The sequence below is a fragment of the Arachis duranensis genome, chromosome 3 (assembly GCF_000817695.3).
Source record: "Arachis duranensis cultivar V14167 chromosome 3, aradu.V14167.gnm2.J7QH, whole genome shotgun sequence".
Taxonomy (NCBI): domain Eukaryota; kingdom Viridiplantae; phylum Streptophyta; class Magnoliopsida; order Fabales; family Fabaceae; genus Arachis; species Arachis duranensis.
Window position 1 is genome coordinate 130,098,900 of NC_029774.3, and position 53,476 is coordinate 130,152,375.

At 32.8% G+C, this 53,476-nt stretch overlaps 5 protein-coding genes, 1 non-coding gene and 1 pseudogene across 10 annotated transcripts; 6 read left to right on the top strand and 1 right to left on the bottom strand.

Moving 5' to 3' along the window:
- The first annotated feature begins 6,710 nt into the window (after nucleotides 1-6,710).
- LOC107481735 (WAT1-related protein At1g25270) lies at nucleotides 6,711-8,787 on the top strand. The gene is made up of 6 exons (XM_016102040.3): nucleotides 6,711-7,060; nucleotides 7,146-7,261; nucleotides 7,607-7,851; nucleotides 7,919-8,080; nucleotides 8,147-8,298; nucleotides 8,380-8,787. Exons 1-6 carry the CDS (start codon nucleotides 6,801-6,803, stop codon nucleotides 8,570-8,572), a joined length of 1,128 nt encoding a protein of 375 aa, XP_015957526.1. The 5' UTR covers nucleotides 6,711-6,800; the 3' UTR covers nucleotides 8,573-8,787.
- Nucleotides 8,788-12,564: 3,777 nt separating this feature from the next.
- On the top strand, nucleotides 12,565-14,546 carry LOC107481734 (WAT1-related protein At1g25270). Its single transcript, XM_016102039.3, has 5 exons — nucleotides 12,565-12,993; nucleotides 13,239-13,355; nucleotides 13,428-13,833; nucleotides 13,961-14,112; nucleotides 14,203-14,546. The coding sequence occupies exons 1-5, from the start codon at nucleotides 12,743-12,745 to the stop codon at nucleotides 14,396-14,398; spliced, it is 1,122 nt and encodes a 373-aa protein (XP_015957525.3). The 5' UTR covers nucleotides 12,565-12,742; the 3' UTR covers nucleotides 14,399-14,546.
- Nucleotides 14,547-15,213: 667 nt separating this feature from the next.
- Nucleotides 15,214-15,287, top strand: TRNAV-CAC (transfer RNA valine (anticodon CAC)). Its single transcript has one exon. It is a non-coding gene; the product is annotated as a tRNA-Val (tRNA).
- A 1,403-nt stretch (nucleotides 15,288-16,690) lies between these two features.
- Nucleotides 16,691-20,616, top strand: LOC107481733 (tubby-like F-box protein 8). 2 transcript variants are annotated; one of them, XM_016102038.3, is made up of 7 exons: nucleotides 16,691-16,867; nucleotides 17,005-17,069; nucleotides 17,253-17,309; nucleotides 17,923-18,342; nucleotides 18,475-18,562; nucleotides 19,306-19,438; nucleotides 19,731-20,616. In XM_016102038.3, the coding sequence occupies exons 4-7, from the start codon at nucleotides 17,995-17,997 to the stop codon at nucleotides 20,443-20,445; spliced, it is 1,284 nt and encodes a 427-aa protein (XP_015957524.1). In that variant the 5' UTR covers nucleotides 16,691-16,867; nucleotides 17,005-17,069; nucleotides 17,253-17,309; nucleotides 17,923-17,994; the 3' UTR covers nucleotides 20,446-20,616. The 2 variants fall into 2 exon arrangements, with proteins under 2 accessions (XP_015957524.1, XP_015957523.1); XM_016102037.3 differs by having other exon boundaries at nucleotides 16,691-17,069.
- A 1,216-nt stretch (nucleotides 20,617-21,832) lies between these two features.
- On the top strand, nucleotides 21,833-24,035 carry LOC107481732 (protein ROH1-like; annotated as a pseudogene).
- A 797-nt stretch (nucleotides 24,036-24,832) lies between these two features.
- LOC107481731 (uncharacterized) lies at nucleotides 24,833-32,195 on the bottom strand. Of its 4 annotated transcripts, none has more exons than XM_052259073.1 (15): nucleotides 31,321-32,195; nucleotides 31,149-31,234; nucleotides 30,305-30,465; nucleotides 29,867-29,925; nucleotides 29,505-29,699; nucleotides 29,147-29,201; nucleotides 28,807-29,001; nucleotides 28,574-28,698; nucleotides 28,090-28,273; nucleotides 27,896-27,955; nucleotides 27,705-27,806; nucleotides 26,711-26,969; nucleotides 26,415-26,620; nucleotides 26,133-26,183; nucleotides 24,833-25,653 (listed from the first exon to the last, which is right to left on the bottom strand). In XM_052259073.1, exons 1-15 carry the CDS (start codon nucleotides 31,500-31,502, stop codon nucleotides 25,366-25,368), a joined length of 2,208 nt encoding a protein of 735 aa, XP_052115033.1. In that variant the 5' UTR covers nucleotides 31,503-32,195; the 3' UTR covers nucleotides 24,833-25,365. The 4 variants fall into 4 exon arrangements, with proteins under 4 accessions (XP_052115033.1, XP_052115032.1, XP_015957520.1 ...); XM_052259072.1 differs by having other exon boundaries at nucleotides 27,564-27,806; nucleotides 30,305-30,459; nucleotides 31,321-32,194; XM_016102034.3 differs by having other exon boundaries at nucleotides 27,564-27,806; nucleotides 31,321-32,194.
- A 17,466-nt stretch (nucleotides 32,196-49,661) lies between these two features.
- LOC107481592 (bidirectional sugar transporter N3) lies at nucleotides 49,662-52,945 on the top strand. The gene is made up of 6 exons (XM_016101862.3): nucleotides 49,662-49,887; nucleotides 49,982-50,018; nucleotides 50,824-51,034; nucleotides 51,121-51,282; nucleotides 51,372-51,491; nucleotides 52,471-52,945. Exons 1-6 carry the CDS (start codon nucleotides 49,833-49,835, stop codon nucleotides 52,765-52,767), a joined length of 882 nt encoding a protein of 293 aa, XP_015957348.1. The 5' UTR covers nucleotides 49,662-49,832; the 3' UTR covers nucleotides 52,768-52,945.
- Nucleotides 52,946-53,476: the final 531 nt, after the last annotated feature.

Sequence of the window (53,476 nt, forward strand, 5' to 3'; positions counted from 1 at the left end):
TGAAGTAGACTGGGTGTTGTCCGACCTCGTCTTCCTTTATCAAGGCCGACGAGACAGCCTTGTTTGCTACGGATAAGTACAGAACGAGGTCTTTTCCTGGTGCTGGTCGGGTTAGGATAGGAGGTTGGCTTAAAAACCTTTTGAACTCTTGGAATGCCTCCTCGCATTCCGGAGTCCATTCGAATGGGCATCCCTTTCTTAATAAGGAAAATAGTGGAAGGGATTTTAGTGCCGATCCTGCCAAAAATCTGGAGAGGGCTGCAAGTCGGCCATTGAGCTGCTGGACCTCTCTCAAACAAGTCAGACTTTTCATTTCTAGGATGGCTCTACATTTATCGGGATTGGCCTCAATCCCTCTTTGTGTTAGCATAAATCCTAGAAATTTTCCTGCTTCCACCGCGAAGGCGCATTTTGCAGGATTTAGTCTCATCCCATGCAACCTTATGGTGTCAAAGACTTGTGAGAGGTCGGATAAGAGGTCGACTTCTTCCTTGGTTTTTACTAGCATGTCGTCGACGTATACTTCCATTAGGCTCCCCAGGTGGGGGGAAAACACTTTATTCATCAACCTTTGATGTGTGGCTCCTGCATTCTTTAATCCGAATGGCATGACCACGTAGCAATAGTTGGCTTTGGGTGTGATGAATGATGTTTTCTCCTGGTCTGGCTCATACATCGGGATTTGATTATATCCCGAGTAGGCGTCCATGAACGACAAGTATTGGTACCCCGAGCTGGAGTCCACTAGGGTATCAATACTTGGTAGGGGATAAGGGTCCTTAGGACATGCCTTATTTAGGTCGGTATAGTCGACGCACATTCTCCACTTACCATTCTGTTTTTTGACTAGCACTACATTGGCTAGCCATGTTGGGTACTTGACCTCTCTAATGAAGCCGGCCTCCCAGAGCGTCTGTACTTGCTCTTCTACTATTAGGGCTCGCTCTGTGCCGAGCTTGCGTCTTCTTTGTTGTACAGGTCGGGACCCTGGGTAAACCGAGAGCTTGTGGGACATGAGCTTGGGGTCAATCCCGGGCATGTCGGAAGCCTTCCAAGCGAAGAGGTCGGAATTAGCTCTTAGGAGTTCAGCCAACCCTTGTTTTAGGGTTTCTCCTAGGTTGGCTCCTATGTAAGTGTTTTTTCCTTCCTCCCCACCGACTTTTTTCATGCAGAGGTGGGGAGTAGATACCACTGCTCCAAGGCGATTAAGGGTAGTCCTGCCAATTAAGGCATTGTAGGCTGACCCTTCATCGATGACTATGAAGTCTATGCTCAGAGTTCTTGATTTTTCCCCTCTTCCAAAAGTGGTGTGAAGGGGCAAGAATCCCAGTGGTTTTATCGGCGTGTTCCCTAATCCATATAGGGGGTCGGGGTAGGCTCTCAACTCTTTTTCATCTAACCCTAGCTTGTCGAAAGCGGGCTTGAAAAGGATATCTGCCGAGCTTCCTTGGTCCACTAGGGTTCTGTGGAGATAGGCATTTGCCAGGATCATAGTTATTACTACTGGATCATCGTGTCCAGGGATTATTCCTTGCCCATCTTCTTTTGTGAATGAGATGGTAGGGAGGTCGGGTGACTCCTCCTCGACCTGGTAGACTCTTTTAAGATGTCTTTTGCGAGAGGATTTAGTAAGCCCCCCTCCCGCAAACCCTCCTGAGATCATATGAATATGCCTCTCTGGAGTCTGCGGCGGTGGGTCTCTTCTATCCACATCCTCTCGCTTTCTCTTTCCATGGCTGTCCGACCTCTCTATGAGATATCTATCAAGCCGACCTTCTCTAGCCAGCTTTTCTATCACATTCTTGAGGTCGTAGCAGTCGTTTGTGGAGTGACCATATATTTTATGGTACTCGCAGTAATCGCTGCGGCTCCCCCCTTTTTTATTTTTAATGGGTCTGGGGGGTGGCAGTCTTTCAGTATTGCAAATCTCTCTGTATACATCCACTATAGAAACTTTCAGGGGAGTATAAGAGTGATATTTTCTCGGCCTCTCGAGACCGAGTTCTTCCTTTTTCCTGGCTTCCCTTTCCTTCTCTTTAGTTGAGGGAAGGGGTCCAGGTCGCCAACTCAGGTCCCTTAATTTGGCATTCTCCTCCATATTGATGTACTTTTCAGCTCTTTCTTGTACATCACTTAGAGAAACGGGGTGTATTTTAGATATGGACTGTGAGAAGGGACCTTCTCTGAGCCCATTGACCAGCCCCATTATGACTGCCTCTGTGGGCAGGTCTTGGATCTCCAAACATGCTTTGTTGAACCTTTCCATATAGGCTCGTAAAGATTCTCCGACCTCCTGTTTTATTCCCAGGAGGCTCGGTGCATGTTTTACCTTGTCTTTCTGAATTGAGAACCTCATCAAAAACTTCCTTGAGAGGTCTTCAAAGCTGGTGATTGATCTCGGGGGAAGGCTATCGAACCACTTCATCGCTGCTTTCGACAAAGTGGTCGGGAAGGCCTTGCATCGCGTAGCGTCGGAAGCATCAGCCAGGTACATCCGACTTTTGGATCCGTAGTTCCATCGTAGAGGTCCATATCAGGGCTTTTGAAGTTCCTCGGAACTTTAGCCCTCATTATGTCCTCGCTAAAGGGATCCTCTCCCCCTAATGGTGGCTCTTCCTGTTCGTCACGGGAGTTGCAATTTTTTAGGGAAGATTCCAGCTTTAAGAGTTTTCTTTCTAACTCTTTTCGCCGTTTCATCTCCTCTTTTAGATACTTCTCCGTTTCCTTTTGTCGCTCCCGCTCTTGTTCTAACTGTTCCAGGCGGCTGTGGACTAACCCCATTAGTTCAGTTACGTGGGATGGTCCGCCTTTTTCTGATTCGTGCTCGTCTGAGGAGTTTGCCTTCGGGTTTTTTACCCCGGAGGTGCCCTCTCTCTGCTGATTGTTAACCTCCTGGTGGAGGGCTAAGTCCACATTGTTATTACCTGTGTCCAGATTCTTTTGTTCGGAATCTGTTTCCACATGGCCTTCTTCATGGGATCTGTCCGCCATCAAGGGATGATCTCTCGGGTCCCCGGCAACGGCGCCAATGTTACGGTGGGTAACCGGAGATTGTCTGAATGGATGGCGTTGACTGGCCCAAATGTGTGAAGGAGGAGGTTTCCGCGTGAGTATGGGACTCGGGAGACTCCGTCCGACTTGTGCTCGTGAGTGAATGGGGGGTGGTACCTGCGAAGACACTCCGATGCCTAAGTTAGCAAGAGTGTGAGCAGGTCTAGAGAGTATTGGGCTTAGAGATACCTGAGGGGTGTCAGTGTATTTATAGTGGTGAGCCAATAACCACCGTTGGAGTAGTGCCGTATCTTTAGGGTGTTAACCGTCCCATTATCTTAGGGAGGTTAAGATATGGCTTTATGAAGCGGTTAGAGAGATTTTAGGGGCGGTTTACTCATTTGAATGAGTGTTTATCTGCCAGCTAATCTCATGCCCGACTTCTTTAGAGTAAGTCGAGGTTGTTACCGACTTCTTATGTGAAGGTCGGTATTTAGCTAGGCTTAATCCTTTGAACTAGGCATTTTATTTGGACCTGGGCCTTTGTTATTGGGTCAGGATATGAACAGTAACCAAACCAAGCCCACTCACAATGCACAGAAACATACACTTTCTGAAGGGACATTAACGACAAGCATTTAAGCGTTGATAATTAGTTTTTATTCTTTCCAAATATATATAAAAGAAGTTTGATTTTTATACCCTTATATCTCTATATATAATTTAAGGGCAAACAAAGAATTTAATAGTATGTCATTAGTGACTCTTATTCTCATTTTATTCTTTTTCTTTGTTCAGTTCCCTGCTTGTGTGCAAGGATGCACTTTTCATTTAATTCCAAGAAATACAAGAGAAATCTGTTCTCCATTTTATTTTTCACTAGGTACTGTCTGTCCCCATCAATTCTTTATGAAAAAGAGAAAATATAGAAAGACAACATTAATACTAAACAACATAAATAATGAAATAAAAAATTAATTTTAAATTAAATATAAGAATTAGATTTTACATTATTAAGAATAATTAGAGTTTGATTTTAAATGATAGTATATGTTATGATGTTTATATATAATTATTTAATTTATTAAAAAAATAAAATTTAATATTTAATGACACCAAAACATCAAAGAATTTGCCTTAAATTATTAGGATTATATACAACATAATCTCTACTACACACTCCCCCGTAGCATGTTTTCATTTTGACTCAATCCTCCGTTGCCATTGGTGAGAGCTTTGATGCGAGATGCACGTCTTTTCTTTCTCATCATCCACGTCGTGAGTGCATGAACAAGCTAAGGGAGTGACGCTATTGTCTCCGATTACAGTAGTACTGATGTTATTGTACCGTGCCATGATCTCTGGAGAGAAGAAACATCCATCCAAAACAAAGAAATATCTATATAACTTAGAAGAAGCATCCACTAAACACAAAAACACATTCATTGAACTAAAAAAACATATGTTTAATTATTATTAAACACTATTCAAAGAAAATTTTTAATTTCTTCTCCCTCCAACATTGAAAGTGGGCCGGATACATTTGGAAGGGAGATTGAAACTAAATTAAGTTTTTGGATTGTATTTGGTGCAAAATATACTGAACTTAGTTATGTCTCGATATTTTGTTTAATTTAAAATAAATATGGAAATTGAGGGATAGATTTAAATTTTGAAAAGTTAAATAAGATATTTTTGAGAAGAAATATTAAAATTTTAGTCTTTATATTAAAAAATTCTCTGTATCTCCACTTTCTGGTGTTCTCACTTTTTAGAGATATTAAAAAAAATTAAAATTTTGTATCTCGAGGTTAAAATTTTCGGTCTCTGACCCTAGATATAATATTGAGTCCCAATCACTGGGTCTTAATCTTTGAAAACAAATGCTATTTTAGAGACTTTGGGTATTAGGCTTCAGACTACTGTCTATTCGGTAATATATGCTCACTATATATAGAGAAATGCTATTTATTCTTTAAATTTTTAGTCTTTATTCAACTTTTTAATTTAAATAATATTATTTAATTAATTTAAATATCTACTTTTACATAATGTTACTTATTTTTTAATGAAAAGTTATTTATTTTTTAGTTTCTTTCTTCTAAAGGTTGAATGATGGACAATTTTTAAAAGATACCTAGTTGCACTGATATTATTGGATTATTAGTGCACTAATAAAAATTAATTCGTCTATTAATTTACTTTTTAATAATAATAATAATTTTCTTGTATGCACCGGCACCATTGTTACGGTTCGTTGTTTGCAACATGCAAGTTTCGTGTAATTGGAGTAGTGCTGATTGTGTGTGGTTTATAGTGAGGTAAGAGCAAAACAATGAATCACTTGGTTCTATAAAAAATTACTAGAGAATCTACAATCACTGTTGAAGTTGCTTTCATGTTCACCACAATAGTGTGAGAGCAAAGGTGATCATTATGCACTATGAAACTGTATTGAGAAATTTGATGAATAATAAAATGAGAGTTTTAAGATCCAAATTATCCACACTTGATTAAGGAAGGATACATTTCTTCCACTCAACCACGCTCTATCACCTGATTTTATAAAAGATTCTAATATGGTTTCACTCCTCCAATCATCAATTGGAACAATACAGAGAAACAAAGAAAACGAAGGAAAGTTGCTTCCGTCACCTCAATGTATGACATAACTGTAACAAGATAAATGTTAGAGAATTTATATTTTTATTAATATTAGTCAATATTTTAATCCAAAAACTTGCTTTTATACCATTAGAATTTAAATTTTGAGATTTAGAATTTTTAATTGGCCAAATGTTTGATAAAAATGATAAATGTTATTACTTATTAATCATATAGTATTACTCTTGACTCTCGTAACAAAACTCCGAATTTAATTTAAAACAGCATCAGTTCTGTATAGACAATCAGACAAGTGGAACCATTATTACTTTTACATCCATTATACACGTTAAATTAAATCATATTGAAAAGTTGACAATTCACATTTTTCTTTCCATAATATGTATTCTGATTCCATAGGCATCAGCATCCAATTTGGTAACCAAGCCAAGCCCACTCACATGATGCACATATACATACACTTTCTGAAGGTACATTAATGACAAGCATTTAAGCATTGATCATTAGTTTTTATTCTTTCCAATTCAAAAATATTGTTGGTTACTTATACTTTTTCTTAATTTTTATAACCTTATATATAATTTAAGGTCAAACAAAGAATTTAATGGTATGTCATTAATGATTCTTATTTCTCATGTTATTCTTTCTCTTTGTTCAGTTCCTGCTTGTGTGCAAGGATGCACTTCTCATTTAATTCCAAAGAATAGAAGAGATATTTATTTTTCATTTTATTTTTCAATAGGTACTGTCTGCCCCTATCAATTTTTTACCAATAATATTTGAGAAATAATAAAAAATTAATTTAAACAGTTTAAAAAATTATTTTATTCAATATTTATTAATTATCATTAATTAGAATAATTATATAATTTTAAATATTATATTATATAAAATAATTTTAAATATTGTCTTTCTAAGACTACCGATTCTTTACTTTATATATATTTTATCTGAACTATTAGGGGTTGGAGTTTACTATTACTAAATAAATTGAATTCCTTTAAAGTATATATGTTAGTGTAGTCCACTGTGTAATCCCACTAATCTAAGTGCAAAGGTGTAATTGGAAAGCCGCATAATGAATCAAATGTTTAATTATTTACTGTCAAGGCCTAACTAAGTAACTCAATTGAAAGAGCTGGCCACTATCATTCAAAACCTAATTATAATACGTACACTAAGTGATGAAGCTTTCTAGTGGTTGGGAGATGGAAGGGTTGAAACCAGTGATACTAATGGTGTTACTACAGATATTATATGCAGCGTTGAACGTGTTGTATAAGCTCGCTATATTTGATGGAATGAGCATGAGAGTTGCTTCTGCTTACCGTCTCATGTTTGCTTCTGCCTTTACTCTCCCACTTGCTCTCTTCTTTGATAGAAATAACCCACCAAGAATTACCAGCAAGGTGCTTATTATGGAATGTCTTTGTGGATTTTTCGGGTATATATATGCTTCTACCTACCTACACTCTTTTCTTATTATATGCTGCATTATTATATATTATGCCTATTTAAATCATCTGCAGCGGAAGTTTATTTCTCAACCTTTATTTTGCGGCCCTGTCTCTGTTGCCCGCGACGTTCATGTTGGCCATCAACAACCTTGCTCCGGCTGTCACCTTCGTTATGGCCATAATTTTCGAATCTGATATCTGTAAGTGAGTATAAAAAGTCTATATTATTTGAGTTATAACTTGTTGACATACACTTTATTTATTTATTTTTTGGTGGAAACTCAGATGCAGTTGACTTCACGTGAAGTTGATAGCTGAGAGCCGTTGACTCTCAGTTATCAACTTCACGTAAAGTCGACTACACCTGAGTTTTTACTTTATTTTTTATTTTTGTCAACACATTTAATTTTGCGTATTATTAGACAAATTTTACTGATAAATTGAAAACTCAAATTTATATTTCGGAATTGATAACATCATTTTAATAATTTAAAAGTAGTGGAGCAAGTATATAAAGTAGTTGTGTTTTTGTAGTTTGGAAAAATTGAACTTGGGATCCGCAGCGGGAAAAGCAAAGGTACTAGGAACAGTAACTGGAATTACAGGGGCAATGGTGTTAAGCTTTTTCAGAGGTGTTGAAATTGATATTTGGTCCACACACATAGATCTCTTGCATCGTAATCATCCTCCACCACATGCTGAATATGCCAACAAACTCTTGGGTCTCACATTTGCCATAGCAAGCTGCTGCTCCTTTTCTCTCTGGCTCAACATTCAGGTACGAATAATTTAGTTTGACTTGCAGGTCAAGTAGTCAGTTCACTCGTGTGTTTAACATTTTGCAGGGTAAAATGAATGGTAAAGAATACCCAAGGCATCACACAGGGACAGCATTGATGTCCACAATGGGCGCAATACAAGCCACTGTTTTTGCTCTTTGTGTTGATAGGGATTGGACCCAATGGCGCCTTGGTTGGAACATAAGGCTTCTCACTGTGGCTTACGCGGTACGTATTTAACATCTATTAGGATTAATCATGAATAATCTTCATTAACATATAATTAATTATCAGGGAATCGTAGCATCGGGTATAGTGATTATAATTACTGCGTGGTGCATAAAAGTGAGAGGCCCTCTATTTGCGTCTATTTTCAATCCTCTACAGCTTCTGCTTGTGGCTATTGTTGCTTCTTTGATTCTCAATGAGAATTTATATTTAGGAAGGTACATATATATATCAAACTCATCATACATTATATTTCTTCGCATTTATCATTATTCAGGAATTAATTAATTTATATGTAGTGTGGTTGGAGGAGTGGTGATCGTGATTGGCTTGTACACGGTGCTATGGGGAAAGAGCAAAGAAATTGAAGAGAAGCAGAGGATGGATGAGTTAGTTTCATTACAAATAATGAATAATAATAAAGGGTCCCAAGTTGTTGATGTTGATGTTGTTGTTGATCATAAAAGTGAACAACACAACAATATACAGTGACTAGTAGTGGGTGTTCATCACTTCATCGTCATATCAAACTACCACTACTACTACGTACGTACAATGCTGTTTCCATTCGTATGGAAACACACAATTATTCAACACAAAAGTCATGTCATCTCATCATCCCAACACACAAGAATTGTTGAATACTGAATATTTATGTACAGTTATTTTCATCTGAAATTAATAATGTAAATTTTTATATTTTTGTATTTTCTGTAGTCTAATATGACACGTCATATTTTACTAGCTAGCTGCTAAGGACATACATCACATTATTATCTTATATTCGGTGCCATAGGATTCATATTTTATAATTTTATTAATGCATCTAAATAATATTATTTGTAGAATGATTATCACGTAAAAATATATTTACTTAAAAATAATAATTTAGGTGTAAATATATATTATATATTATATTAAATAATTTAGTTAAACATATTAAAATATAAGTAAATGACCACTTAATATTTGTGAATCTTAGTATTTGTACATATTAGAGTCTACAGTTCAATTTACTTCATTATAAAAAAAAGAGAAAGTAATAGAGTTAATTTTTTATTTATACAGATTACATATCAGAGTAGTTGATTAAATATTGAATAGATGCACTCCGCGTAGATAAGTAAAGAATACATTAATTAAATTCATCATACTTTTAGATTGAAAATCTTATATTTAATGGGACAGCTGAATGTGTCATGTATATGAGAAATATAAAAGTGTGCATCATGTTTCTTTGGCGATACTGCACAGTACGTAAACGTTAAAACGTGACCTGGGATTAACTACGAGAAAAGAACACTAAATGATCCCTCCCTAACCGTTATTTTAAAAGGCAATAAGATTCTTAATAAAAAAAATATATCTTTTTTTATTTGTTATTTTTATTTTTATGAAATTGGTTCATTTTTTTATTAACATTTTTTTATATTAATGGAATTAACTTATAGCAAGTTTAATTATTAATTTATCTGTTAAAATTTAATTAGAATTGTCAAATTTTTTAAAAAATTTTATTATTTTTTAAGAATAATGATTAGAATCGTTTAATTTTTCAATTTTTTATTACTTTTTTTAAAATATATTGACTAATCGTATCATATAAATATATTCTAGAATGAAATTATTAATAAAAGAGCTAACCAATCTCACAAAATTAAATAATATCAAAATTAAAAATGAATAATTTTTTATTAAAAGCGTCGTAGTTCTTCAAAAAAATTTATCAAGATCGTTATTTACTCATTAATTAATTAATTAAGTTGCGTACTGTCCTTGTTCATCGATCTTGCAAGTTGCATGCACATCTATCTCTATATATAGGACGCGGGTTTTCTTTATATGAATTTATGATATACCATAAAAATACATATTAACTAAATTCTCTTTATATTTACTACTATAATTATGCACCAATATGATTATATAATCAAGATGTATATATTAAATAAAAAAATAATATATACACACGAAATTAAATACTAAATTAATTATAATATATTTATATATATTTATTGTTCAACTTATATTTTATGTATATTTTATATTTTAATATATATTTTATATTAATTATTAATTAACAATTAATTTTTTATGTATACGTAATAACAATCATATGACGTCAATTATTTTTATAAAAATATTAAAAATAAAAAAAATAAAATACATATTAAAATATAAAATATACATAAAATATAAGTTGAACAATAAATATGTAATAACTAATTTTTAGTATGTTTATAATATTTTTTATTTAAAAAATATAAAATGTAAATGAATAAAATCATATTTCGTTAAAGCTATGCTTAGTCAGGCCACACATAAAACCATACACATTTAAATGATAAAAATGAGTGGAAATTAAAGTTACTTTTTCACTCCAAATTATAATATTGTATTTAATTCCCGATCAATGTTATAGAGCTTGGAAAAAATTGAATCTGGGAGCAACACTACTAGGAAAGGCCAAAGTGTTAGGAACTACAAGTGTAATTGGTGGGGGCAATGGTGTTGACTTTCTACAAATTGATATTTGGCTATTATTTTATTTCCCATCAACCTTGAATTTGCATCCACATCAGAACCGCATGAAGCTGATTATTAATTCTGCCAGTCAATTACATTGTTGGGACTTGAGAGTTCTATCTATGTGCTAGTGCCTATTAGAGAGATGAGAGATGTGTAAAATAAAGTTAAAATGACAGAATTATAAAAATAAAAGTACTCATTAATTTAAGTATCCTTCCCCAAGGTAAGTGAAAAAAAGAAATGAAAGAATGAACAATAAAAGTATAATAATTTTGAGCGTTGTTTAATTTCCTCAAAGAAAGTCTAATAATACGAAAGTGCAAGTGCAAATAAATAAAAGTTTGACATCACTGATGAGTAGAAGACTCCAAATTTGGAAGAGCATCGATTCTGTATTCTGTAGACGTATCCACTAGCCGCTATACATCATTGAAATAAGGGAACTTAAGACTTTGCATTACGTAATGCATGATGTATAATAATGGGCAACAAGATAAGTGGCAAAACTAAACCATTGGTTTAATTAGGTAGTTTATATCCTTATACATGCATTAAGATCGAAGATTTCTTATTTATGCACAGTTTCTATTCTCTCACGTATGTATGTGTGGGAATCTATCGAGAATATATGATATCTGCTCTCTAATAAGCACTAATAAATTCTGTATGTCTTGTATATATATGGTGAGTGATGACTGATGACAATATCATTTGAAGAATGGGATATATGCTCTATTGCTCTCAATCAACAAACCATCATCATCTAATGTGAAGTTTCTGCTTTCTGTGCATGGGACAACTGAGAAATTCAAATAACAAATTAATGTGAAAATTTAGATGCAGTTAATTTCATATAAAATTAATAGTTAAAAAAGTACGAAGATTCAATGAAATACTTATACAATATGTATAATGGAGGTTTATGGAACAATTAGAGATATAAGTTGAAGTTTTTGGGATGAGTGGTATCATGACATGATATTAAAGCGCTAGATGTTTATTATCCCTAGTACTCGGATGGTTATTCTAGATAGTATGGGAGATGTTCATTTTGTAATTCAATAACTCATTGTACACATTGTACAAATAGTTCATTGTCTACCTAACGGAATCCATTGTTAAATGATTTAATAGGTTTGACTAAATTATTATCATCTAACACTTTTCAACTATCAATTTTACATAAAGTTAATTACACTTAAGTTTTTACATTTTATTTTTTTTATATTCCTACTATTTTCATTTAACTACTACTTTTTTAATAGTCTAATTATTAAAAGTTTGATTAAGTAAATAGGATTTAGTTGAACTACTACGGAAAAAATCAAAAGTCGGCTTTTTAATTTGAGTGTTGTGGTTTTAGTGGTATTTTTTAATAATGTGAAAATTTGATGCATTTTTGTTTGTGTATGTATACCATAAATTTGAGGGTCAAACTTGTTTTTTATTATTTTAAAATTTTGTAAATATACAAATTTGACCTTCAAATTTATATTCTAGTGTTAATTTTTTTTTAAACATACGAATTGAATCCTCTTATTTACTTTATAGCGAAAAAAATTATTTCATCATTCAATTTGTGTAATATAAAATTTGACTAGTCTAATTTGTTATTTAAAATAAATATATAAATCTATATTAAAAAAAAAACACACCAATTAACCATGATATTGAAACACACAATTTTTTTTCATTTCTAAAAAAATGTAACAAATTTTAATTTAATAAAATATGTATGATTTTAACCAATCTCATTTGGATAACTATTTTTGTCAAATATACTAGTGACAGTAGTAGGATGGCAAATGAAATGATGAAGCAGTACTACTAAAGCATAGGCTCGCCCACCGGGGAAGGACTTATTGGGCGAAGTTAGTTCATGATTCATGAGTGGTGGTAGATAAATTAGAAATAAAATAAATTAAGTCACTAGAATTACATGAATGTTTAAAATGTGAAGTCATTTTGAGGAAACTTTGATCTCAGCCCCCACATGAGTGTATCTCCAATAATAATAGTAGTGCAGCATATAGTATATAGAAACCGTGGCCGTTAAATCCGCATATAAATATCAATACATGCTAATAGGTAATAATAGAGAATCAAGTGAATTAATTATTGTTGAGTTGCAGGATGGTGTTGCAAGGGTTGAAGCCAATAATGCTAATGGTGTTGGTGCAGATAACATTTGTGGTGGTGAATGTGTTGTACAAGATGGCCATCAATGATGGAATGAGCATGAGGGTTGCTACTGCTTATCGCCTCATCTTTGCTTCTGCCTTCACTCTCCCCGTTGCTCTCATTTTTGATACCAACAACAACAACAATAAGCCCAAGATTACTCCAAGGGTGCTTCTTTTGGAATTTCTTTGTGGATTATTTGGGTATGCATCATCTCTCATTTTTCATTCACCTTTTTTCAAAAAATTAAATTGAAAATTGTTAGACGACAATTTAATATCAAATCATTTAGGCCTTAAAAATTTAGTCAAATCATCTAACGGCTCTCAGATATCAAACTTCATGTGAAGTCGACTGCACCTGATTTTCCACCAATTTTTAATTATCAACTTTTACATAAAGACAATTATATTAGACTCCCATGAACATATAATGTTGCTTGACGCAGCGGAACGTTGTTTCTGAACTTTTACTTCGCGGCATTGGCTTTGATGCCAGCAACGTTTGTGTTGGCCATCCTTAATCTTTGTCCAGCTGTCACCTTCATCATGGCCATAACCTCAGGGTACGTACTCCATGCAATATGCATCATCTTCGTCTCTTACTTACTATTGATTTTTATTTTATTTATACATAGTTTGGAAAAGTTGAATTTGGGAGCGGCAGCAGGGAAGGCCAAAGTAATAGGAACAATAACCGGAATCAGTGGTGCAATGGTGTTGACGTTTTACAAAGGCAAACAAATTGATACATGGTCTTCTTCTTCTTCCCATATCAACCTCTTGCATCATGCACATGGCCCTGATTATGGTAACAAATTCTTGGGTTTTTCATATGCAACTGCAAGCTGCTGTTCTTTTGCATTGTGGCTCAACATTCAGGCTAAGTTGAATCAAGAATTCCCCAGGCACCACACAGGCACAGCTCTTATGTGCACTATGGCCGCATTACAATCCACTCTCTTTGCTCTCTCTCTTGATAGGGATTGGGCCTCCCAATGGAAGCTTGCTTGGAATATCAGGCTCCTCACTGTCGCTTATTCCGTAAGTTTAACTATTCAGTGTAATATTAGAGAGACAAAAAAAAAAGTCAGAATTCGTCTTATTTAGTATTTATTATTTTTTTAGTTAATTCTTTTTTGTTATCAAATATTTTCGTACTGAATTGCAGGGAATTGTGACGTCTGGAATTGTGGTTAATATTATTGCATGGTGCGTGCATATGAGAGGCCCTCTATTTGGCTCTGTTTTCAATCCTCTGCAGCTTGTGCTTGTGGCCATAGCTGCTTCCTTCTTGTTGAATGAGAATTTATATTTAGGAAGGTACATACTATGAATTAATATATGCTATTTCATGATTTTATTGTTACCTAACTTTACTAATTTAATTGTAACTTTGACACATACTCATAGTGTGATTGGAGGAGTGTTGATAGTGAGTGGGCTATACACAGTGCTTTGGGGGAACAGCAGAGAAACCAAACACAAGATTCAGATTCACACTCAGTTATCAGAAGAAATCACAAGAGATCCTCTTCAAGTTATTGTTATGTCCCCGCAGAAACAACAACAAAACTCATCATCAAATTCAGAATTGCCCTCCTCATAATAATGGGGGAAATAAAAGGCGTTACTCTTTAGTAGTATAGGTTGTGTTTTTGTATTCCCCTTTTAACTGGATAATCCTTTTACATTTTTTTTTGGTTCATGGTTTTGGTGTTTCAAATATATTGCGATTAATGATCCCACTTCGATTTCTTGGGTGAGTTGCACTAATTTAATTCTTGATTTTTTAGTTGTTATAATTTGGTCTTTTAAATTTAAAAAGGTGCACTAATGTAATCTCTTATGTATTTTTTGTTATCGGAGCTCAACGTTATTAGTGACGTGACTCAAACCTTACCACGCTGGACATATTAAAACGAAGTTGTATGTATTTTGATGCTAAAAAAGCCATTAAACAACGTCGGAGGTTATGACAAGGAATTAAGTTATGATAAAATTGTTCAAATCCTCATATTACGTCGTTTAATGCATTTTTTTAATGTCAAAACGCGTAAATATTATTTTAATATGTCTAATGTGATAATGTTTGAGCTACGTTATTAATAGTATTGAATTCTAGTAATAGAAAATATAGGAACAATTACATTAGTACATTTTTTTTTGAATCTGAGAGACCAAATTATTAATTAAAAAATCAAAAATTAAATCAATGCAACTCGCCCATTTCAAAAACTAAAATAGGATTTAACTCAACTCTCAAATCATAGAGTCATAGTAACTAGTAAGCAGAACATTATTGTACACTCTTACTTGTAGCACTTGTCAGCTATCTTGTGTGAAAATATATGAGAAATCATGGATTTATAACAGAAACAGATATGATTATGATACATTAAAACAAAATTCAATATCAACAAAGTCTGGGTGGTGTAGTTGGTTATCACGCTAGTCTCACACACTAGAGGTCCCCGGTTCGAACCCGGGCTCAGACATTTTTCTTTCTCTTTTAACCTTGGGGGATTTCTGTTATTTGAAATGAATATATACCATTCGAATACAAGAGTGGCCTGCCTTTAATCATGTTGTATAGACATGTCAATGCATATGCACAAGAAAGAAAGAACAAAGATAACATTGTATAGCACATATTATAATCTGAATGAGGGAGGGGACCAAAGGAACACACGTACGTACATTGTTGTGCAGTTTCTGGGAAGATTCAAGAAAGGTGTGAATGAGTTATGACCAGAAATCAGCACATACGATACGTATACGAATACAGATACGGGATAGGGCGGTGTCAAAGTCAGACTCTCAGGTAAATTATTAACTAATACTCATAATACAAACCATCCTTTTGACCCTTTGGGAAAAAAAATCATGACCCTCATCACCACACCACATACATATTAACATATACATATTTATTTTAATTATTCAATCAAAATTATTCTCTACAATTTATGCTTCATTCCCTCACTACTAGTTTATAGTAAATTTAGATTAACAGTATCTACCATATATCCCACTTAAATTCTCCATGCTTACTAGGTGTCATGTGTGAATAATAATGAACAATAAATTTTAGTGTACAAGTACCACTAATTTTAGTATATAGATCCATCATAAAAAATTGTATACATTATTTACTATCAGGATATTTTCTAGACTAATTAATTGCACTGAAAAAATGGTGCAATAACAGTAATCAGTTTGACCATTTTAGCAAGGGATCCTGGTTTATTTGCTCTTTTTTGGATAGATTGCGTAAGTTTCAAGTAATTGAATAAATAATTATATATATTCTTTTTGTTACAGATCGATATTATATTGTTCACAACTCAAAAATGTAACTATTAAGCAAAGTTTCACTGAAATAAAATAATAACAAATCCAAAACCCGTTGGAGAACACCTCATCTTGCCCTCTAAGCAAGCATGTACTTTAGAACTTAAATTTTTAGATTACTACCAAATAATTGTCACTCAATTAAAAATCACATTGGTAACAATATTGGAATTCTGCACTCACTACTATGATGAATACACAATTAAAAGAAAATAGGTGATTAGTTGACAATCATGCATAGCAGTTGTATGATTTGTTCTAAATTCTAATGATGGATAGTTAAAAAAGAAGTGCAGATCATTCATCTGAAAGAAGACAAGAGAAAAGTCAAATGGCATTTAATGCTGGACACCAACTAAAAATAATATGTTCTACTATATTCTCTTTACAGTTCACAGTTGTAATCCATAAATAAATATGTATTTTTATATTTCAAGGAAAAATAAAATTTCATGCTCACTAGAAAAAGTTGCATAAAATAAAATTTATGATAAATTCATGCAATGTAAAGCCCAAAGATATATTTTTCAATAAATTTTTTTACATTACATACTTTAACAAAGGCAAATCTAGAAAAAGAAAGAAAAGGAAAATTGAGAAGAGGTTTTGATTAAACATAAATTATTGAAAACCCTTTTGGTTGGTGAAGTAGATTTAATGCAGCTTTGGAGTCCGGGTATCTCAGAGACACAGAGCAAAGAGTCTTGAGAAGAAGACTTTAGCAGTAGCATCTTATTAATTTAATCTTAGCCTTCTTTTTAACACCAAACACACACATAAAAGGTTGAGTCTTTTTGCTTTATTGAATCTCTCTGATGCATAAAGGGGACACTTTTTTTTTTTTTCTTTATTTGTATTCAGCTGTAGATTTCATCTCTTGTTAAGTAGTGCTTGTGCTTCAGCTCCTCCAGATCTCTCCAATTTGGGTATGTTCTCCTTTGAGTTGCAACTTTGTTTTTGTTGATCTTGTACAAGTTTGCTGGGTTTGGGTTTTGAAGTAAAATGAAGGGCATGGAAATGGGTACAATCTTAAACAAGATTGTGGTTTTTTTTAGGTTTTCCCCCTATTTTAAGTACCCAATTTCTGACATTTTCTTATGGTTTTGCAGTTAAAGGGTGGCTTGTGGTCTACTGGTCTAGCTTGGATTAGTTGTTAAGTTTTGAAAGTGAGTCTCTTTTCCCTTCTTTGTTTCACATGCCCTTTTCTTCTGCCTCTTCCTGATTTAGAAACTGCTTGTGGTTTGAGCTTAGGTAAGTAGAGAAGAGGAAAATTAAGATGAAAGGTTCTCATTAATTTTTTTTATTTTTAACTTTTTAAAGTCCTGCATTAGACCTTTCCTGAATAATTGATCTTTTCTGCTTAGTATTTTATCCTGTGTAAAATGCATTTCGGAACTGAATTAGAATATATAAATAAACTTCTAAATGACACAAGTTTTGTAGCACTTTTGTTGCTCTATGTGCAGCCATTTTATCATCTTGTTAATGATAATACCCTTTTGGATTATCCTTTACAATGTCTGGTAATCATCAAATGTCAAACCTTGATTCCCTTGTTAACTAAACCAACTTCACAAATTTTGGATACTTGTGTGTTTTGATTTATCATTATGAACTTATGATTGTGTGGATGCTTAATATATAGTCAACCTCACTCAGTGGAACAAGACTTTGTATTTAATGAGTAATTGGTATATGGAAAAGATGAAGAATAACAACAATGTTGATACATGGCAGTGTCACTGTTGAACCGAAACTTTCCTTTTATGGGTTTGACAGGTATATGCTCACAGTGGTCAGATATAGTCCATCACTATATATATAATTCTATATTTGGGGTACGAGCGAAGAATGTCGTTCCGAAGCATAGTTCGAGATGTGAGGGGTAGTTTCGGGAGCTTGTCTATGAGGAGTTTTGATGTTAGGCTCACTGGCCATCATAGAGGAAAATCTCATGGGTCTGTACAAGACTTGCATGACCAGCCTTTTGTTGTTCAAAGTAGTTGCTGGGCTAGCTTGCCCCCGGAATTATTATATGATGTCATTAAAAGACTCGAGGAGAGCGAGAGCACGTGGCCTGCTCGAAAGCATGTTGTTGCATGTGCTGCAGTATGCAGGTCTTGGAGGAGTATGTGCAAGGAAATTGTGAAGAGTCCAGAGTTCTGTGGCAAACTCACGTTTCCTGTGTCCTTGAAGCAGGTTAGTTTTGTTGTTTGTTTTCTATAGCAGATTGTCTCACTTTGGTGAACTAATCTATCACTCATCCATGATACATTTGTTTGAAGCACCATAATAATTTTTCTTGTTTTCCCTTCTTCATTGATCTTTCAGCCAGGACCACGTGATGGAATGGTTCAATGTTTTATCAAAAGAGATAAATCAAGTTTAACGTACCGCCTATTCCTTTGTCTCAGCCCTGGTAAGCCTTCCTCTGTATAGTGCTATCTATGACTATTTGGGTCAAACAGTTGATGTGATTGATACTATAGAATATAGATATAACTTAAAGAATGATCCTTACTTGATATAAATGTGACACTCTGCAAATGTTGATACCCGTTGTCTATGTTCATATTTTGCATCGATAAAAGGGGGAAGTATGTAATACTATTGTATGTGCAGTTGATATTTTGCAGCTTAGAATTTTATGTTATGTATTCAAATTTCAAGTTATGGATGTTATTATCTACTTAGCTAGGAATTAGGTGTTTGTTAATGCTTATTAATGGTGTTAAATGCTAATTTATGCATATATCGATAGTCATGATTTTGTTGACCGGTGTCATGATACCACTCATTCCATAAGTTTAAGCTGATAGGAGGAGACGACATGAATGGTTATATTTCTAATAACCAACTAGCTAGTTTGATAGCACCTATTAGTTATATTATTTTATGCCTATATTATTTTTTATGAAGTACTACAAGTTTCATTGGGTTGTTGACCAGCTGGGATTATAAAAATGATCTTTTCTACAAATTGCATGTGAAACTTTTTTTAAGTTATTAAATACTTTGTGGATTTAGATTATTCTGTTATGAGTATGGTATAAATTGTTTCTCTCTATCATTAGTTGCTATCATCAATCTGTCTGTCACTGCATAATATATGGTAATAAATCAGAATGTGATATTTCTAACCTTGTCCCATGATTTTTGTAGCTTTGCTAGTTGAAAATGGGAAATTCCTCCTTTCTGCCAAGAGGACGAGGAGAACAACTTACACAGAGTATGTCATTTCGATGGATGCTGGCAACATATCTAGATCAAGTAGCACTTACATTGGGAAGCTGAGGTGGGTTTACTGCTTGAAAATCTTTATTATTCTTGGCCATCATCTTCGATATTATAAGTTTATAACTATTAGAAGTACTATGCTCTAAGAGAAGAATGACAACTTCTAACTCCCAGAAGTATAAGTTGAAATTCATGATCATACAATCTGTAAGCTTAAATTGATCATAATGTATAAGCAAATATCACCATTTTGGGTTCTTCTTACCTTCCATTGTTTTATTTTTAAGGAGAAAAATATCTGTTCTATTTTATGACTTTGTATTCTCACTTCTTTTAATTTGCAACACCAGATCGAACTTTCTTGGCACAAAATTCATCATATATGATACACAGCCTCCATACACTGGTGCCCATGTAGCAGCTCCAGGGGTTGGGAGAACAAGCCGGAGATTTTATTCCAAGAAGGTTTCACCCAAGGTCCCATCTGGGAGTTACAACATAGCTCAGGTGACATATGAATTGAATGTGCTTGGCACAAGAGGCCCCAGGAAGATGCATTGTGTTATGCATTCAATACCAATGTCAGCACTTGATGTGGGTGGCAGCGTTCCTGGTCAACCAGAGCTTCTTCCTCGCGCCTTAGAGGACTCATTCCGAAGCATCTCCTTTTCCAAGTCCCTAGATCGCTCTATCGAGTTCAGCAGTGCTCGATTCTCTGAGATTGGGGGATCCTCCAACGAAGACTTAGATGACAAGACAAGGCCCTTGGTCCTGAAAAACAAGCCTCCAAGATGGCATGAACAATTACAATGTTGGTGTCTTAATTTCCGGGGAAGGGTAACAGTTGCATCTGTAAAAAACTTTCAGCTCATTGCTGCAATGCCGCCACCTGCCGGTGTGCCAACGCCATCTCAGCCGGCTCCCCCGGAGCATGACAAGGTAATTCTGCAGTTCGGCAAAGTCGGAAAAGATATGTTCACAATGGATTATAGGTATCCACTATCTGCATTCCAGGCTTTTGCAATATGCTTGAGCAGCTTTGACACCAAATTGGCTTGTGAATAAATCTTGGAGCAGAGAACAGTGATCCTACCATCTCTTTGTATTTGTCAATTTATTTTGTTACCAGCTTCATCAGAATAGGCAATTACTATTGTATTAATCATTTTAACTGTAGCAAGTCCTTGATGTAACAATGTTTAAGAACATTTTTAACTTTTAATGTTGTTCTATGTATCCTTACTCAGTTCCAGCAATGTATCATGTAACAGATTTTAGGTGCTTATAATCACCATCATGCGGTGCTCAATTGTTTTCTTAAGAGGTTATTACTTATTAGTACCCCACAAAGCAAATTATTAGTACCGGAGCTCTGGTGAGTCATTTTCTGGCCATGTTGGTTGCAGTTGCAGCTATCAATTCAATTCAATTATGATTTGCTGCTAAGATGAGTTGGAACAGGTTGTGGATATATGTGGCTATTATCAGCTCTCAAATTTAATCAACTGAAATCATATATAATCCTTTCTAAGCACAGTTGCTATTATAATTTTATGCTTATATTGAGTTTATTAAAGGTTCAGCTGATAATTTATATTTATTTAAAATATATATATAAGGCTGAAATTTTTGTGACAAATTTGTGGCTGGACTTCTTTATTACCAAAGGACTTCACCATCTACACTTTTCTTTATTAGATATTCAATGAACATTTCTCCTTTTATTTTGGTTCACGTGATATTCAAGGTAACAAGTAGTGATCTGTGTCAATTAAGTGTTATTATTTTCTAATGGCCTCTTTAGAAAACTATTAAATCATTCATATGAATTTTTCACGGAATAAATTAGATGGAAAGTTACCACACTAAAGGAAAAGAGATATTTGATCAATGCTTGCAAATTTCATTCTCATCGTACATTTGATATTTTGGAGTGATAAATTAGGCTTATTCGTCATTTACTTAAATTAAATTTCATGAATGTGATGTGAAACTATAGTTGGCAAGAAGCTATGAACAATAACATGGACTAATTAATTTAGAAAACAAAAAAGAATTAACTAATAATTGAATTTCTGAATTAACTAAATTGTCAAACGTTATATGACCCAATTAAAAATCTTGGAACTTCCAGTAAACAAAACGTTCAAAGTTTCAAACTACAGCATTCAATTAAAATCTATATGCTTTAATTATATTTAATCTATTTGTTTGAGCAAGCAGTTGTCAATATAAAATTTTTGATATCCAAAAAAGTACTTGAGTTTATTATTGGTTATTTTTAATAAAATTACAATAATAATATTTAAAAAAATTCCAAACAAAGTACAAAAATTCTGCAAAGCATAAAAAATATAAACAAATGAATAGCACGTTTCCAAACAAAAATCCTCTTTTATTCTTAGTTTCTTACACACATTTTTTTTTTAAATTTATACCTTAAAAAAATGTTGTCATGTCAGTTGTCTCGCCAATAATATTCTGATTTTACATTGCCCTCTTGTCTGTCCTTCTCTTCCCTTCAACTGGCGTGAACTGAACCAAAGCGAGGGGCTTTGGTCCTTCGCTAGGGTTTTGGAATTCGCCATTTTCCCTTTTCTGCAATTCTACGCTTCCTATGATCACCCTTTTCAATCCACAAGCCTCCCATGATCTTCTTTGCTTCCCGTCTACGCTTTTCAACTGCAAAGGTACTTCCTTTATTCCGCATGTTTTTTGAAAAGCTTTCTACATGCAGTTCATGCACTTGTCTTCTTTTTAACCTAACTGGATGATATTCTAAGAAATCTTTCTCTTATTGAAGATTTTCTGAATATGGGTTATGTGGGTATATGAAAATTTTGATTTTTTGGGCACTGGGTCAGATATAAAGGTCTGTTTTTCTAGTTGGGTTTTCGTAGCTATTGAATTTGTGTTGGTGTTTGGAGGTGATTAGTGTCGTGTGATTGAAAGCTGAGATCTTTTCTTTTTTGGGGTTTGATTCCATGATTGGAATTTGGTTGATCTGTTTATTCGGATCGATGTTTTGATAAGTATAACGATTTTGATTGGATTGAGGGAGAATTGTGTTGGACTGTTGAACAACTTACATTCTTTGAATTTAGTTCCTTTCGGGATACAAACGTTAATGCAGCTGTTTTTGATAGGTTATATGTGATCTCTTTGGTTCTGGTCCAGTGTATTGAGGTGTTTCAGAGGTTTCAGAGCAACTATGCCTTCAACAGATAATCAGAGCCCCTCATCGTCATTCTCCTCGTTTGGCCGCTCAATATTTGGTGTCAGGCAGGAACAGGTTCATTCTGTTGATGCAGGCCACGAATCCGACTCCTGTAACTTAGAGCTTGGATCATTCCAAAGGCGGGTTACAGATCGATTTCAGGACCTCTCTGGGGCGAGTAATGATGAATTGCTCTCAATTGATTGGGTTCAGAAGCTATTGGGTGTATTCATCTGCTGCCATGAGGAATTCAGGACTATTCTGTTGAATAATAAAGAGCAGGTTTCAAAACCCCCCTTAGATCGTTTGATTTCTGAATTCTTTGAGAAGTCAGTGAAGGCGCTTGATATTTGTAATGCAAGCCGTGATGGGGTTGAGAAGATTCGTACATGGCAAAAGCATCTGGATATTGTGCTTTCTGCCTTGGGTTCGAATAAGAGAGCATTGAATGAAGGCCAGTTCCGGAGGGCAAGAAAGGCACTGATGGATTTGGCATTGGCAATGCTCGAGGAGAAAGACTCTGGATCAGTTTTTTCGCAACGTAATAGATCTTTTGGGCGTCATAACTCGAGCAAGGATCAGCACTCGGCAGGGCATTCACGATCGCATTCATGGAGTGTCTCTCGATCATGGTCTGCTGCCAAGCAACTCCAGTCCATTGCAAGCAACCTTGTTCCACCCCGTGGGAATGAGATTTCTGCTACAAGAGGACTTGCAGTTCCTGTTTATACAATGAATTGTATTCTCTTGTTTGTTTTGTGGACCCTTGTTGCAGCAATTCCCTGCCAGGACAGGGGTCTAAACATTCACTTTTCAGTCTCACGGCAATTTTCTTGGAGCGTGCCGGTTAACACCCTTTATGAACGGATCATGGAGGAGTCAAAGAAGTGAGATCACCGGAACTCAAATGGATTGTTGAAGGAGATATATCGAGTTGAGCTATGTACCCGTCACTTGACAGACTTGGTGGATTCACCTCAGTTTTCCTTGACAGAGGATCAGGAAATGGAAATTGAACAGGACATGAAGGAGCTCACTCATGTTTGTGAAGCTTTTAGAGTTGGACTGGATCCACTGGAGCGCCAAGTGAGGGAGGCATTCCGGAAGATTATGACGTGCCGAACTGAGGGTCTTGATTACCTTGGCTCATCCAGCTATGCAGATCAATGAAAATGTTGGATTGTTGAGCTTACCAGATGTACAAATTTGCGGAACATGTATATTTTTACATCATACCAGCTTTTTGGGGAGGAGGAAGAATGAGTAGACGAGCTTAGTTGATAAATCATTTAGCTTCCTTGTTTTGCATTGTATTTATATATCTGTACTTTGTATAAGAAAACATAATCACTTCATAAATATTTTATGGTTCGGTGGCTTAAGAGATATATTTATATATAGCAAGTATTTTCTCACACTTATGTGAGTAAATTTCTAATGCCGAAGGTTCTGTCTGAATGATTTCCTGTTGCTAAGGTTTGGGTTAAAGTTATTAAATAGGGTTTAAAAATTTCATTTGAATGCCTGTATTATGTAAGTTGCATGTTATGTTTCTATTCTCAATGAACTGAATGTGTTGCTTATTCATAAGAAGAATGTATGATGCCTTAAAGTAACATCGCTCGTGTTTGTGAAAATGGAGACAGCCGATAGATTAAATAGAATTTATTCTGTGTTCCAGTGAGGCATGACACATGTGCATTGTGCAATGTGTTCTCTTTTCAGAAGAAAATTTCTTTCAACAAAATGTTATTATCATTTGTCCAAACACCTGAAACGTATAACAAACTGACAATTTATTATTTGAGTTTAATTTTGATGTATTAGTACATTTACACATTCATCCAATCATGTCTGTTTTATTGGAGGGTCATTTAAGCTAATTAGATTCATCCAATCATGTCTGTTTTATTGGAGGGTCATTTAAGCTAATTAGATGCACAGTGCATTAAAATTTAAATTCTTATTATTTAAATAAATTGCTTGTGTTCATGATTTGTTCTAATCTTGTCTAGACTCATGAACATTTTTTGTTACTATGTATATTTCTATATTAAGTTTGTCTCACTATTACAACTATGCCAGAAATACTAGATTTCTATAATTATCTAATAATGGAGACAGCTTCATTTGGCTCATTGGAAAACTCACTACACAAAGCAACAAAACGCATTAGCCACTTCAGATATACATGTATAAAGAAGAGACAACAGAACCAAACCATGGACAAGATCATAACAACTGCCACCAGAACAGTTAACAAAAATAACACTGCTTAACAAGGAAGGGTTAATAAACTTTGTGTGTACAACATTATCTCTAGTTTTCTAAGCCTGCAGCAGATCTAACAATATTATATATACTTGTCAGATATGATACAATGCACATTGTTTTTGTTCTTTGTAATTGTACATGCCTGAGTTAATTTACATTATTCTGCCCTTGCATAAATGCAAAAGCTCAGGTCCTTTAGCAGAATACAGGGAACACTAGTTAGCAAAAAAGGCTATATTCCCCTTCCATGCAAGGCCTGTTGCTCCACACATGCCACAAGATTCCCCATGTAAGCAAAATGTGGGCACATTTTTTGGAGGATCACGATTCAGACCGCGAGAATCAAGCCGGATGCCATGGAGTTTTGACATTTGACGGACTTGAATTCAGCATCTCTTAGCTGTTTCAATTACACTGCTCCGAAAGCCTTCGGTCGACCTATCTGTTTTGCTAAAATGACAAAATGGCCTGAATTATGGAAATTCAGTTGTTTACTATCTGAACAGCTCTGGGAAAGACCACATTATGAACTTGGCGAAAATGTCGGACTCCAAGAACTCAATATGTGCAGTGCGTCCAATAAGTGTGTTTAAGTTTCTGCCATAGCAAGCCGTGTTGAAGTTGACATCACATCGGATTACCACACGATGGTCAGAGTCACTTTGGATTTGGCCCAACAAATTATTTAGCATCTCATGGAAGATTTTCCCTCTTTTAGAGGAATCCAAGGAAGCCGCTGAACTCGGTTCAATTCTGGCAGAATGATACGGAACATAACCATCCTGAAATGTAATGAGCATGGGAATTATATATCATTTGAAATAATAAAAGAAAAGAGTAGGTAGATATAATAGTAGACACTAAACATTAAGGATATGCAGAATAGAAAACTTAATTTTGAACGTTAAACTCTCAAACAAATCCTATCATTTCCATGGGACATGAATCAAGAAAAACACCCAAAAAAAAAAAACGCATGCTCATGCAGAAAAGCGGATGGAGCGGCAAAATAGTCATGTTATCAATATTAGTATGAATCCCAAACAATTTAAGTTTTCCATCAAGTACATCTCTATTTATCCATTTTTCTATGACAATAAGTTACACAAACTTACAATCTTAAATCATATCTTCACTCTTCAGGAATAGCCCAGTATGTAAATTGTTAATACAAGGTAATTCAAACTAATGTTAGGAAAGTTAAGATCTGTCAACATACAATCTATGATAATTCTGATCATAAGCTTATAAGGGAGGTTACCTGAGGAGAGGAGAAAAGAATTACATTCTGGAAGTTTTCCAGTGTCTTCTCCTGTAGACAAAAATGACAGTATTTTACATTTGCAGCCAAAGGTAAAATATACAACTTACTTTCCTATGTTCCCTTCATTAAAATACATCAATGACATTCAACAAAAACATATAGCAAACACCGTGTTATCATTACTTCTAAATGCTAAGACTGCGGGAAAGGTGATCTGGATAGAGGGAAAGGTGTAGGAGTAGGACAACATATAAGAAGAGTAAATTTGGCACCTAATACCTTGGAAAGATTGTATATGAAAGTATTCTCAAGATCAGGGTCATCTGTAAAAGTTAGTTGATGAATGCATTGTGTACCCTTCAGCTTCTTCAATAGCCATAGTCCTGAATTGAATAAAGAGTTTGAACTATACATATAACCCAAGTGTGGACCAGATATGGAGACATATGTATGTAAGTACATCAGATATGGCTCCATGATGCTTTCTGTTTTTTTGGGGGTGGGGAGAAAGAAAGAAGTCAGTTTCACCACTTTAAATTTCATTAGTAGTATCTTTTAAAATTGACAATAAATACCAGCGAGGGCAGTTCGGATAATGAGGTTTCCAATAGAATGACCAACAAAGCTAAGCTTGATATCAGTTAAGATGGCATTTCTTGAAACTTTATCCATCTTCTTTTTAAGGAAGGTGATCACTTCATGGGCAAGCCTTGACCCCATTTCTCTGAAGTCTCCAGATGTTTTGTCTTCATTTGCCTCTGACATGAGAAAATGTATTTTGGGATCTATTAAAAGCCACTGGTTCCGAACAAGCCGTAAATCCAGATGATTTCCCTGTAATATTTGAGTAACAAAGTGCATGCTTAGTCACATGTCACAATGATGGAACAAGATGGAAAACAATAAACTGCTGAGTAAAAACCTATGTATTAAAGCAAGAATCCCAATAACTTATGTACGAAATTTATGTCAAAATCATCAGAAATAAACCAAATTATGCAAAAATAAAAGAAAAATCAACGAACTAACAAAAGTAATACATATACAAAGATAAATATAACTTTTATTAGAACAACTTTTATAGGGCAGTCACCAAGGGCAAGTGAAATTTCTTAAAGGAAGAATCATGGATACATCCAATTGTAGCCACATTCTAATAATGGGTAGGACCTTCAACCAAGCTATGAGACTAGATTATTTAACACTTGTAGACTATTAATCCAGTAATTCACTATTACAGAAGGTACCACAAAGTGAACTCCACAACAAAATCACAGCAAGTAAATAACTAGATTAATAGTACTCTAACAACCGAATCACATGTATTATTTAGACTCAAACAATTGAAGCCACAAAATCACAGGAAGAAGAGGAGAAAAATCAAACAGATGAAGAAGATCAAAGCAACTGCAAGAATATGAAACATGCCTGAAACCCATGTACAAAAACTACTACTCTCAAAATGTGTTCATTTTGTCGCCGGCTATTCCCACTCTTATTTGTGGCTCTATATCCATTTTCTAGTTTATGCCTTGCTTCTTCCTTCAGAGGAATGAAATCTGAACTCACACTTGTTGAATGGTATATGTTTGTCAAGCGTTCAACAATAATAATTGGAATATGCAAAGGATCTCCAAATATATACATGTCTTGAAGTGACCGATTGTTGATCTGCATGGAATTCATATATTTCATAAATTCCAGTGAGCAGGAATACAAGATATTATAAATCATTCCAGTCAAACAATAGTATCACTCACCCTCATTTGTGCTATACCACGCCTATGAAGCTCTGCACGCATTGTTGCAATTTGAATAGGCTGAACAGAAAATAAAGGTAACGTATTTGAAGAAAATGATTATGTGAACTATATGAAGACAATGTAACAATTAATTTCAAACATGGGACAATGGTGAACTTATTGAATCTTGTACAACATATAAAGATAATTACATCATCAGTTAACCTCCTTGTATTTCCGCGTGCACCATGGTGCAACAGTGTCCTTTCAACTCCATTAATCTTAGGTTGATGAGGCATTGCAACCTTTGAGTACACCATCCATATTGACCATTCAGTTCTCCGTTCATTAGCCCAGGAATTACGTAAGAATTCCATTATCTTTGTTTTGTTTTCCCTGTGTGAAGTGGTGACATTAAAAAGGAGATTATATTATCAACTTGATGTGGTGCTAAAATACTAATAGATATGCCTTCAACAATATGTATTAAAAATATATATAATGAAAAAATATATAAACCCAAAACCAAAAATAACGGGGACAACAAAATAATATTTTAGATGCCATAACCATTAGAATGGATGCACAATTTGTAGCATTACTTTATTGAGAAAAGGGTTGCCAAAACCTAAGCAGTTGCCAAAGTTGAATAATTATTTTGATAAGAAATTACTTGTAGAATCTATCTGAACAAACCTGTGGAATTTCAGAAAAGTATTCCAAAGACTTAGCAGCTGATTCCCTAGAGATTGGAGAGAGATTAACAGATGGTCGTCCCAAGAGAAAGGGTCGGTAAGTTTATTGATAGAATTAGCAGCTTTCTGTCGAGAGAAAAATTAACATATTGCATCAGCAAATTGTCTGAGACACAGAAACAAAACAAATAACAAAACATTCACTTTGTAATGATAAAGGACTTCAGAACTTACGTGTGGCCTGTCAGACAGTAGAGGTGATGAATCACCATTGACATTTGCTGGTGAAGTAGAACTAAACCATTCCGTAACATCTGATGCAGAAGAAATTTCAGTCAAATCAACAGCTTGGTCAATGCCTGTGCTTATTCTTTTCAAATCCTCAAGCAGGATATCATGGGCAGCCATCAATGCTTTGATGAGCGTAACCTGATTGTTGATCATCAGTAAGGAAATAAGTTATGACAGTAAAAAAATAGGAGAGAGAGAGAGAGAGAGAGAGAGAGAGAGAGAGATTACAACAACTACATTTATGAGTGCACAAAATTTAAAGCAACAAAAGATATCTATATACCTTGTTTGACCCGACATAATCTTCAACATAAGTGCCTTCTGAGCCTCTAGAATCACTGATACAATTCAAAATCCATGTCATTCAAAGGTTAAAAGAAAATGTAGGTCAAGCACTAACATGCATAAAATGAAAGCACTAGTGAAGAACAATTAATCTAAACCTAAGCCTGCTCGTACAAACTCTTAACCTGAATCAAATAAGGAAACAAGTCAACTCCTAAGATTTCTCATCAATTAGAGAACTAGTTTATCCTAAAATATATTTGTGATATTCTGAAAACAATCTATCGATATATTGGTGATACAACATTTATAAGAGAGTATCTATTTGAACTTCAAAAACTGGAACGTTGACAAACCTGGATACCTTCGGTCGAGAGGTGTGATGACTAGCTTTTAGTAGACTGATGTGAACACTTGTATCAACAAGGACAGCATGGAAAGCATCAAAATTGACAGGACAGTATGAATGCAATCCTAGAAGACCTTTAGGGGGTATTTTATATTCATGAACTGAAGCAGAGAATGCATCTGGTGAACCTTGGAACTCATACCTGCACAATTATGCAAGCATTTTCAATGTTTGCATTTTGCAACCCTAACTTCATATAACCATGAAAACAAAATCAAACTCATGCTGAATCAATTTAGTTATATACAGCTTTTGCTAGTTTAATACACCATTACACTCGGTAAGGGAAATAGAATCATATTAACTAACCCTGTTCCGCTCATAGGGGCATGTAAGAGCTCGAACTTCAAGATAACAGAAGATTGATCCTGCACATAAACAATATTAGCCAAGGTACAGGTATTTATGATAAGGAAGAAATGAAAATTATACATCAATACGTGTGCAACTATGCAAAAGCTATTATCATAAAGAGCAAAAGCTATCATCATAGAGAAAAAAAGGACTTCAATGATCCAAAAGGGAAAATGAGTAGAAAGAAAGAATCATAACTAACTAAAAAATGCAACAAAATGTTCAATATTGCTACATAACAGAAGATCAGGCTTAACACCTGCGAACACCATGTCTAATATCTTAAACTTTTGGCATCATACACCTAATTTGTTTATTTGAACAAAACAGTTTTATCCGCTGTTGTATATATATTATAGTTATATAAAAAGATCATGAAAGAGAAAAACTGACCTCACATGCACCAAAAGATAGGTAGAATGAAACCATGATAGAAAGAAGTACATCCTGCCTAGCATATTTAATTCGGAATGGTGGGGTTGAAAAACTGTTGTCAGCATCATCGATCATCCAAACTCTACATAAATTGTCAGAACCCACTTCAGGAGCTGCAGCTTGAAGAAAAGTTGGATTCTAAGACTGTTATTCTAGCTAAAAACAAATATCATATAACATAGCAAAATAACTCAACAAAAAACAGTAGTTGCTCGGCATAGCTCTTGTCAGCAGCTTGCATGTTAAGAAATCTAAATCAGAATGCTATTTTTTCACTTTTGGGGTCCACCAAGGAACGATTTCGGACATAGAGCTCTGATACCATGTTATGAAACCACTCATCCCAAAAGTTTAAGCCGATGGGAGAAGGCAACATTAATGGTTATATCTCTAATACAGGCTGTCAGCGTATATGAATTTCAATATATATGGAACCCCATTGTTTTGAATATCTATGTGCGATATAAACTATCAACAACTACTTGTTTCATGTAGAACTCACGCGTATGTTGACTGTAGTCTGTGCTTGGATTGGATGTTAAACATTTCAGATTTTGGAAAATTTTATTTACATTCTGATTACAACTTACTGCATTAAAAGAAAGACAGATTGCGCCGGGAAATAAACCAAAATTTATATATATGAACATGTGAGTGCGTGGATCACACACACACACCGCACAACCTTGATGAGGCAACCACAAGATCTCAGTGAATCAGAAACTTATGCTTCAATAAAGTTAGTCTAGTACTGGATGAATTATCACAAACTACAAAAAAACAGCTTAGGAACATATGTCACCTTCATATTGAACAACTCGTGCTGGAATCCCAGGATAGGAATCTTCACCCACCTCCCATCTCACGGTAACCTTGATTTTGTACCATCTGCATGATAGAAATAAGAATCAAAGGTCAGATTCATCATAAACCTGAATAAATAAATAATGAGGCTGCAAGAAATTGGAGCTTACCCTTGTTCAAAAAGGTCAAGATTATGAAACCTATGAATGTAAACAGCAACTTCATGAACAGCATCTAACACAGGGAGCTGGCTTGGCCTTTCAGGTCCAGGTTGGTGCTCAACATTGCCCAACCTCTTTGTTGACAAATTCTTCTGATTCAGACCCACAAACCATCTCAGTCTCCGAAACATATGTAGTCACTAGCAACAGCAACAGATACAGTAATGTGCTCAATTACAAGACCGATGATCATTCATCCGTTATCCTTCTAACCTTTCAATTGAACTGGATCAAAACCCCACTACTGCAACAGAACCCAAAAAAGGATCCAACTTTCTCTCACCCACCTCGGTTTCAACCCAACCCACACCCATTTGAGCTACCCATAAATCTGAATAATGTCAAAACTTTATGTGCTGGTTGAAGGTTGGAAAAATTGGGGACCAAGATTGAAAAGAACAAAAGGGGTAGTAAAAGGTAAATGAATGAATGAATGAATCAGAGGGAAGAACAAAAGTACAAACTTTAGTCATGCCATGATTGATGGTAATTCACTAATTCATTATTCAGTGGACAGAATAATTTTTTGTCAACCCTTTTTCAACAAAGGGGGGTTTTGCTGTAACTTTTGCAGAGCAGAAAAAGATGAAAGTAAAAAAAAAGGACCTTTGTTTGAGAGAAAGAATGGGGTTATGGTGGCGTCGGTGAAAGGCGTATATCGTAAATGATGGGTCCAGTACGCTATGCTGAATGTGGCATCACTTTCACTGCAAAACGTGAAAAGTAGGAAGAAAGAAGGTAGGAGTAGTAGCAGTGTCTCTGTTTAGAGTTTAGATCCGATGAAAAATGATTGAAGCTTCCTTTACTACTCTACACTACTAGTCTACTCTACCCTTTTTTTCCAATACTTCACATTTATTAGTGAAACCTCAAATGTGGTTTAGTTTTTTTCTGCAAATTGAAAATTGTGGGATTTATTTGAATTCTTTTTAGAGAAAAAAATTAATAAGAGAAAGTTTAGACTTTGAATTTTAAATTTTGAATTTTATTTTAGAGGATAAAGTGTGATATCTCGTGATTTTATTATTTATTTTATGGATAATGCTAGTTAATTAATGACTTTTTTGAACAACATAAATAACTGATGTTCAATTCACTAGATCTGCCAATGGTTATCTTAATATTAATATTTAAGTGGGTAATTTAAGAGTGTAACGTGTTTTTGCTTTATTGGGCCTATTATCTACGTTGTTCACAAAAATCATTGTCCACCTGCTTTTTCTTATTTTATAAGTGGAATTAAGAAAAAATATAAAAAAAAAATTATTCAAAGATAAAAGATCATACTTTATCCTCTAAAATAAAAAATTTCAAATTTAGAAGATTCAAATTCAAAAGTTTAAATATGATTTTATTACAAACTCTTATCCTATTAATTAATCAAATTTAATTAACCATAAAAAAAATTTATATAAATAATCAATGGTATTTTATACCAACAATCCTATTTTATACAAACATTTTGTGTCTTTTGAAAAGTAAAAAAAAAATATTATAGAGTAAAACTCACCTGAAACTAAATAATTTAGTGTAATACATATTTTTTACCAATATTAAAAAAATAACCTCTGTTATATTAATAAAAAGATTAATTTTTAAATATATTACTTAAAAAATTATTTAAACATATAAATTTAATTTGATGATTCTATAAAAATATTTCATATTATTAGTATATTAAATTAAACTCAAAATTATAAATTTAGTTAAAAATAATCATTGATATATTAGAAGTACAAATTTTTATTATTTAATATTTTTTATTATAATATTCATAAAAGTTTTTTTAAAGCACTTGTTAGTAAAATCTTTCTATATAGTGGAGTGAATTATATTATAATTAGTAAATATCCCTTAAAATTATATTTTAGAGTAAAATATATTTTTTGTTTTTAAAATTTGTTAAAAATTTTAAAAATATACCTAAATTTTATTTTATTTCAATTTTATTTTAAAAATTTTCGATTTGCATCAAATATATCTCTGAGGACTAATGTTTCAAAAAACTTAAGGACAAATTTAGCAATTTTTTACAAGAATAATTATCAACACAAATAAACCAGAGATAGTTGTTATGTATTATTACTGGATTAATCTAAATTTTTTAAAAAATTTAGTTGTCATGTGTATATTTGTTGCAAATAAAATTTTTTGAAATAAAATATTAGTAATTTTTTTTTAGATATTTTAGTGTGTGGTGTGGAGATGAGAAGAGTAAAGTTTAGTGCACTCTTGGTGGTTATGACTTATGAGTTGGTGGTATCCATTAAAGGGAAGGGTGGTTTCATTAAATGGGAAGGGAAAGTATCCATTAAAGAGGAGGATTGTAGTTGAATTTAAAGGGTATTTCGCTTATTTAATTCATCATTTTATCTTTATAAGTACCTTTAAAAAATGAGAATAAAAAATGGAGACAACATTTTTAGTATAACAAATAATATTAATCCAATATAAAATAAAAACAAAATTTAAGTATTTATCACCTAACATTTTCCAAAAAAAAGTATCCACATAAAAGAATGTATCCTTTGGGGAAAATGCACGAATGCAGCACATGATATTGTGTAATAAAAGTAGAATGTGAACAATACTAGAGTAGCAATTAGCAATGTCTGGTTTCTTGAAATTTGACATGTGCTCATGTGGCCTATTATCTATACCCTATTGTAGTTTTGACTTTTTAATATCCACCACGAAAAGATATTTGACATCAAATTAATAAAAATTCGTTTAAGAAAATATAGTGCCCTTTAAAATTACTGCCTTCACTCCAATCTGCCATTGCATTCAAACAGTTAGGTGGAATTTGACTTCTTCTCAAAGTACTATATGGTACATGCAAATAAGATGAAAAGTGTTCCTTATTTTTTAGATATTGGTAAAATTTTAGTATAACACTCTGATGGTAGTGATTGAAGGGTTGAATCAAGTTAGTTTAAAAATTGATACTTTAAGTTTTGTTTTTGTGGAAGTTAAAAATGCAAAAGATTTTTTTGTTTTGTCTAATGTGCAGAAAAAAACAGAAAAGGGAAGAAAAGAAAGGGGTCAGCATGTATCCTGGTTCAGATTCTAAACGCCGTGAATTCTACGTCCAATCTCCACCACAACTATGGTGGAATTTTCACTATAATCCACTGATTACAATCACCAATACTATTGAATTACAACCTAATTCAATTAGTATCTACCACTAAGCTTTCTTAACCAAAGCTCTGCTACCCAAAGTGTTGTTCCAACTTGAAAGGGAAATCTAAACAGATTCAAACTCACCAAGTGCTAACCCAACTTGGTAAGCAGAACTAATCCTAGTTCAATAACTCAAATACATAAAATTCAGTGTAGTGGATTTCCTTTTAGTGGTATAGCTCCTCAGACAGCAGCGGTAATGGAGCAGAAGGAAAAAGAAATGCATGCCAAGGAAGAAAGCAAGTCCAAGGACAACAGAGGTGGTGGAATGGTTCCTTAACTTGGTGTGTTAGTGGAGTAGTATGGAAAAGGACTGCATGCCTTCATAGACAGCTCCAACGGATAGTTGGGATAAGGAAACAGAAGAGGTAAATTGGAAAGCAAGCAGAAAACATATAAGAAGCCTCACTTCAACATTTGAAGGCAAGAAAAAGAGAGCAAATTCAAGAGCATCATCTCAACTATTGAGCTGAATTCTTTTTTTATACTCAAACTTCATTTTTTATTTTTTGTTATGGCTATCTTGAGTTATCTTTTGTAGTGAGAAAAAGGCTGAATATGTGAGTGAAAAAGCCATGAGAGAAAAGAAAAAAGGAGCAAGAAAGAGCCACTGAATTTTTGTGTATTTGAGTTGTTGAATTAGGATTAGTTCTGCTTGCCAAGTTGGGTTAGCACTTGGTGAGTTTGAATCTGTTTAGATTTCCTTTTCAAGTTGGAACAGCACTTTGGGTAGCAGAGCTTTAGTTAAAAAAGCTTAGTGGTAGATACTAATTGAATTAGGTTGTAATTCAATAGTAGTGGTGATTGTCATCAAAGTGGAAAAAGACCTTGCAAAAACTGTTAATGGCTATTCAAAAGAGTCATTAAGAAGTAAAGTAGTTAGGTTTTACAGTCATCCAAAAAAAAAAAGTTCAAGTAAAATAGTCCAATTCACAGAAGAGATGAAATATTCTAGGCATCAGAATTGGAATCATCGGAGACTTCATCATCATCATCATCATCCTCATTGTCCGTGGTTGTAAGGCCAGCCTCGATGTCCTCCACAAAATCCCTCAGAATCCTAATCCTTCCTTTGGATTTCTTGAGCGCATTCTCTTCCATAACTTCATTTCTCTTGCGCTCGGCTCTATAAGTGATTAGGTGGTGGGTGAGATTGACGAACTCTTGAAGCACATTTTTCATTATACTTGTCAGAACTCTGATTTTGGAGGAATTGGATGTGAGAATCAGTGGAGCTTCTGTGCCTTCATCAGTGTTGCGGTGCCTAGGTGCTGTTCTCTTTACTGCACCACCCCCTTTGATGTATGAGTTACAGTCTTTAGAAATCTCAACCCCAAAATCAACACTATAATATTAAAAAAAAATTTTGAGCAGCATTGCATAAGGTAAAGCTTTTTTAGTACTAACACAAGCATTCATGTGTCTCACTAACAAGTAAGTAAAAGAAATTGGAATTTTGGAGAGAAGGGCGAACAGAACCAGTGTGTCATAAAAGGAGACTCGCTGAAAATAGCCACTTTGAGGCAGAATTATATGATTCACAATCCTGTGCAACTAGACACGGACTGGACCAAGAGACTGATGAGTAGGAATGGTACCTTCTAGGAGAGGAATGTTGACGCACACAGTACTTAGGGCTTCAAAATATGACACATTGAGAGTTTCATCCCACTTACCAGAAGTGAACACATCAAGTCCCTTGTCCTGGTAATCTAGAGCTTTACCTAAGTGGTATTTATCGAGAATGACTGTGCGACCTTTGACAAAGGATGCAATCCTTCCTTTCTTATATGACATGTTTCTATAGAATTGTTTCACTAAGTCGGGATAGATTTTCTCACAGATGGATAGGATGGGAATCCATTCCTGACATGCAAACAAGGGTGTAAAATTCAGACCTTTCCTGCAGAATTTGTCTAGATTTACAAGTTTGGAAGGGGTACGCTTGTAAATATCTTTGTAGAAAAACAGATTGTTCATGAGGGAATTATATCGATGACGATCAAAGGACTCTTTAGGGAAATTAGCATAGAAAGATTTGTAGGCAATAGGATTGAAAAATTTTGGTTCAGAAATAGAACGAATTTGAAATTCAATGACTGTACCACGAGTATGACTAGATTAGTGCCTAAGAAGATACAATAGCCTGAAGTGGATCTCTTATCATCAACATCAGAGGCCCAATCAGCATCTGCAAAACCAAAGATTTGGAGATTAGTAGATGGATGAAAAAGCAGACCTTGCTCAGTTATACCAGCTAGATATCGAAGGATCATTTTTACTGATCTCTAGTGGCTGAGCAAAGGTCTTTGCATAAATTGGCTTACCTTATTTACTGAGAATGCTATCTCAGATCTAGTGAGAGTGCAGTATTACAGAGCCCCTACTATATAACGATAATAAGTAGGATCAGAATAATGTTCAACTTTTCTGAAGTAATCATAGATGTTGGGACTGACTTAGCATCAATCATTCCTGATTTGCATAACACATCTTTTATGTATTTAGTTTGAGATAAATGATATGCATCAGATTTTAGTTTAGTGGCCTCAATTCCTAAAAAAAATTGAAAGTGCTAAGAGATTTTAAAGCAAACATGCCATGTAATTTCTGCATCAATGCAATAATTTCATTTTAATTATTACTACTCACCAGTATATCATCAACATAAACTAAAATAAAAATCATAGAAGAAGAAGTTCTTTTAGTAAACAAGGAAGGGTCTGACCTTATTGTAGTAAAGCTAAACTTGCCTAAAGCTGTAAATAATGTAATGTATCAAGTACGAAGTGTTTGTTTTAATCCATATATAGCTTTATGAAATTTGCAAATAATGGAGAATTTTGGAGGAATCTTTTCTTTGACCAGATGATCTTCAAGATTGTTGAAACCAATGGTGTAAAGAGCAAGTTACTCCCATGTTTTGAAGGAAGATTTATCAAATTTATCAAGGATTGGTTGAGAAAGAAAAATTTTCACATTGGATAAAGTAGTGAAAATTGAAACTATTTCTCCCATGGATCTTAACGAGCTTTGATACCATGAGAAAAAGTAAAAAAAAAAAGATCTGAAGTTCTGTTCCTAATTAATCATAAAACTGTGTATGTGTTTATATTGAATGAATAATCATCAAAAATCTGTTTTCTAAAACAAGCTCAATCAGTATTTATACAAGAGAGAACACTATATTATTAGGCTAGCTTATGTAACTGCATTCTGTTTTACTAACTGACTTGGCGGCTAAATTAAAATCTTGGTCAATCTTAATTATTGACTTGATCTTTTCTCTATCAAACACTTAGTTATTGAATTTTATGATTTTTTTTTGAAATATATAATATCGGGGAGTTTTTGCTCTCAAAATTTTAAAAAATACTATCAAATTTAATAATTAAGTGTTAGATAAAAAAAATTATATAAAAAATTAGCCCAATTAGTTTCGAATCAAAAGGGAAAAAATAAATAAATAACATTAAAAATGCAGGTATAATATGGTTGATTTGGCAAGACATAAATATTGATAATTTTCAAGGAGCTTTTGGATCTTCTGGGTCAATTGCTTACAAAGCTCGCAAGTGGATATTTGATTTTGAATATACAATTCAGAATCGAGTGTGTTGCGTCCAGGAATTAAAACCCCTTTCTTGGTCTCCGCTAGAACTTGGTGTTTGGAAGTTAAATTGTGATGGGAGTGTGAATTTGGAAATGATTATGCAGATTTTGGGTGAGTAATTCACAATAGCTCCAGTCAATGAGTAATGGGATGCTCAAAAAATTCCTTTGGATCTAGTATCATTACGATGGAGTTGTAAAGTATATGAAAAGAATTGGCTTGGACTTGGGAGGCAGGTCTTAAGCTTGTTGTCTGTGAGATGGATTGCACGGCGGCTTTTGAGCTGGTAAGTGATTGGCAAGTTTCGCTCTCGCATTTTGATAAAAAGTGATATAACTGATCTTTGAATTGAAATTGAGAAGGGATTGGGATGTTCGTTTTGAGCTTATTCCAAAAAAAGCTAATATCATGGCAGATCGGTTAGCAAAGATGTGATGTGAAGGTAACGATACTGATGAGATTCATCTTTAATATCAGTCATCAGAAATAATTTATCCTCTTTTACTGTTAAAAATCTGACTTTTTTTACTTTTTGTTTTTGTTTTTCTTTTCTGCTCTTTTGTTTCATTTTTTTTCCTTTTCTTGGTTGCTCACCAAAAAAAAAGATAAATTTTACCTCATCGTCAAGACATCAACCCTCACTGCCATTGCTCAAAGAAAAAATATTCCATAATTCTAATCCTAATAATAAATAAATCTACCACAAAAATATAGGTAAAGAAATTTCTTCTTCTTTCATGTAAGTATATATCTCACTCCAAAAGAATATTGAAGAGAAGATTGTTTTATGCAGAAAACAATCCTCTATATATATTATTGCTCTTTATAGCATATATACAAAAAAAAATTCCTAAAGAATATTAATTGTAAATCGTGTGTGTCTCCATTTTCGACTTCGTTTTATTAATCACCATTAAAAAATATATAAATATTTTAATGAAAGGAAGATGTCACAAATGACGATAAGTTGTAGCTAATAATGAAACAAGGAATGAGACAATTATTTTTATTTATTCAAAATGAAAGGAATGTTTGCTTCAAACCCAGCTGTCTTATGGCAACCACATGTGCTCGATGAACCCTAGAACAATTTCACCCTTTAGCTACCTTTAGCTTCAACCATGCATATCTTTTTCTTAACCATCCATTTATAATAACGTCTCATTGTAAGTAGAGCCACTGTACTTATATATATATATTTCATATTTTATTAACATTTTTTTTAAAATTCATTAAAATATTCTTTAGCTTATTAACATTTAAAGAATCACTACTAAAATTTTTAATGTTAAAAAAGTTAATATAAAATATAATTCTGCATTATAATATAAAAATTTAACTTTGAATTTTTTGAAATTAAAAGTAAATTAAAGATAATGTGAGATAATCTTTTAATTTAATTTGCCATATTATTTTTTCTATTAGCCAATTAAATATTTTTTGTCAACAAAATTTCTCGAGTATCGTTTAAGTAGTCTACTGATAAAAAATTTCAATGACACAATTGCCAAGAAAATTTCATTGTTGCTCGATAAACATTGTTGTACTTATAAAAGGGATAAGAATTTCAGCAACCCAAGCCAATGCAGTGCAGAGATAAACTGATATATTCAATTACATTGAGAGGAAAAAAACAGGGTTTTATTGCAATCGAAGAACAAATTAAGATTGAAGATGATCAAAGGTATTATTGTATAATATATTAAAATTAAATTTTTATAATAAATACTGTTTTAGTATTAGTATTTTTTTACAATTAAATATATATATTTTGTTTTATTAATTAAAAAATAATTTAAATATATAATTAATTATTAATAGTTATATTTTTATATAAATATCAAGAGTATTAATATATAGATAATATTTCATTATAAAAATCACTTGCTTGCATAATATTTTTACATTTATTTATATATGTGGGTCATCACATGCCTATCTTGCTGCAGTTTCAAAGACTAAATTTTATTTTCCAAAATAATTCTATATTAGCATTTTTCATGTTTACATAAATCAACCTTTTTAAATAATTTCATTCCAAAACTGTTATTTTTAATAATTAATTCTCTATAATAGCCTTCTAGAGTAATTTTCCAAAATAAATTCGATTTACAGAGAGAATAAAGCAAAGAAAGAAGAGAAGAGAAAAATGAAAAAAAAAAGTGAAATAAAGAAACAATTAGAGACCACCACACCATATAATAAAAAAAAAGAACCACCAAAGCCACCAAGTTTCCATTCTCATCAAGTGATTAGATTATAAATATATAAAATGTTTTTTTATGCATACAAATTTTATAACTTGCGCAGATTGTTAATTAGTACTATATATAATTAACTACCAAAATGAATTAATTATAGCAAATATTAGCAATATCAAATCATCAATCAGCCACCTTTATTTAGTGCGAAAGTTCTTATTGCATCCAAATATATAATTGGGGGTGAAGGAATACGTATCATGTAACATATCTTATCTTATACACAAAAGAATGTGTATATATTAATAGCAAATGCGACGCAATGGACAGTGCTCAATGCAAAATTCGTTCCTGAAAGCTAAAGCTTTTCAATTTTTTTATGGCACTTTACAATTAAGAGAGTTTTTAATTGGTAACCCCGTATCTTGTATCTTGTATCTTATCTTATATTTTGTTCTATATACATTAAACTAAAGTACCATGTTTTGAATAATGGTCATCCACATTTCGACCAAAAAATACTGTAAAGTTATGAAATTAGATCAAATAAATCTCAAATTAAAGAATTTTAATATCTCAATTTTTTTAATTAGTTTTTAATTTAATCTAATTTTATAAATTTATTATGTTAATAGTTAATTAAAATTTTTATGTGTGTTGTAGTATCAAAGCTAGCACTACACAATGCAATCACATGAAATGTTATCATGCATTATAATTTTTTAATCATATGAGGTGTATATTAAAATTAACTATTAAATTAATTTTTAATATAAAATATATATTAAAAGTAAATTAAATAATATAAATATATAATAATTTATTAAGTAGTTAATTTTGGATATATATAATATAAAATAATAGTTATTAAAATTGCTACTACTACACTAAAATCCAGACGTCAACATGAAATACACACATTTCTCTTGCTTAATTTTAACTCAAATGTTAGGTTATTGAAAATTTTCTTTCTATATTTTGAATCGATATTAACTAATTAACTCTTACCTTTTAAAAAAGTATGATTCATCTAACATTTTCCCAATTGATTAATCCAGGAAAGTCTTAATTAAAAAGTTAAACCTTAATTTATGAAAAATTTTGAGCGTCATAATATATATAAAAGACTAAAAGTTATGCTTGTTAGTGTTACTTAAGGTAGCATTTGTTTTGAGGTATTGAAATAGAAACTGCGAGACTAAAACTCAATATCATATTTGTTGGTTTATAGACTGATATTAAAATTTTTGTCTCTATCCCCAAAATTTCAGTATTCAGTACTTTTAAAAAGTGGGGACACAGGGACTAAAATTTTTAGAGATGGAGACTGAAATTTTAATAACATTTTACACCTAAAATACCTTCATTTCAATTAATTAATTCTAATTTTACCCTTTGTACAAATTAAATTAGAATTTTATTTTTCTTTCAATTTTTGTCTCCCACTTTACACCAAATAGAATACTGAAATTTATTTTAATTTTTGTCTCTTAGTCTTTGTCTCTCAATCTCAATCTTTCCGTCTCTGTCTCTCCACCAAACGCTACCTAAATAAACCTTTATAAATTAGCAAGCAGTTATATATTTTGTTATATGATAGCTCAACAAGTTAGTTAGTTGATTTCTTTTTCTATTAATCAACTATAGTCACACCTCTCACACTTCACTTGCCACTATAAATTATAATTCTAAAACTCACTGTTCAACTAATCTTCATTTTCTGCAATCAACAACAATATATTCACTCTCATTTACTCTCTCAATTTTCCTCTTTATCTTTCTTTTTTTGTCTCAGGTATCTTACATGGTATCAAAATTTTACGGTTCTGATTCATGAAGGATTCCACACCTTTCGCAAATCAACACTTAACTGTTTAAGCTTCAAAGCTTCAGTCAACAACAATAACAATGGCTTCGATTGCCAACTTTTTAGCAACAATAAAGTTAGATGAAGACAACTTCAAAACATGAAAATCCCAAACACTAGCGTACCTCAAGGCAAACAAGTTGCAGAATCACATCGTAGCAATATCGTCGATTCCAAGAAAATTCGACACTAATCAAGATCAAACAGAAAAAAGAATCTCTCCAAAATTTAAAGAATGGAAACAACGAAATGAATGCCTAGTGGCTGGATACTCTCTGCCATGAATGAAATTTTTGTTAACAAAGTTGTAGAATATGACTATGTGTATTAGATCTGAAATGCTCTAGAAGACTACTTCGCAGCAAGACTCAAATCAAGGATAAAATCGCTAAAAGTGTAGCTGAAGAAAATCAAGAAATATTGATCAACAATTTATGAATATATCGGCAAGATGAACAAGGTAATCAACTCACTTCAGCTCTTAGAGCTCCTCTCTCAAAAGAGGAATATTTTGAATGTGCTTTAAGAGGATTGGATGAAGAGTTCAATGCTTTCATCACCATGGTTAATGAAAGAATGGATCACATGACTGTTAGTGAGTTCGAGTCACAGGTTCGAGCACAAGAGGAAGTGAATGACAGATTTTGAAAAACGAATCTGACCATGGCTCATGCGAATTTAGTGCACAAAGAACCAGATGCAGGTAAAGAAGTTAGTGACTACACAACATCAGACTCCTATGAAAACTACACAAGACTGACAAGAGACTCATACAGAGGCCAAAACAACAAAAGTAGAGGAAGAAGCTTTGTGGAAAAATTGGCCACACTGTTTGACAATGTTACCATAGATTCAACCAGCGTTACCAAAATCCACAACTTTAACATTCCAATCAGGCGCCTCCACCACAATGGTTCTTTTTATCAACATAACAAACCAAACTCAGCCTTACGTCCAATACACTCAGCAACCAAGCAAGCCTAACCAAGCTCTTCAAGCATTGCTAACAGTTCTAGCAAGCAGCAGTGACACATGATGGTATCCTAACTCTGGAGCATCTCGTCACAATATTTTTGACCAAATGAATATGATCAACAGTGTTTGGAGATAATGGAAAAGATATGAGCATTACTAATATTGGAAGTTCTATCATGCATGCATTTATGTTAAATAAATTTTTTAAACTCCATAATTTGTTTCATGCCCCATCAAATTTCAAAGAATTTAGTGAGTGTCTCCAAATTTACACTTGACAATGGAATATTGTTTGAATTCTAGCCTTACTTGTGTGCTATAAAATGTCAGAAATTCAAGAAGATTCTACTATAAGGCAGACTTAAAAATGGATTATATTAGTTTCATCATATCCAGATACAAAGGCCAATCTGAAAAATTGATAAAAGTTCAAGATTTTTCTGTTGAAAAGGAAAAGAAATTTTGTGCTAATATTGTTGATAGTGTGATCGTTGCTGATAGTTTGAGAAAAGAAAAAGAAAAAGAAAAGAGCAAAGAAAAAGAAAAGAATAGCACAACTTAACAAAAGAAAAAGAAGAAGAAATTAGTAGCTGTAATAGTAGTAGTCAAAATAATATAGTTTGGAACAAAACTGAAATTAAAACTGCAATTTTAGCTCAAATAGTGAAAATTTTAGCTTAGTAGAAAAAATAAGTGTACTAGCACCAAGAGAAGTGCAAACAACAATATTCAAATTCACATATCATTCCCAATATAAATAAAGTTGCTGCCAATATTGTCTCTTTTGTTCCTTCTATTATGCTAATATTGCTAGCACTAATGATGTTATTATCACTAACACACTTGAAATCAGCAGCAAACCCTTAGACAATCAAGAGCCAAAATCCAACAATACCAGCACATTTGACCTCTAGCACCATAGACTAGGCCATCCCCACACAAAATTACTAAAAATATTCTCATTAAGAACCAAATCCCTTTTTTCAAAGTCACAGCAGCTCCAACACACACTGTAAACCATGTCTCGCCAACAAAATCCATCAACTCATCCCTTTCTCACGGTCAGAAACCAAATACAACACACCCTTAGAACTTGTGTATTCTGATCTTTGGGGGCTTGCACCAACCATAAGTAGGTCATGCTTCAGATATTATGTTTGCTTTATTGATACCTTCAGCAAATACACCTTCATCTACCTCCTCCAAACCAAATCACAAGCTTTCACAACTTTCTGTCACTTCAAAACTATGATAGAGTCCAGAACAAACCACGAAATCAAATCACTACAAACAGATAACGGTGAAGAGTACCTGTCCAAAGCGTTCACTCAATATCTTAGAGAATAAGGAATCCAGCATAGACTTATCTGTCTCCAAATACACCAGCAAAATGGTTGTGTAGAAAAGAAACACAAGCACTTAACAGAGACCTCACTAACACTACTGTCCTAAGCAACCCTTCCTATCTCTTTCTGGGATGAAGCCATATTGACCTTCACATACCTCATAAATTGACTGTCCACCCAAGTTCTTATTCTCAAGACACCACTAGAAACTCTCTTCCACACCTGATTACAGTTCCTTAAAGCCTTCTGACTACACCTACTACCCTTAGCTAAAACCATACAACAGACATAAGTTTGATCACAAGTCCATCAAATACATTTTTATTTGTTATAGCTTTGACCACAGAGGCTACAAGTGTCTGTCTCCATCAAGCAGGGTGTATATCACCTGACATATGCTATTTTGTGAACATAAATCCCCATTTCCATCCTTTTAATTTTTAGTGAACATCACACCACACCTAATCTTGAAAAAATAAGAAACCACACCACCCTCTACCTATAGGTATTCATGATACTCCTTCTAATTTTACCAATTCCATATCTAATTCATTGCCAACAACATCTGTTCATGTAACTAATACTGAGTCTATTGATAATTCTGCTAATGTACTTGTTGAAAATGAAGAATTTTTTGAAACTGTACCTTTACAAGTTGTCATTGGACTAAACACTCAGCATGATCAACTCAATCATGCCTCCCTTCCTGCTCAAAATACTCATGCTACACAAACTTGAAGCAAGAGTGAAATTTTTAAACCCAAAGTGTTTGATGCCACTTTAGTCACTGAAGAAGACACCAGCCATAGCCTTCCACACTCAATTATTCGAGCACTTGAAACTCCACACTGGAGGGAGGCAATGAATGAAGAATACTCAGCCTTCATAAATAACCAAACGTGGAAGTTAGTTGATCCACCTACTCATTCAGAGCCAATAGGCTACAGATGGTTTTTTAGAGTAAAAAAGAACACTGTCAGAACCATTTAAAAATATAAAGTGAGGCTCGTGGCAAAAGGTCCAGAAGCAAGGAGCTAGTTACGATCAGATTTTTAGCCCTGTAGTTAGACCTACAACAATTCGAATCATGCTCAGTGTGGCCCTTGCAAGAGGATGAAAAATTCACCAATTTGATTTCAACAACGCATTTTTAAATGAGAATCTCTTTGAAAATGTCTACATGCAGCAGCTAGAGAGATTTGTGTCATTCAACCCTCAACAAGTGTGCAAGCTTCAAAGATCACTCTATGGACTCAAGCAAGTCCCTCGTGCTTGGTTCACAAAAATGAGCTCTACCCTTCAATTTTGGTTTTTCTAGCATCAAATCCGATGTATCTCTCTTCACCTGGTTCACTTACACCTCATCCATCTATATCCTAGTGTATGTAGATGACACACTAGTCACCGACAATTCAGAAGCAAAAATCAAGAGTCTCATGGCCCAGCTAAATGACACATTTTCACTAAAAGAACTTGGTGGGATAAATTATTTTCTTAGCATTGAAGTAGCAAGGAGCTTGAATGGCATAGTAACTTTTAAACAAACAAAATATATTAAGGATCTGCTGAAGAAAGCTGAGATGAGTAACGCAAAGTCAGTCCCCACTCCCATACCTCCTATCTCAAACACTCTACCTCAGGTGATGAAGCCTTCTCCAAGTCTACATTGTACATATCTATTGTTGGTGGCTTGCAATATGCCACTATTACCCGACCAGAAATCCCTTTCTCAGTCAATAAGGTAGCACAATTTCTTCACAACCACCTCAATTCTCACTGGAAAGCTGTAAAACGGATCCTCTGGTATCTGGCAGGCACAACACATCATAGATTAAGGTTCAACAAGTTCACAAACTTCATAATTTATGACTTCTGTGACTCAGACTGGGCTAATGAGATTGATGACAGAAAGTCAACCAATGGATATGGGATCTATCTTGGCCCGAATCTGGTGTCTTGGACAAGTCGTAAACAGGCTACAGTATCTAGGAGCAGCACTGAAACAGAATTTTGAGGTATCTCTGATGCAATAATTGAAATTGTTTGGCTTCAGAATCTATTGATAGAACAAAACTAATTTTATACAACAAATCAAAACATTTCGCCCTTGATCAGTCATTTGTTAGAGATTATGTAACCAAAAAAAAATTTATGTTCAACACATTCCAACCCAGAATTAATTAGTACTGGTAGATATATACACTGACAAAACCTCTCTCAGTTTCATCTTTCCTAATTTCAGAAATCTACTTAAAGTCTTCAAAGCAAAACCTTAAATGACCGTTGGTTTGAGAGGACATGATGTTAGTGTTAGTTACGTAAACCTTCCTAAATTAACAAGTGGTTATTTTATTATGACATCTTAACAATTTAATTAGCTAGTTACTCTCTCTAACCAATTATATCACACCTTAGCTTTCACACCTCACTTGCCACTATAAATTGTAATCCTGAAACTCACTATATAAATAATCTTCATTTTTTGTAATCAACAATAAAACACTCACTCTCAGTTTCTCTCTTAATTCTACTCTCTATTTTTTTTCTATTTTGCCTCTAGTACATTACATGCTAATACTTGAAATTTTTCCCCCTTCATATGTAGTATATATTTATCTTCTGAATGTTTACAATATTTTACTTATTAAATTGGAAGTATATAATACGAATTCAAGTAATTAGGGGTGAGTATGGGTCGGGTTGGTTCGGATTCAAAGTGAAATTAAAATTGAACCAATTAAAATATAATTAATTTAGTTTGATTTGAATTTATATTTTTTTGTGTATGTATCCAAACTAAATTCAATGGAAGGCTCGGTTTAAGTAATTAGATACCCAATAAAATAGAAACTCATAAAAAAATGAAATTTTTATCTTAAAAATTCAATAAGTATAATAAACATATAATATCAATTGAAATAGTCTAAACATATTAAACACTAAATATTTTATAAAAATCTTCAATATTAATTTTTAGGATATTTATTATTAGCAAAACTCTATATATTATTATTTCATAAAAGAAGTCATGTATTTTATCAGATCTTGACTTTCATTAATTAATACAAGTATGAGGAAGCTCTGCCTCTGCTAGAATTTCTGGGTTTGTGGGTTTGTTTACTCCATAGGTAAGAGACGGAGAGTGTGAGAGGGCACCGCTAGTATTGCTGTATTAGGGTTACAAGTTGAAAAACTCATTAAGAATATGTATATATTTTTTAAATTTTTATTTAATTAATATATGAATGGGTCTATGAGTTGGTTTGGGTTCCATACCTCCAGAACTGTCATCCGAATCAATTACTAGAAATAGTTATTGGTTTAGTTTGAATTGGACCCGACCTGTTGATTTCAGAATTAATTTAATTAATTTGATTCAGATTTGAATGAGTAATCGAATACTCGCTACCCATTCTCAGCCCTACAAGTAATTAATTAACCGACCTAAATATATTAGTATTGAAAATTGTGCTGGATAATAAAAATGAAAATGTACGCAAGTCTATGTGAATGCACCATGCTGAGCAGCACGAAATATATCAGGACACTACCGAAGCTATAAACATATACAATAATGATAGTCATATGCTATATGTTACTCTTTACTTTTCTTTTATTTTTTTTTGTTGTCATTGTTATTTTTTAGTTATTCTTAATTAATTCATTTACTATTTAGATACAAAAATATTTAATACATCTAAATATAATTTATATATAATACATTAACAAAATACTAGAGAACCAACCGAATTTATAATTTTTATCCGTAATTAATTATCAATATTTAAAAATATATTATTAAATTATTAGATAAATACGAACAATATAATGGATGTGATAAGAGTAAAAATAAGAGATTGGTAGAATCAGTTTGTTGAAGTAGTTTGCTGTTATAGCAGTTATAACTGCTTTTCTTATAGCAGTGTAGTGCCTATATAAGAGTGTGATGTAACACAATATTTTCATTTCATTTTCTCTGCTGAAAATCAAGAATCATTTTCATCGATCTTGTGTTCACTGATGGAAGAAACTAAGTAATTACCAGCCACAAACTAAAAGCAACAAAATTGCAAAAAGTAAACAATATTATTAAAGTAGTTGATGGGGGTTGTTATATATATTATTCCTTTTGCATAACACACTAACTGAAAGAAGAATATACACGAAAAACGTAACCTTAATTAATCGATCACACAAAAAGAGCTACCTAGAATGATTAGTTGATTTGATTTGATGACGAGGCAAAACGTGAGAGATAGATACGCATATATGCAACATTAGAGGGCATTATTCAGGGGAAGCTAAGCTAAGTGTCACGTGAATTATGTATCAATTAACGAAAGATTAATTAGACCGACGACACCTTCCCTATGTTTAAGTAACGTAAAAAATGCTCCAAATAAATATCATCATTGAAATCGTGACTGTTACTACTTGTGTCACGTTTTTCACCAATTTGAGTGCTTTCTTGCCTTGTTATTAGCAAATTAATTAAATGCATTACGTTTTGCTTAATATATACTATGAGGCGGCACACGTGGACATTTCCTAAGGTGGCAATATTATGCAAATTAAATGGTTCTCTTTTTCTGCGACGCCACCTACTAAAATGATCATATCTATCAACCCCCTCATGAAACATGTATGATATGCAATGCTCATCTTACATCATTAATCATTATTAATAATATCGGTTCCACTACGTTACCAACAGTATATCTACCAACTTCTGCCAACTTTTATTTATAATTGTGTTTTATGGAAGTGTATTCGTGGATGTGTCTAATAAAAATGTTTTTTTTATAGCTGTGTTTAATAGAAGTATCTTTATAGATATATTTTCTGGATGTGTCTCTTTATATATGTATTTAAAATATATTAATTATTAGACACATCTACGAACACACTTCCATGAAGCACAATTATAAATAAGAGTTGGCAGAAATTGGCAGGTAATATGTTGGTACCCTATACTTTTCCTAATAATATATATTTTAATAATAACAAATTTTTTATTATTGTTATTATTATTATTCTCTCTATTTTCTTTGGGTATATATAGGGCATGGTTTGCTCAATAATTCTCACCAGCTTTAATTAGTAGTGGCTAGTGCTACATATTTACATTAGTTGAGGGGTTGAGTAGTAGGAATTGAAGTTAGCTACTAATAATAAGTACTAACCAAACTACTCATTCAGGTTTTCTTATTAGCAATTATTGTAGCAACCCCTCACCTTGTTTATAAAATTTTCTCAAAGAGAGAGATAAGAGCATGGCTTCTTCTGTGTCCACCCACGATAATTTGGCTCTTATTTTTGGCATACTAGGTATATATATTTACCCCCTTTTTATTGGCTATAAAGCTAATTAAGCAAATTAAAGGAATTAACATTTCCTCCTTTGTTATTTTCATGATGCTAGGTAACGTAATTTCCTTCATGGTGTTTTTGGCACCCCTGTAAGTATATATACCTATCTATTATCTTCTTCTACATATCAATAAATTCGACATCTCTTTTAAACATATATACAAACGATAATGATTTTGCCTCTCATAATTAATGACACTTATTTTTTGTGTGATTTTTAAATTATTTTTTATTTTTTGTTATTTTACTTTTCATTAAATTATCTTTATTAAAAGTATTTTGAGACCATCAAATCTTGCAGCCATCAACATTCAAGAATTTTGGTTAGAATTTAGCAAACACAAATACTAAATTATCTTTAATAAATTAATTTTATTAATTTATATGTATAAATTTTAATAAATATGTGTAAACCATTATTAATATAATGTAAGTGTAAACTATAAATTATTACTAATCAAATGCTGATACAAAATATATGTATGCAAATTATTGTTAACTAAACATTAAACGTTGGTCGAAAATATAATATTTATTGATAATATAACATTATTAATTTGAAAATAACATACAATAAATTAGTAATGTTATTAATTAAAAAGTGGCAAAATTATATAGGATTTTGTTAGGTAGACAATGACTTTTGTAAACAATATGAATAATAGACTCTAAAATTGATCTAATAAAGTAAAAACACACTACATATCTAAATTACTCATCTAAATATTAATATTAGGATAACCATCCGCACATTTAATAAATTGAACATCCGATATATCTATTATTCGCATTATTTAGTATTTTCATTGACTATCTATACTTTTCCAATTACATATACACATACATTGTTATTATTAACGAAAAATAATTTTTTTTTTCTCCGGAAAATTTCAGGCCAACATTTTACAGAATATTCAAAAAGAAATCGACCGAAGAGTTCCAATCACTGCCTTACCTTGTGGCATTATTCAGCTGTGTTTTATGGCTATACTATGCCTCACTTAAAAAGGATGTTATTCTTCTCATCACCATTAACTCATTTGGATGTGGCATAGAGATTATTTACATTTTAACGTACATAATCTATGCAAATAAGGATGCTAGGGTAATATATATTCATACATAGTTGCTAATAATAATTGATCAATTATGAAAAGAGCACCAATTAATTAAGTTGATTACTGATTGCAGTGGTTGACCATAAAACTATTTATGGCAATGAATGTGGGCTTGTTTGCATTGATATTTTGTGTTACCAACTTTGCACTACACGGTTCCCTTCGTGTCAAAGTCCTTGGATGGATATGTGTATCTATTTCAGTGTCTGTATTTGCAGCACCCCTAAGCATTATGGTGAGTCCAAATTATTCCTTTGTTTAATTAACTAATTACTTCGTTTTCTATATTAATATATATAATTAAATTCCTTGCTATATATGCAGGCACAAGTTATTCGTACAAAGAGTGTGGAGTTTATGCCCTTCAATCTCTCATTGTTCCTCACACTTAGTGCTATTATGTGGTTTGGTTATGGCGCATTTATTAAGGACATATGCATTGCTGTAAGTATCTATTAACATCCTCTTATTACAATAAAATTATTTGGATTATGTTACGTATACACCAAAATCAGTTACTAAAATCAGCCACTAGGATGTTAGAATATAAATACACGTTGAAAATAAATTAAAGATCACATATATATTTATACATAAATACTTTGATAGTTGATTTTAATAGTTATTTTTGGTGTACGAATAGTATTTTTGATTTAAATATTAATAATGATTGCTATTAATCAATTATAGAGGAGTGCTAGAAGGCAAGTAATTTTGTCATTTGTAACTATCAATTAGTCATTATTAATATTTTTAATAATATGAGATTATATTTAATGGTGTAAAATTATTCACTTTTTTTTTACTGATTAAGTATTTGTCAAATTTTAATAAAAATACTAGCTTGTAAACTTTCTCTTAATTATATATTTAAATTATTTTTTTAATTATAACTATAATGACTATACAATTATACAATTTTAGCAATATTTAAAATTAAGATCATATTCTTTTTTATATTTTGGTATTATTTTTACTTTTATTTTTTAAATTAAATGACACTGTTAATAAACAATATTATTTTAATTTTAACAATAGTTTTTAAGCATTATTAAAGTTATATAATCATCATACTCTTCATGATAAGAAGCATCGTTGCGTGTATTATATATATAAGAATTCCTAGATTTATATAGGGTTGATTTATTTTATTCATTATTATTATGAACCCGCCAACTTATACACATATATTAACATAATATATTAATTATTAAAGTCTTTTTGACCAAAAAATGACAACATAGTGCGTGGATTAATTACATATTCTTACAATAAGAATTTAAGATATTTCTTATTATTTTTTTTCCATATAATGATGATTTGAGTGCATGTATTAGATAAATAAATAAATGTTTCAATAATGAATAATGCTAGCTTGATTATAATAATAATATTGGTTAATTAATGTATGTAATTTGTGCAGATACCAAATGTGGTGGGTTTTGCTCTGGGAGTAGTACAGATGGTGTTATATGGAATTTACAGGAATAATAATAATGGTGGTAACAATAAGGGATATTCTAAGAAGGAGCATAAAACATTAGATTTGGTCACAAACGTTGTTATAGAATTGAGCCCAAAGGGGACTAATGAGATTATAGTTCCAATTCCATCACCAATTACAAAGGATCATAGAGTGATGAAAAAGAATAACAATAATAATCATGATGATGATGATGATGATGAGAAAAATGTGCGTGACATCGAAACCATAGTGTGATGATCGATGAAAGTAGATGTGCTGAGTGATTATTGTTTTCATGGAGCAAGTGTCGAAGGCCATGGGTTTATTTATATATATGCTTGCTTAATGCTTATATACTAATTCCTAAGGCCAGTGATGATTTCTTAGCTGTTTATCATCCTTGCTTGTATGCGACTTTCTTACTATAATTTAATAATAATTAGATTTTCAATTTCTCTCATCTTATCTTGTTATAGTTTTAGGCTTTTTTACCTAAATCAAATACATAAAATCATAAATAAATTAGGTTGATCTAATAGTTACTTCACTACTCCGCTTAAACAAATGTCGGGACTCGGGAGTTATGATACCCTATCATGATTTACTCAAAAATTTAATATTTTTCATTAACATATAATCCTAACCCTCGTAGCGATGAGCTTTTAAAATTGTACATATATAAAATACACTAATAATCTTCCATGATTTATGTACAGAAAAGTAAACACCTAATTAACACCCTACCACATAATTTATATACAAATAATTTAGGAACCTTGCTTACGCATCAAATTTTATCAAGTGAAAATAAAAAAATAAAAAAGATATATAATTTATGAATAGTATTCTTGTAAAAAAAATTCATAAATTTATAATAATGAAATATTAATTAAACGATAATGAAAAATTTAAATTAATAATAAAAATAATCCTAATAAAAAAATATACAAAATATAAAAATATA

Coding starts and splice junctions, on each gene's coding strand:
- LOC107481735 (XM_016102040.3), top strand. CDS start 6,801: ATGAAGCTTTCTAGTGGTTGGGAGATGGAAGGGTTGAAACCAGTGATA. Junction 7,262..7,606: donor CGTTATGGCCATAATTTTCG/AATCTGATATCT, acceptor TGTGTTTTTGTA/GTTTGGAAAAATTGAACTTG. Junction 7,852..7,918: donor CTCTCTGGCTCAACATTCAG/GTACGAATAATT, acceptor AACATTTTGCAG/GGTAAAATGAATGGTAAAGA.
- LOC107481734 (XM_016102039.3), top strand. CDS start 12,743: ATGGTGTTGCAAGGGTTGAAGCCAATAATGCTAATGGTGTTGGTGCAG. Junction 13,834..13,960: donor TCCTCACTGTCGCTTATTCC/GTAAGTTTAACT, acceptor ACTGAATTGCAG/GGAATTGTGACGTCTGGAAT. Junction 14,113..14,202: donor GAGAATTTATATTTAGGAAG/GTACATACTATG, acceptor ACATACTCATAG/TGTGATTGGAGGAGTGTTGA.
- LOC107481733 (XM_016102037.3), top strand. CDS start 17,995: ATGTCGTTCCGAAGCATAGTTCGAGATGTGAGGGGTAGTTTCGGGAGC. Junction 18,563..19,305: donor ATTCCTTTGTCTCAGCCCTG/GTAAGCCTTCCT, acceptor TGATTTTTGTAG/CTTTGCTAGTTGAAAATGGG. Junction 19,439..19,730: donor ACTTACATTGGGAAGCTGAG/GTGGGTTTACTG, acceptor TTGCAACACCAG/ATCGAACTTTCTTGGCACAA.
- LOC107481731 (XM_016102034.3), bottom strand. CDS start 31,502: ATGTTTCGGAGACTGAGATGGTTTGTGGGTCTGAATCAGAAGAATTTG. Junction 30,466..31,148: donor ACGAGTTGTTCAATATGAAG/GTGACATATGTT, acceptor CTTTTCTTCAAG/CTGCAGCTCCTGAAGTGGGT. Junction 27,807..27,895: donor GTGGTATAGCACAAATGAGG/GTGAGTGATACT, acceptor AATTCCATGCAG/ATCAACAATCGGTCACTTCA.
- LOC107481592 (XM_016101862.3), top strand. CDS start 49,833: ATGGCTTCTTCTGTGTCCACCCACGATAATTTGGCTCTTATTTTTGGC. Junction 49,888..49,981: donor TCTTATTTTTGGCATACTAG/GTATATATATTT, acceptor TCATGATGCTAG/GTAACGTAATTTCCTTCATG. Junction 51,035..51,120: donor ATGCAAATAAGGATGCTAGG/GTAATATATATT, acceptor TACTGATTGCAG/TGGTTGACCATAAAACTATT.